Genomic DNA, 72,089 nt, shown 5'->3' on the forward strand with positions numbered 1-72,089 from the left:
TATATAACGTATGACGTTATATACTATTACTATATAACGTATAACGTTCTATACTGTTACTATATAACGCATAACGTTATATAATATTACTATATAACGCATAACGTTATACACTATTACTATATAACGTATAACGTTATATACTATTACTATATAACGTATAACGTTATATACTATTACTACATAACGTATAACGTTATATACTATTACTATATAACGTATAACGATATATACTATTACGTATTAACGTATAACGTTATATAGTATTACCATATCACGTATAACGTTGTACATTATTACGTACTAACGTATAACGTTATATGCTATTACTATATAACGTATAACGTTATATACTATTACTATATAACGCATAACGTTATATACTATTACTATATAACGTATAACGTTATATACTTATACTATATAACGTATAACGTTATATACTATTACTATATAACGTATAACGTTATATACTATTACTATATAACGTATAACGTTATATACTATTACTATATAACGTATAACGATATATACTATTCCGTACTATCGTATAACGTTATATACTATTACTATATAACGTATAACGATATATACTATTACGTATTAACGTATAACGTTATATACTATTACTATATAACGTATAACGTTATATACTTATACTATATAACGTATGACGTTATATACTATTACTATATAACGTATAACGTTATATACTATTACTATATAACGCATAACGTTATACACTATTACTATATAACGTATAACGTTATATACTATTACTATATAACGTATAACGTTATATACTATTACTATATAACGCATAACGTTATATACTATTACTATATAACGTATAACGATATATACTATTACGTATTAACGTATAACGTTATATACTATTACTATATAACGTATAACGTTATATACCATTACTATATAACGTATAACGTTGTATACTATTACTATATAACGTATAACGTTGTATACTATTACTATATAACGTATAACGTTATATACTATTACCATATAACGTATAACGTTATATACTATTACTATATAACGCATAACGTCATATACTATTACCATATAACGTATAACGTTATATGCTATTACTATATAACGTATAACGTTATGTACTATTACTATATAACGCATAACGTTATATACTATTACTATATAACGTATAACGATATATACTATTACGTATTAACGTATAACGTTATATACTATTACTATATAACGTATAACGTTATATACCATTACTATATAACGTTTAACGTTATATACTATTACTATATAACGCATAACGTTATATACTATTACTATATAACGTATAACGATATATACTATTCCGTACTATCGTATAACGTTATATACTATTACTATATAACGTATAACGATATATACTATTACGTATTAACGTATAACGTTACATAATATTACGTATTAACGTATAACGTTATATACTATTACTATATAACGTATAACGATATATACTATTCCGTAGTATCGTATAACTTTATATACTATTACTATATAACGTATAACGTTATATACTATGACTATATAACGCATAACGTTATATAATATTATATAACGTTATATAATATATAATATTACTATATAACGTATAACGTTATATACTATTACTATATAACGTATAACGTTATATACTATTACTATATAACGTATAACGTTATATACTATTACTATAGAACGCATAACGTTATATAATATTACTGTATAACGTATAACGTTATATACTATTACTTCATAACGTATAACGTTATATACTATTACTATATAACGTATAACGTTATATACTATTACTATATAACGTATAACGATATATACTATTCCGTACTATCGTATAACGTTATATACTATTACTATACAACGCATAACGTTATATACTATTACTATATAACGCATAACGTTATATACTATTACTATATAACGTATAACGTTATATACTTATACTATATAACGTATGACGTTATATACTATTACTATATAACGTATAACGTTATATACTATTACTATATAACGCATAACGTTATACACTATTACTATATAACTTATAACGTTATATACTATTACTATATAACGTATAACGATATATATTATTACGAACTAACGTATAACGTTATATACTATTACTATATAACGTATGACGTTATATACTATTACTATATAACGTATAACGTTCTATACTGTTACTATATAACGCATAACGTTATATAATATTACTATATAACGCATAACGTTATACACTATTACTATATAACGTATAACGTTATATACTATTACTATATAACGTATAACGTTATATACTATTACTACATAACGTATAACGTTATATACTATTACTATATAACGTATAACGATATATACTATTACGTATTAACGTATAACGTTATATAGTATTACCATATCACGTATAACGTTGTACATTATTACGTACTAACGTATAACGTTATATGCTATTACTATATAACGTATAACGTTATATACTATTACTATATAACGCATAACGTTATATACTATTACTATACAACGCATAACGTTATATGCTATTACTATATAACGTATAACGTTATATACTATTACTATATAACGCATAACGTTATATGATATTACTATATAACGTATAACGTTATATACTATTACTATATAACGTATAACGTTATATACTATTACTATATAACGTATAACGTTATATACTATTACTATATAACGTATAACGATATATATTATTACGAACTAACGTATAACGTTATATACTATTACTATATAACGTATAACGTTATATACTATTACTATATAACGTATAACGTTCTATACTGTTACTATATAACGCATAACGTTATATACTATTACTATATAACGTATAACGTTATATACTATTACTATATAACGTATAACGTTATATACTATTACTATATAACGTATAACGTTATATACTATTACTATATAACGTATAACGATATATACTATTTCGTACTATCGTATAACGTTATATACTATTACTATATAACGCATAACGTTATATACTATTACTATATAACGTATAACGTTATATACTATTACTATATAACGCATAACGTTATATAATATTACTATATAACGTATAACGTTATATACTATTACTATATAACGTATAACGTTATATACTATTACTATATAACGTATAACGTTATATACTATTACTATATAACGTATAACGATATATACTATTACGTATTAACGTATAACGTTATATACTATTACTATATAACGTATAACGTTATATACTATTACTATATAACGTATAACGATATATACTATTCCGTACTATCGTATAACGTTATATACTATTACTATATAACGTATAACGATATATACTATTACGTATTAACGTATAACGTTACATAATATTACGTATTAACGTATAACGTTATATACTATTACTATATAACGTATAACGTTATATACTATTACTATATAACGTATAACGTTATATACTATTACTATATAACGTATAACGTTATATACTATTACTATATAACGCATAACGTTATATACTATTACTATATAACGTATAACGATATATACTATTACGTATTAACGTATAACGTTATATACTATTACTATATAACGTATAACGTTATATACCATTACTATATAACGTATAACGTTGTATACTATTACTATATAACGTATAACGTTATATACTATTACCATATAACGTATAACGTTATATACTATTACTATATAACGCATAACGTCATATACTATTACCATATAACGTATAACGTTATATACTATTACTATATAACGCATAACGTTATATACTATTACTATATAACGTATAACGATATATACTATTACGTATTAACGTATAACGTTATATACTATTACTATATAACGTATAACGTTATATACTATTACTATATAACGTATAACGTTCTATACTGTTACTATATAACGCATAACGTTATATAATATTACTATATAACGTATAACGTTATATACTATTACTATATAACGTATAACGTTATATACTATTACTATATAACGTATAACGTTATATACCATTACTATATAACGTATAACGTTATATACTATTACTATATAACGCATAACGTTATATACTATTACAATATAACGTATAACGTTATATACTATTACTATACAATGTATAACATATATACTATTACTATATAACGTATAACGTTATATACTATTACTATATAACGTATAACGTTATATACTATTACTATATAACGTATAACGATATATATTATTACGAACTAACGTATAACGTTATATACTATTACTATATAACGTATAACGTTATATACTATTACTATATAACGTATAACGTTCTATACTGTTACTATATAACGCATAACGTTATATAATATTACTATATAACGTATAACGTTATATACTATTACTATATAACGTATAACGTTATATACTATTACTATATAACGTATAACGTTATATACTATTACTATATAACGTATAACGATATATACTATTTCGTACTATCGTATAACGTTATATACTATTACTATATAACGCATAACGTTATATACTATTACTATATAACGTATAACGTTATATACTATTACTATATAACGCATAACGTTATATAATATTACTATATAACGTATAACGTTATATACTATTACTATATAACGTATAACGTTATATACTATTACTATATAACGTATAACGTTATATACTATTACTATATAACGTATAACGATATATACTATTACGTATTAACGTATAACGTTATATACTATTACATATTAACGTATAACGTCATATACTATTACTATATAACGTATAACGTTATATACTATTACTATATAACGTATAACGTTATATACTATTACTATATAACGTATAACGTTATATACTATTACTATATAACGTATAACGATATATACTATTCCGTACTATCGTATAACGTTATATACTATTACTATATAACGTATAACGATATATACTATTACGTATTAACGTATAACGTTACATAATATTACGTATTAACGTATAACGTTATATACTATTACTATATAACGTATAACGTTATATACTATTACTATATAACGTATAACGTTATATACTATTACTATATAACGTATAACGTTATATACTATTACTATATAACGCATAACGTTATATACTATTACTATATAACGTATAACGATATATACTATTACGTATTAACGTATAACGTTATATACTATTACTATATAACGTATAACGTTATATACCATTACTATATAACGTATAACGTTGTATACTATTACTATATAACGTATAACGTTATATACTATTACCATATAACGTATAACGTTATATACTATTACTATATAACGCATAACGTCATATACTATTACCATATAACGTATAACGTTATATACTATTACTATATAACGCATAACGTTATATACTATTACTATATAACGTATAACGATATATACTATTACGTATTAACGTATAACGTTACATAATATTACGTATTAACGTATAACGTTATATACTATTACCATATAACGCATAACGTTATATACTATTACTATATAACGTATAACGTTATATACCATTACTATATAACGTATAACGTTGTATACTATTACTATATAACGTATAACGTTATATACTATTACTATATAACGTATAACGTTATATACAATTACTATAGAACGCATAACGATATATATTATTACGAACTAACGTATAACGTTATATACTATTACTATATAACGTATAACGTTATATACTATTACTATATAACGTATAACGTTCTATACTGTTACTATATAACGCATAACGTTATATAATATTACTATATAACGTATAACGTTATATACTATTACTATATAACGTATAACGTTATATACTATTACTATATAACGTATAACGTTATATACTATTACTATATAACGTATAACGATATATACTATTTCGTACTATCGTATAACGTTATATACTATTACTATATAACGCATAACGTTATATACTATTACTATATAACGTATAACGTTATATACTATTACTATATAACGCATAACGTTATATAATATTACTATATAACGTATAACGTTATATACTATTACTATATAACGTATAACGTTATATACTATTACTATATAACGTATAACGTTATATACTATTACTATATAACGTATAACGATATATACTATTACGTATTAACGTATAACGTTATATACTATTACATATTAACGTATAACGTCATATACTATTACTATATAACGTATAACGTTATATACTATTACTATATAACGTATAACGTTATATACTATTACTATATAACGTATAACGTTATATACTATTACTATATAACGTATAACGATATATACTATTCCGTACTATCGTATAACGTTATATACTATTACTATATAACGTATAACGATATATACTATTACGTATTAACGTATAACGTTACATAATATTACGTATTAACGTATAACGTTATATACTATTACTATATAACGTATAATGTTATATACTATTACTATATAACGTATAACGTTATATACTATTACTATATAACGTATAACGTTATATACTATTACTATATAACGCATAACGTTATATACTATTACTATATAACGTATAACGATATATACTATTACGTATTAACGTATAACGTTATATACTATTACTATATAACGTATAACGTTATATACCATTACTATATAACGTATAACGTTGTATACTATTACTATATAACGTATAACGTTATATACTATTACCATATAACGTATAACGTTATATACTATTACTATATAACGCATAACGTCATATACTATTACCATATAACGTATAACGTTATATACTATTACTATATAACGCATAACGTTATATACTATTACTATATAACGTATAACGATATATACTATTACGTATTAACGTATAACGTTATATACTATTACTATATAACGTATATCGTTATATACCATTACTATATAACGTATGACGTTGTATACTATTACTATATAACGTATAACGTTATATACTATTACTATATAACGTATAACGTTATATACTATTACGTAATAACGTATAACGTTATATAGTATTGCCATATCACGTATAACGTTGTATATTATTACGTACTAACGTATAACGTTACATACTATTACTATATAACGTATAACGTTCTATACTGTTACTATATAACGCATAACGTTATATAATATTACTATATAACGTATAACGTTATATACTATTACTATATAACGTATAACGTTATATACTATTACTATATAACGTATAACGTTATATACTATTACTATATAACGTATAACGATATATACTATTTCGTACTATCGTATAACGTTATATACTATTACTATATAACGCATAACGTTATATACTATTACTATATAACGTATAACGTTATATACTATTACTATATAACGCATAACGTTATATAATATTACTATATAACGTATAACGTTATATACTATTACTATATAACGTATAACGTTATATACTATTACTATATAACGTATAACGTTATATACTATTACTATATAACGTATAACGATATATACTATTACGTATTAACGTATAACGTTATATACTATTACATATTAACGTATAACGTCATATACTATTACTATATAACGTATAACGTTATATACTATTACTATATAACGTATAACGTTATATACTATTACTATATAACGTATAACGTTATATACTATTACTATATAACGTATAACGATATATACTATTCCGTACTATCGTATAACGTTATATACTATTACTATATAACGTATAACGATATATACTATTACGTATTAACGTATAACGTTACATAATATTACGTATTAACGTATAACGTTATATACTATTACTATATAACGTATAACGTTATATACTATTACTATATAACGTATAACGTTATATACTATTACTATATAACGTATAACGTTATATACTATTACTATATAACGCATAACGTTATATACTATTACTATATAACGTATAACGATATATACTATTACGTATTAACGTATAACGTTATATACTATTACTATATAACGTATAACGTTATATACCATTACTATATAACGTATAACGTTGTATACTATTACTATATAACGTATAACGTTATATACTATTACCATATAACGTATAACGTTATATACTATTACTATATAACGCATAACGTCATATACTATTACCATATAACGTATAACGTTATATACTATTACTATATAACGCATAACGTTATATACTATTACTATATAACGTATAACGATATATACTATTACGTATTAACGTATAACGTTACATAATATTACGTATTAACGTATAACGTTATATACTATTACTATATAACGTATAATGTTATATACTATTACTATATAACGTATAACGTTATATACTATTACTATATAACGTATAACGTTATATACTATTACTATATAACGCATAACGTTATATACTATTACTATATAACGTATAACGATATATACTATTACGTATTAACGTATAACGTTATATACTATTACTATATAACGTATAACGTTATATACCATTACTATATAACGTATAACGTTGTATACTATTACTATATAACGTATAACGTTATATACTATTACCATATAACGTATAACGTTATATACTATTACTATATAACGCATAACGTCATATACTATTACCATATAACGTATAACGTTATATACTATTACTATATAACGCATAACGTTATATACTATTACTATATAACGTATAACGATATATACTATTACGTATTAACGTATAACGTTATATACTATTACTATATAACGTATATCGTTATATACCATTACTATATAACGTATGACGTTGTATACTATTACTATATAACGTATAACGTTATATACTATTACTATATAACGTATAACGTTATATACTATTACGTAATAACGTATAACGTTATATAGTATTGCCATATCACGTATAACGTTGTATATTATTACGTACTAACGTATAACGTTACATACTATTACTATATAACGTATAACGTTCTATACTGTTACTATATAACGCATAACGTTATATAATATTACTATATAACGTATAACGTTATATACTATTACTATATAACGTATAACGTTATATACTATTACTATATAACGTATAACGTTATATACTATTACTATATAACGTATAACGATATATACTATTTCGTACTATCGTATAACGTTATATACTATTACTATATAACGCATAACGTTATATACTATTACTATATAACGTATAACGTTATATACTATTACTATATAACGCATAACGTTATATAATATTACTATATAACGTATAACGTTATATACTATTACTATATAACGTATAACGTTATATACTATTACTATATAACGTATAACGTTATATACTATTACTATATAACGTATAACGATATATACTATTACGTATTAACGTATAACGTTATATACTATTACATATTAACGTATAACGTCATATACTATTACTATATAACGTATAACGTTATATACTATTACTATATAACGTATAACGTTATATACTATTACTATATAACGTATAACGTTATATACTATTACTATATAACGTATAACGATATATACTATTCCGTACTATCGTATAACGTTATATAGTATTGCCATATCACGTATAACGTTGTATATTATTACGTACTAACGTATAACGTTACATACTATTACTATATAACGTATAACGATATATACTATTCCGTACTATCGTATAACGTTATATACTATTACTATATAACGCATAACGTTATATACTATTACTATATAACGTATAACGTTATATACTATTACTATATAACGCATAACGTTATATAATATTACTATATAACGTATAACGTTATATACTATTACGTAATAACGTATAACGTTATATAGTATTGCCATATCACGTATAACGTTGTATATTATTACGTACTAACGTATAACGTTACATACTATTACTATATAACGTATAACGATATATACTATTCCGTACTATCGTATAACGTTATATACTATTACTATATAACGCATAACGTTATATACTATTACTATATAACGTATAACGTTATATACTATTACTATATAACGTATAACGTTATATACTATTACTATATAACGTATAACGTTCTATACTGTTACTATATAACGCATAACGTTATATAATATTACTATATAACGTATAACGTTATATACTATTACTATATAACGTATAACGTTATATACTATTACTATATAACGTATAACGTTATATACTATTACTATATAACGTATAACGATATATACTATTTCGTACTATCGTATAACGTTATATACTATTACTATATAACGCATAACGTTATATACTATTACTATATAACGTATAACGTTATATACTATTACTATATAACGCATAACGTTATATAATATTACTATATAACGTATAACGTTATATACTATTACTATATAACGTATAACGTTATATACTATTACTATATAACGTATAACGTTATATACTATTACTATATAACGTATAACGATATATACTATTACGTATTAACGTATAACGTTATATACTATTACATATTAACGTATAACGTCATATACTATTACTATATAACGTATAACGTTATATACTATTACTATATAACGTATAACGTTATATACTATTACTATATAACGTATAACGTTATATACTATTACTATATAACGTATAACGATATATACTATTCCGTACTATCGTATAACGTTATATACTATTACTATATAACGTATAACGATATATACTATTACGTATTAACGTATAACGTTACATAATATTACGTATTAACGTATAACGTTATATACTATTACTATATAACGTATAACGTTATATACTATTACTATATAACGTATAACGTTATATACTATTACGTAATAACGTATAACGTTATATAGTATTGCCATATCACGTATAACGTTGTATATTATTACGTACTAACGTATAACGTTACATACTATTACTATATAACGTATAACGATATATACTATTCCGTACTATCGTATAACGTTATATACTATTACTATATAACGCATAACGTTATATACTATTACTATATAACGTATAACGTTATATACTATTACTATATAACGCATAACGTTATATAATATTACTATATAACGTATAACGTTATATACTATTACCATATAACGCATAACGTTATATACTATTACTATATAACGTATAACGTTATATACTATTACTATATAACGTATAACGTTATATAATATTACTATATAACGTATAACGTTATATACTATTACTATATAACGTATAACGTTATATACAATTACTATAGAACGCATAACGATATATATTATTACGAACTAACGTATAACGTTATATACTATTACTATATAACGTATAACGTTATATACTATTACTATATAACGTATAACGTTCTATACTGTTACTATATAACGCATAACGTTATATAATATTACTATATAACGTATAACGTTATATACTATTACTATATAACGTATAACGTTATATACTATTACTATATAACGTATAACGTTATATACTATTACTATATAACGTATAACGATATATACTATTTCGTACTATCGTATAACGTTATATACTATTACTATATAACGCATAACGTTATATACTATTACTATATAACGTATAACGTTATATACTATTACTATATAACGCATAACGTTATATAATATTACTATATAACGTATAACGTTATATACTATTACTATATAACGTATAACGTTATATACTATTACTATATAACGTATAACGTTATATACTATTACTATATAACGTATAACGATATATACTATTACGTATTAACGTATAACGTTATATACTATTACATATTAACGTATAACGTCATATACTATTACTATATAACGTATAACGTTATATACTATTACTATATAACGTATAACGTTATATACTATTACTATATAACGTATAACGTTATATACTATTACTATATAACGTATAACGATATATACTATTCCGTACTATCGTATAACGTTATATACTATTACTATATAACGTATAACGATATATACTATTACGTATTAACGTATAACGTTACATAATATTACGTATTAACGTATAACGTTATATACTATTACTATATAACGTATAATGTTATATACTATTACTATATAACGTATAACGTTATATACTATTACTATATAACGTATAACGTTATATACTATTACTATATAACGCATAACGTTATATACTATTACTATATAACGTATAACGATATATACTATTACGTATTAACGTATAACGTTATATACTATTACTATATAACGTATAACGTTATATACCATTACTATATAACGTATAACGTTGTATACTATTACTATATAACGTATAACGTTATATACTATTACCATATAACGTATAACGTTATATACTATTACTATATAACGCATAACGTCATATACTATTACCATATAACGTATAACGTTATATACTATTACTATATAACGCATAACGTTATATACTATTACTATATAACGTATAACGATATATACTATTACGTATTAACGTATAACGTTATATACTATTACTATATAACGTATATCGTTATATACCATTACTATATAACGTATGACGTTGTATACTATTACTATATAACGTATAACGTTATATACTATTACTATATAACGTATAACGTTATATACTATTACGTAATAACGTATAACGTTATATAGTATTGCCATATCACGTATAACGTTGTATATTATTACGTACTAACGTATAACGTTACATACTATTACTATATAACGTATAACGTTCTATACTGTTACTATATAACGCATAACGTTATATAATATTACTATATAACGTATAACGTTATATACTATTACTATATAACGTATAACGTTATATACTATTACTATATAACGTATAACGTTATATACTATTACTATATAACGTATAACGATATATACTATTTCGTACTATCGTATAACGTTATATACTATTACTATATAACGCATAACGTTATATACTATTACTATATAACGTATAACGTTATATACTATTACTATATAACGCATAACGTTATATAATATTACTATATAACGTATAACGTTATATACTATTACTATATAACGTATAACGTTATATACTATTACTATATAACGTATAACGTTATATACTATTACTATATAACGTATAACGATATATACTATTACGTATTAACGTATAACGTTATATACTATTACATATTAACGTATAACGTCATATACTATTACTATATAACGTATAACGTTATATACTATTACTATATAACGTATAACGTTATATACTATTACTATATAACGTATAACGTTATATACTATTACTATATAACGTATAACGATATATACTATTCCGTACTATCGTATAACGTTATATACTATTACTATATAACGTATAACGATATATACTATTACGTATTAACGTATAACGTTACATAATATTACGTATTAACGTATAACGTTATATACTATTACTATATAACGTATAACGTTATATACTATTACTATATAACGTATAACGTTATATACTATTACTATATAACGTATAACGTTATATACTATTACTATATAACGCATAACGTTATATACTATTACTATATAACGTATAACGATATATACTATTACGTATTAACGTATAACGTTATATACTATTACTATATAACGTATAACGTTATATACCATTACTATATAACGTATAACGTTGTATACTATTACTATATAACGTATAACGTTATATACTATTACCATATAACGTATAACGTTATATACTATTACTATATAACGCATAACGTCATATACTATTACCATATAACGTATAACGTTATATACTATTACTATATAACGCATAACGTTATATACTATTACTATATAACGTATAACGATATATACTATTACGTATTAACGTATAACGTTATATACTATTACTATATAACGTATATCGTTATATACCATTACTATATAACGTATGACGTTGTATACTATTACTATATAACGTATAACGTTATATACTATTACTATATAACGTATAACGTTATATACTATTACGTAATAACGTATAACGTTATATAGTATTGCCATATCACGTATAACGTTGTATATTATTACGTACTAACGTATAACGTTACATACTATTACTATATAACGTATAACGATATATACTATTCCGTACTATCGTATAACGTTATATACTATTACTATATAACGCATAACGTTATATACTATTACTATATAACGTATAACGTTATATACTATTACTATATAACGCATAACGTTATATAATATTACTATATAACGTATAACGTTATATACTATTACCATATAACGCATAACGTTATATACTATTACTATATAACGTATAACGTTATATACTATTACTATATAACGTATAACGTTATATAATATTACTATATAACGTATAACGTTATATACTATTACTATATAACGTATAACGTTATATACTATTACTATAGAACGCATAACGTTATATAATATTACTATATAACGTATAACGTTATATACTATTACTTCATAACGTATAACGTTATATACTATTACTATATAACGTATAACGTTATATACTATTACTATATAACGTATAACGATATATACTATTCCGTAGTATCGTATAACGTTATATACTATTACTATATAACGTATAACGTTATATACTATGACTATATAACGCATAACGTTATATAATATTATATAACGTTATATAATATATAATATTACTATATAACGTATAACGTTATATACTATTACTATATAACGTATAACGTTATATACTATTACTATATAACGTATAACGTTATATACTATTACTATAGAACGCATAACGTTATATAATATTACTGTATAACGTATAACGTTATATACTATTACTTCATAACGTATAACGTTATATACTATTACTATATAACGTATAACGTTATATACTATTACTATATAACGTATAACGATGTATACTATTCCGTACTATCGTATAACGTTATATACTATTACTATACAACGCATAACGTTATATACTATTACTATATAACGCATAACGTTATATACTATTACTATATAACGTATAACGTTATATACTTATACTATATAACGTATGACGTTATATACTATTACTATATAACGTATAACGTTATATACTATTACTATATAACGCATAACGTTATACACTATTACTATATAACGTATAACGTTATATACTATTACTATATAACGTATAACGATATATATTATTATGAACTAACGTATAACGTTATATACTATTACTATATAACGTATGACGTTATATACTATTACTATATAACGTATAACGTTCTATACTGTTACTATATAACGCATAACGTTATATAATATTACTATATAACGCATAATGTTATACACTATTACTATATAACGTATAACGTTATATACTATTACTATATAACGTATAACGTTATATACTATTACTACATAACGTATAACGTTATATACTATTACTATATAACGTATAACGATATATACTATTACGTATTAACGTATAACGTTATATAGTATTACCATATACGTATAACGTTGTACATTATTACGTACTAACGTATAACGTTATATGCTATTACTATATAACGTATAACGTTATATACTATTACTATATAACGCATAACGTTATATACTATTACTATATAACGCATAACGTTATATACTATTACTATATAACGCATAACGTTATATGATATTACTATATAACGTATAACGTTATATACTATTACTATATAACGTATAACGTTATATACTATTACTATATAACGTATAACGTTATATACTATTACTATATAACGTATAACGATATATACTATTACGTATTAACGTATAACGTTATATAGTATTACCATATAACGTATAACGTTATATACTATTACTATATGACGTATATCGCTATATACTATTACTATATAACGTATAACGATATATACTATTACGTATTAACGTATAACGTTATATACTATTACTATATAACGCATAACGTTATATAATATTACTATATAACGTATAACGTTATATACTATTACTATATAACGTATAACGTTATATACTATTACTATATAACGCATAACGTTATACACTATTACTATATAACGTATAACGTTATATACTATTACTATATAACGCATAACGTTATATACTATTACTACATAACGTATAACGTTATATACTATTACTATATAACGTATAACGATATATACTATTACGTATTAACGTATAACGTTATATAGTATTAACATATCACGTATAACGTTGTATATTATTACGTACTAACGTATAACGTTATATACTATTACTATATAACGTATAACGTTATATACTATTACTATGTAACGTATAACGATATATACTATTATGTATTAACGTATAACGTTATATAGTATTACCATATCACGTATAACGTTGTACATGATTACGTACTAACGTATAACGTTATATACTATTACTATATAACGTATAACGTTATATACTATTACTATATAACGCATAACGTTATATACTATTACCATATAACGCATAACGTTATATACTATTACTATATAACGTATAACGTTATATACTATTACTATATAACGCATAACGTTATACACTATTACTATATAACGTATAACGTTATATACTATTACTATATAACGCATAACGTTATATACTATTACTATATAACGTATAACGTTATATACTATTACTATATAACGCATAACGTTATATACTATTACTACATAACGTATAACGTTATATACTATTACTATATAACGTATAACGATATATACTATTACGTATTAACGTATAACGTTATATAGTATTAACATATCACGTATAACGTTGTATATTATTACGTACTAACGTATAACGTTATATACTATTACTATATAACGTATAACGTTATATACTATTACTATGTAACGTATAACGATATATACTATTACGTATTAACGTATAACGTTATATAGTATTACCATATCACGTATAACGTTGTACATTATTACGTACTAACGTATAACGTTATATACTATTACTATATAACGCATAACGTTATATAATATTACTATATAACGTATAACGTTATATACTATTACCATATAACGCATAACGTTATATACTATTACTATATAACGTGTAACGTTAGATACTATTACTATATAACGTATAGCGTTATATAATATTACTATATAACGTATAACGTTATATACTATTACTATATAACGTATAACGTTATATACTATTACTATAGAACGCATAACGTTATATAATATTACTATATAACGTATAACGTTATATACTATTACTTCATAACGTATAACGTTATATACTATTACTATATAACGTATAACGTTATATACTATTACTATATAACGTATAACGTTATATACTATTACTATATAACGTATAACGTTGTATACTATTACTATATAACGTATAACGTTATATACTATTACTATATAACGTATAACGTTGTATACTATTACTATATAACGTATAACGTTATATACTATTACCATATAACGTATAACGTTATATACTATTACTATATAACGCATAACGTCATATGCTATTACCATATAACGTATAACGTTATATGCTATTACTATATAACGTATAACGTTATATACTATTACCATATAACGTATAACGTTATATACTATTACTATATAACGCATAACGTCATATACTATTACCATATAACGTATAACGTTATGTACTATTACTATATAACGCATAACGTTATATACTATTACTATATAACGTATAACGATATATACTATTACGTATTAACGTATAACGTTATATACTATTACTATATAACGTATAACGTTATATACCATTACTATATAACGTATAACGTTATATACTATTACTATATAACGTATAACGTTATATACTATTACTATATAACGCATAACGTCATATGCTATTACCATATAACGTATAACGTTATATGCTATTACTATATAACGTATAACGTTATATACTATTACCATATAACGTATAACGTTATATGCTATTACTATATAACGTATAACGTTATATACTATTACCATATAACGTATAACGTTATATACTATTACTATATAACGCATAACGTCATATACTATTACCATATAACGTATAACGTTATATAGTATTAACATATCACGTATAACGTTGTATATTATTACGTACTAACGTATAACGTTATATACTATTACTATATAACGTATAACGTTATATACTATTACTATGTAACGTATAACGATATATACTATTACGTATTAACGTATAACGTTATATAGTATTACCATATCACGTATAACGTTGTACATTATTACGTACTAACGTATAACGTTATATACTATTACTATATAACGCATAACGTTATATAATATTACTATATAACGTATAACGTTATATACTATTACTATATAACGCATAACGTTATATACTATTACTATATAACGTATAACGTTATATACTATTACTATATAACGCATAACGTTATATACTATTACTACATAACGTATAACGTTATATACTATTACTATATAACGTATAACGATATATACTATTACGTATTAACGTATAACGTTATATAGTATTAACATATCACGTATAACGTTGTATATTATTACGTACTAACGTATAACGTTATATACTATTACTATATAACGTATAACGTTATATACTATTACTATGTAACGTATAACGATATATACTATTACGTATTAACGTATAACGTTATATAGTATTACCATATCACGTATAACGTTGTACATTATTACGTACTAACGTATAACGTTATATACTATTACTATATAACGCATAACGTTATATAATATTACTATATAACGTATAACGTTATATACTATTACCATATAACGCATAACGTTATATACTATTACTATATAACGTGTAACGTTAGATACTATTACTATATAACGTATAGCGTTATATAATATTACTATATAACGTATAACGTTATATACTATTACTATATAACGTATAACGTTATATACTATTACTATAGAACGCATAACGTTATATAATATTACTATATAACGTATAACGTTATATACTATTACTTCATAACGTATAACGTTATATACTATTACTATATAACGTATAACGTTATATACTATTACTATATAACGTATAACGTTATATACTATTACTATATAACGTATAACGTTGTATACTATTACTATATAACGTATAACGTTATATACTATTACTATATAACGTATAACGTTGTATACTATTACTATATAACGTATAACGTTATATACTATTACCATATAACGTATAACGTTATATACTATTACTATATAACGCATAACGTCATATGCTATTACCATATAACGTATAACGTTATATGCTATTACTATATAACGTATAACGTTATATACTATTACCATATAACGTATAACGTTATATACTATTACTATATAACGCATAACGTCATATACTATTACCATATAACGTATAACGTTATGTACTATTACTATATAACGCATAACGTTATATACTATTACTATATAACGTATAACGATATATACTATTACGTATTAACGTATAACGTTATATACTATTACTATATAACGTATAACGTTATATACCATTACTATATAACGTATAACGTTATATACTATTACTATATAACGTATAACGTTATATACTATTACTATATAACGCATAACGTCATATGCTATTACCATATAACGTATAACGTTATATGCTATTACTATATAACGTATAACGTTATATACTATTACCATATAACGTATAACGTTATATACTATTACTATATAACGCATAACGTCATATACTATTACCATATAACGTATAACGTTATGTACTATTACTATATAACGCATAACGTTATATACTATTACTATATAACGTATAACGATATATACTATTACGTATTAACGTATAACGTTATATACTATTACTATATAACGTATAACGTTATATACCATTACTATATAACGTATAACGTTATATACTATTACTATATAACGTATAACGTTATATACTATTACTATATAACGTATAACGATATATACTATTACGTATTAACGTATAACGTTATATACTATTACTATATAACGTATAACGTTATATACCATTACTATATAACGTATAACGTTATATACTATTACTATATAACGTATAACGTTATATACTATTACTATATAACGTATAACGATATATACTATTCCGTACTATCGTATAACGTTATATACTATTACTATATAACGTATAACGATATATACTATTACGTATTAACGTATAACGTTACATAATATTACGTATTAACGTATAACGTTATATACTATTACTATATAACGTATAACGTTATATACTATTACTATATAACGTATAACGTTATATACTATTACTATATAACGTATAACGTTATATACTATTACTATATAACGCATAACGTTATATACTATTACTATATAACGTATAACGATATATACTATTACGTATTAACGTATAACGTTATATACTATTACTATATAACGTATAACGTTATATACCATTACTATATAACGTATAACGTTGTATACTATTACTATATAACGTATAACGTTGTATACTATTACTATATAACGTATAACGTTATATACTATTACCATATAACGTATAACGTTATATACTATTACTATATAACGCATAACGTCATTTACTATTACCATATAACGTATAACGTTATATGCTATTACTATATAACGTATAACGTTATGTACTATTACTATATAACGCATAACGTTATATACTATTACTATATAACGTATAACGATATATACTATTACGTATTAACGTATAACGTTATATACTATTACTATATAACGTATAACGTTATATACCATTACTATATAACGTATAACGTTATATACTATTACTATATAACGCATAACGTTATATACTATTACTATATAACGTATAACGATATATACTATTCCGTACTATCGTATAACGTTATATACTATTACTATATAACGTATAACGATATATACTATTACTATATAACGTATAACGTTCTATACTGTTACTATATAGCGCATAACGTTATATAATATTACTATATAACGCATAACGTTATACACTATTACTATATAACGTATAACGTTATATACTATTACTATATAACGTATAACGTTATATACTATTACTACATAACGTATAACGTTATATACTATTACTATATAACGTATAACGATATATACTATTACGTATTAACGTATAACGTTATATACTATTACTATATAACGTATAACGTTATATACTATTACTACATAACGTATAACGTTATATACTATTACTATATAACGTATAACGATATATACTATTACGTATTAACGTATAACGTTATATAGTATTACCATATCACGTATAACGTTGTACATTATTACGTACTAACGTATAACGTTATATGCTATTACTATATAACGTATAACGTTATATACTATTACTATATAACGCATAACTTTATATACTATTACTATATAACGCATAACGTTATATACTATTACTATATAACGCATAACGTTATATACTATTACTATATAACGCATAACGTTATATACTATTACTACATAACGTATAACGTTATATACTATTACTATATAACGTATAACGATATATACTATTACGTATTAACGTATAACGTTATATAGTATTAACATATCACGTATAACGTTGTATATTATTACGTACTAACGTATAACGTTATATACTATTACTATATAACGTATAACGTTATATACTATTACTATGTAACGTATAACGATATATACTATTACGTATTAACGTATAACGTTATATAGTATTACCATATCACGTATAACGTTGTACATTATTACGTACTAACGTATAACGTTATATACTATTACTATCATAACGTATAACGTTATATACTATTACTATATAACGCATAACGTTATATACTATTACCATATAACGCATAACGTTATATACTATTACTATATAACGTATAACGTTATATACTATTACTATATAACGCATAACGTTATACAGTATTACTATATAACGTATAACGTTATATACTATTACTATATAACGCATAACGTTATATACTATTACTATATAACGTATAACGTTATATACTATTACTATATAACGCATAACGTTATATACTATTACTACATAACGTATAACGTTATATACTATTACTATATAACGTATAACGATATATACTATTACGTATTAACGTATAACGTTATATAGTATTAACATATCACGTATAACGTTGTATATTATTACGTACTAACGTATAACGTTATATACTATTACTATATAACGTATAACGTTATATACTATTACTATGTAACGTATAACGATATATACTATTACGTATTAACGTATAACGTTATATAGTATTACCATATCACGTATAACGTTGTACATTATTACGTACTAACGTATAACGTTATATACTATTACTATATAACGCATAACGTTATATAATATTACTATATAACGTATAACGTTATATACTATTACCATATAACGCATAACGTTATATACTATTACTATATAACGTATAACGTTAGATACTATTACTATATAACGTATAACGTTATATAATATTACTATATAACGTATAACGTTATATACTATTACTATATAACGTATAACGTTATATACTATTACTATAGAACGCATAACGTTATATAATATTACTATATAACGTATAACGTTATATACTATTACTTCATAACGTATAACGTTATATACTATTACTATATAACGTATAACGTTATATACTATTACTATATAACGTATAACGTTATATACTATTACTATATAACGTATAACGTTGTATACTATTACTATATAACGTATAACGTTATATACTATTACTATATAACGTATAACGTTGTATACTATTACTATATAACGTATAACGTTATATACTATTACCATATAACGTATAACGTTATATACTATTACTATATAACGCATAACGTCATATACTATTACCATATAACGTATAACGTTATATGCTATTACTATATAACGTATAACGTTATATACTATTACCATATAACGTATAACGTTATATACTATTACTATATAACGCATAACGTCATATACTATTACCATATAACGTATAACGTTATGTACTATTACTATATAACGCATAACGTTATATACTATTACTATATAACGTATAACGTTATATACTATTACGTATTAACGTATAACGTTATATACTATTACTATATAACGTATAACGTTATATACCATTACTATATAACGTATAACGTTATATACTATTACTATATAACGTATAACGTTATATACTATTACTATATAACGTATAACGATATATACTATTCCGTACTATCGTATAACGTTATATACTATTACTATATAACGTATAACGATATATACTATTACGTATTAACGTATAACGTTACATAATATTACGTATTAACGTATAACGTTATATACTATTACTATATAACGTATAACGTTATATACTATTACTATATAACGTATAACGTTATATACTATTACTATATAACGTATAACGTTATATACTATTACTATATAACGCATAACGTTATATACTATTACTATATAACGTATAACGATATATACTATTACGTATTAACGTATAACGTTATATACTATTACTATATAACGTATAACGTTATATACCATTACTATATAACGTATAACGTTGTATACTATTACTATATAACGTATAACGTTGTATACTATTACTATATAACGTATAACGTTATATACTATTACCATATAACGTATAACGTTATATACTATTACTATATAACGCATAACGTCATATACTATTACCATATAACGTATAACGTTATATGCTATTACTATATAACGTATAACGTTATGTACTATTACTATATAACGCATAACGTTATATACTATTACTATATAACGTATAACGATATATACTATTACGTATTAACGTATAACGTTATATACTATTACTATATAACGTATAACGTTATATACCATTACTATATAACGTATAACGTTATATACTATTACTATATAACGCATAACGTTATATACTATTACTATATAACGTATAACGATATATACTATTCCGTACTATCGTATAACGTTATATACTATTACTATATAACGTATAACGATATATACTATTACATATTAACGTATAACGTTACATAATATTACGTATTAACGTATAACGTTATATACTATTACTATATAACGTATAACGTTATATACTATTACTATATAACGTATAACGTTATATACTATTACTATATAACGTATAACGTTATATAGTATTACTATATAACGCATAACGTTATATACTATTACTATATAACGTATAACGATATATACTATTACGTATTAACGTATAACGTTATATACTATTACTATATAACGTATAACGTTATATACCATTACTATATAACGTATAACGTTATATACTATTACTATATAACGCATAACGTTATATACTATTACAATATAACGTATAACGTTATATACTATTACTATACAACGTATAACGTTATATACTATTACTCTATAACGTATAACGTTATATACTATTTCTATATAACGTATAACGTTATATACTATTACTATATAACGTATAACGTTATATACTTATACTATATAACGTATAACGTTATATACTATTACTATATAACGTATAACGTTATATACTATTACTATATAACGCATAACGTTATATACTATTACTATATAACGTATAACGATATATATTATTACGAACTAACGTATAACGTTATATACTATTACTATATAACGTATAACGTTATATACTATTACTATATAACGTATAACGTTCTATACTGTTACTATATAACGCATAACGTTATGTAATATTACTATATAACGTACAACGTTATATACTATTACTATATAACGTATAACGTTATATACTATTACTATATAACGTATAACGTTATATACTATTACTATATAACGTATAACGATATATACTATTCCGTACTATCGTATAACGTTATATACTATTACTATATAACGCATAACGTTATATACTATTACTATATAACGTATAACGTTATATACTATTACTATATAACGCATAACGTTATATAATATTACTATATAACGTATAACGTTATATACTATTACTATATAACGTATAACGTTATATACTATTACTATATAACGTATAACGTTATATACTATTACTATATAACGTATAACGATATATACTATTACGTATTAACGTATAACGTTATATACTATTACATATTAACGTATAACGTCATATACTATTACTATATAACGTATAAAGTTATATACTATTACTATATAACGTATAACGTTATATACTATTACTATATAACGTATAACGTTATATACTATTACTATATAACGTATAACGTTATATACTATTACTATATAACGTATAACGATATATACTATTCCGTACTATCGTATAACGTTATATACTATTACTATATAACGTATAACGATATATACTATTCCGTACTATCGTATAACGTTATATACTATTACTATATAACGTATAACGATATATACTATTACGTATTAACGTATAACGTTACATAGTATTACGTATTAACGTATAACGTTATATACTATTACTATATAACGTATAACGTTATATACTATTACTATATAACGTATAACGTTATATACTATTACTATGTAACGCATAACGTTATATACTATTACTATATAACGTATAACGATATATACTATTACGTATTCACGTATAACGTTATATACTATTACTATATAACGTATAACGTTATATGCTATTACTATATAACGTATAACGTTATATACTATTACCATATAACGTATAACGTTATATACTATTACTATATAACGCATAACGTCATATACTATTACCATATAACGTATAACGTTATGTACTATTACTATATAACGCATAACGTTATATACTATTACTATATAACGTATAACGATATATACTATTACGTATTAACGTATAACGTTATATACTATTACTATATAACGTATAACGTTATATACCATTACTATATAACGTATAACGTTATATACTATTACTATATAACGTATAACGTTATATACTATTACTATATAACGTATAACGATATATACTATTCCGTACTATCGTATAACGTTATATACTATTACTATATAACGTATAACGATATATACTATTACGTATTAACGTATAACGTTACATAATATTACGTATTAACGTATAACGTTATATACTATTACTATATAACGTATAACGTTATATACTATTACTATATAACGTATAACGTTATATACTATTACTATATAACGTATAACGTTATATACTATTACTATATAACGCATAACGTTATATACTATTACTATATAACGTATAACGATATATACTATTACGTATTAACGTATAACGTTATATACTATTACTATATAACGTATAACGTTATATACCATTACTATATAACGTATAACGTTGTATACTATTACTATATAACGTATAACGTTGTATACTATTACTATATAACGTATAACGTTATATACTATTACCATATAACGTATAACGTTATATACTATTACTATATAACGCATAACGTCATATACTATTACCATATAACGTATAACGTTATATGCTATTACTATATAACGTATAACGTTATGTACTATTACTATATAACGCATAACGTTATATACTATTACTATATAACGTATAACGATATATACTATTACGTATTAACGTATAACGTTATATACTATTACTATATAACGTATAACGTTATATACCATTACTATATAACGTATAACGTTATATACTATTACTATATAACGCATAACGTTATATACTATTACTATATAACGTATAACGATATATACTATTCCGTACTATCGTATAACGTTATATACTATTACTATATAACGTATAACGATATATACTATTACATATTAACGTATAACGTTACATAATATTACGTATTAACGTATAACGTTATATACTATTACTATATAACGTATAACGTTATATACTATTACTATATAACGTATAACGTTATATACTATTACTATATAACGTATAACGTTATATAGTATTACTATATAACGCATAACGTTATATACTATTACTATATAACGTATAACGATATATACTATTACGTATTAACGTATAACGTTATATACTATTACTATATAACGTATAACGTTATATACCATTACTATATAACGTATAACGTTATATACTATTACTATATAACGCATAACGTTATATACTATTACAATATAACGTATAACGTTATATACTATTACTATACAACGTATAACGTTATATACTATTACTCTATAACGTATAACGTTATATACTATTTCTATATAACGTATAACGTTATATACTATTACTATATAACGTATAACGTTATATACTTATACTATATAACGTATAACGTTATATACTATTACTATATAACGTATAACGTTATATACTATTACTATATAACGCATAACGTTATATACTATTACTATATAACGTATAACGATATATATTATTACGAACTAACGTATAACGTTATATACTATTACTATATAACGTATAACGTTATATACTATTACTATATAACGTATAACGTTCTATACTGTTACTATATAACGCATAACGTTATGTAATATTACTATATAACGTACAACGTTATATACTATTACTATATAACGTATAACGTTATATACTATTACTATATAACGTATAACGTTATATACTATTACTATATAACGTATAACGATATATACTATTCCGTACTATCGTATAACGTTATATACTATTACTATATAACGCATAACGTTATATACTATTACTATATAACGTATAACGTTATATACTATTACTATATAACGCATAACGTTATATAATATTACTATATAACGTATAACGTTATATACTATTACTATATAACGTATAACGTTATATACTATTACTATATAACGTATAACGTTATATACTATTACTATATAACGTATAACGATATATACTATTACGTATTAACGTATAACGTTATATACTATTACATATTAACGTATAACGTCATATACTATTACTATATAACGTATAAAGTTATATACTATTACTATATAACGTATAACGTTATATACTATTACTATATAACGTATAACGTTATATACTATTACTATATAACGTATAACGTTATATACTATTACTATATAACGTATAACGATATATACTATTCCGTACTATCGTATAACGTTATATACTATTACTATATAACGTATAACGATATATACTATTCCGTACTATCGTATAACGTTATATACTATTACTATATAACGTATAACGATATATACTATTACGTATTAACGTATAACGTTACATAGTATTACGTATTAACGTATAACGTTATATACTATTACTATATAACGTATAACGTTATATACTATTACTATATAACGTATAACGTTATATACTATTACTATGTAACGCATAACGTTATATACTATTACTATATAACGTATAACGATATATACTATTACGTATTCACGTATAACGTTATATACTATTACTATATAACGTATAACGTTATATACCATTACTATATAACGTATAACGTTGTATACTATTACTATATAACGTATAACGTTATATACTATTACCATATAACGTATAACGTTATATACTATTACTATATAACGCATAACGTCATATACTATTACCATATAACGTATAACGTTATATACTATTACTATATAACGCATAACGTTATATACTATTACTATATAACGTATAACGATATATACTATTACGTATTAACGTATAACGTTATATACTATTACTATATAACGTATATCGTTATATACCATTACTATATAACGTATAACGTTGTATACTATTACTATATAACGTATAACGTTATATACTATTACTATATAACGCATAACGTTATATACTATTACTATATAACGTATAACGATATATACTATTACGTATTAACGTATAACGTTATATACTATTACTATATAACGTATAACGTTATATACTATTACCATATAACGTATAACGTTATATACTATTACTATATAACGCATAACGTCATATACTATTACCATATAACGTATAACGTTATGTACTATTACTATATAACGCATAACGTTATATACTATTACTATATAACGTATAACGATATATACTATTACGTATTAACGTATAACGTTATATACTATTACTATATAACGTATAACGTTATATACCATTACTATATAACGTATAACGTTATATACTATTACTATATAACGTATAACGTTATATACTATTACTATATAACGTATAACGATATATACTATTCCGTACTATCGTATAACGTTATATACTATATAACGTTACTATTACTATATAACGTATTACTATATAACGTACTATATTACTATATAACGTATAACGATATATACTATTACGTATTAACGTATAACGTTACATAATATTACGTATTAACGTATAACGTTATATACTATTACTATATAACGTATAACGTTATATACTATTACTATATAACGTATAACGTTATATACTATTACTATATAACGTATAACGTTATATACTATTACTATATAACGCATAACGTTATATACTATTACTATATAACGTATAACGATATATACTATTACGTATTAACGTATAACGTTATATACTATTACTATATAACGTATAACGTTATATACCATTACTATATAACGTATAACGTTGTATACTATTACTATATAACGTATAACGTTGTATACTATTACTATATAACGTATAACGTTATATACTATTACCATATAACGTATAACGTTATATACTATTACTATATAACGCATAACGTCATATACTATTACCATATAACGTATAACGTTATATGCTATTACTATATAACGTATAACGTTATGTACTATTACTATATAACGCATAACGTTATATACTATTACTATATAACGTATAACGATATATACTATTACGTATTAACGTATAACGTTATATACTATTACTATATAACGTATAACGTTATATACCATTACTATATAACGTATAACGTTATATACCATTACTATATAACGCATAACGTTATATACTATTACTATATAACGTATAACGATATATACTATTCCGTACTATCGTATAACGTTATATACTATTACTATATAACGTATAACGATATATACTATTACATATTAACGTATAACGTTACATAATATTACGTATTAACGTATAACGTTATATACTATTACTATATAACGTATAACGTTATATACTATTACTATATAACGTATAACGTTATATAGTATTACTATATAACGCATAACGTTATATACTATTACTATATAACGTATAACGATATATACTATTACGTATTAACGTATAACGTTATATACTATTACTATATAACGTATAACGTTATATACCATTACTATATAACGTATAACGTTATATACTATTACTATATAACGCATAACGTTATATACTATTACAATATAACGTATAACGTTATATACTATTACTATACAACGTATAACGTTATATACTATTACTCTATAACGTATAACGTTATATACTATTTCTATATAACGTATAACGTTATATACTATTACTATATAACGTATAACGTTATATACTTATACTATATAACGTATAACGTTATATACTATTACTATATAACGTATAACGTTATATACTATTACTATATAACGCATAACGTTATATACTATTACTATATAACGTATAACGATATATATTATTACGAACTAACGTATAACGTTATATACTATTACTATATAACGTATAACGTTATATACTATTACTATATAACGTATAACGTTCTATACTGTTACTATATAACGCATAACGTTATATAATATTACTATATAACGTACAACGTTATATACTATTACTATATAACGTATAACGATATATACTATTCCGTACTATCGTATAACGTTATATACTATTACTATATAACGCATAACGTTATATACTATTACTATATAACGTATAACGTTATATACTATTACTATATAACGCATAACGTTATATAATATTACTATATAACGTATAACGTTATATACTATTACTATATAACGTATAACGTTATATACTATTACTATATAACGTATAACGTTATATACTATTACTATATAACGTATAACGATATATACTATTACGTATTAACGTATAACGTTATATACTATTACTATATAACGTATAACGTTATATACTATTACTATATAACGTATAACGATATATACTATTCCGTACTATCGTATAACGTTATATACTATTACTATATAACGCATAACGTTATATACTATTACTATATAACGTATAACGTTATATACTATTACTATATAACGCATAACGTTATATAATATTACTATATAACGTATAACGTTATATACTATTACTATATAACGTATAACGTTATATACTATTACTATATAACGTATAACGTTATATACTATTACTATATAACGTATAACGATATATACTATTACGTATTAACGTATAACGTTATATACTATTACATATTAACGTATAACGTCATATACTATTACTATATAACGTATAAAGTTATATACTATTACTATATAACGTATAACGTTATATACTATTACTATATAACGTATAACGTTATATACTATTACTATATAACGTATAACGTTATATACTATTACTATATAACGTATAACGATATATACTATTCCGTACTATCGTATAACGTTATATACTATTACTATATAACGTATAACGATATATACTATTCCGTACTATCGTATAACGTTATATACTATTACTATATAACGTATAACGATATATACTATTACGTATTAACGTATAACGTTACATAGTATTACGTATTAACGTATAACGTTATATACTATTACTATATAACGTATAACGTTATATACTATTACTATATAACGTATAACGTTATATACTATTACTATGTAACGCATAACGTTATATACTATTACTATATAACGTATAACGATATATACTATTACGTATTCACGTATAACGTTATATACTATTACTATTTAACGTATAACGTTATATACCATTACTATATAACGTATAACGTTGTATACTATTACTATATAACGTATAACGTTATATACTATTACCATATAACGTATAACGTTATATACTATTACTATATAACGCATAACGTCATATACCATTACCATATAACGTATAACGTTATATACTATTACTATATAACGCATAACGTTATATACTATTACTATATAACGTATAACGATATATACTATTACGTATTAACGTATAACGTTATATACTATTACTATATAACGTATATCGTTATATACCATTACTATATAACGTATAACGTTGTATACTATTACTATATCACGTATAACGTTATATACTATTACTATATAACGCATAACGTTATATACTATTACTATATAACGTATAACGATATATACTATTACGTATTAACGTATAACGTTATATACTATTACTATATAACGTATATCGTTATATACCATTACTATATAACGTATAACGTTGTATACTATTACTATATAACGTATAACGTTATATACTATTACTATATCACGTATAACGTTATATACTATTACTATAGAACGCATAACGTTATATAATATTACTATATAACGTATAACGTTATATACTATTACTTCATAACGTATAAGGTTATATACTATTACTATATAACGTATAACGTTATATACTATTACTATAGAACGCATAACGTTATATAATATTACTATATAACGTATAACGTTATATACTATTACTTCATAACGTATAAGGTTATATACTATTACTATATAACGTATAACGTTATATACTATTACTATATAACGTATAACGTTATATACTATTACTATATAACGTATAACGTTATATACTATTACTATATAACGTATAACGTTGTATACTATTACTATATAACGTATAACGATATATACTATTCCGTACTATCGTATAACGTTATATACTATTACTATATAACGTATAACGATATATACTATTACGTATTAACGTATAACGTTACATAGTATTACGTATTAACGTATAACGTTATATACTATTACTATATAACGTATAACGTTATATACTATTACTATATAACGTATAACGATATATACTATTACGTATTAACGTATAACGTTACATAGTATTACGTATTAACGTATAACGTTATATACTATTACTATATAACGTATAACGTTATATACCATTACTATATAACGTATAACGTTGTATACTATTACTATATAACGTATAACGTTATATACTATTACCATATAACGTATAACGTTATATACTATTACTATATAACGCATAACGTCATATACTATTACCATATAACGTATAACGTTATATACTATTACTATATAACGCATAACGTTATATACTATTACTATATAACGTATATCGTTATATACCATTACTATATAACGTATAACGTTGTATACTATTACTATATAACGTATAACGTTATATACTATTACTATATAACGTATAACGATATATACTATTCCGTACTATCGTATAACGTTATATACTATTACTATATAACGTATAACGATATATACTATTCCGTACTATCGTATAACGTTATATACTATTACTATATAACGTATAACGATATATACTATTACGTATTAACGTATAACGTTACATAGTATTACGTATTAACGTATAACGTTATATACTATTACTATATAACGTATAACGTTATATACTATTACTATATAACGTATAACGTTATATACTATTACTATGTAACGCATAACGTTATATACTATTACTATATAACGTATAACGATATATACTATTACGTATTCACGTATAACGTTATATACTATTACTATTTAACGTATAACGTTATATACCATTACTATATAACGTATAACGTTGTATACTATTACTATATAACGTATAACGTTATATACTATTACCATATAACGTATAACGTTATATACTATTACTATATAACGCATAACGTCATATACCATTACCATATAACGTATAACGTTATATACTATTACTATATAACGCATAACGTTATATACTATTACTATATAACGTATAACGATATATACTATTACGTATTAACGTATAACGTTATATACTATTACTATATAACGTATATCGTTATATACCATTACTATATAACGTATAACGTTGTATACTATTACTATATAACGTATAACGTTATATACTATTACTATATAACGCATAACGTTATATACTATTACTATATAACGTATAACGATATATACTATTACGTATTAACGTATAACGTTATATACTATTACTATATAACGTATATCGTTATATACCATTACTATATAACGTATAACGTTGTATACTATTACTATATAACGTATAACGTTATATACTATTACTATATAACGTATAACGTTATATACTATTACTATAGAACGCATAACGTTATATAATATTACTATATAACGTATAACGTTATATACTATTACTTCATAACGTATAAGGTTATATACTATTACTATATAACGTATAACGTTATATACTATTACTATAGAACGCATAACGTTATATAATATTACTATATAACGTATAACGTTATATACTATTACTTCATAACGTATAAGGTTATATACTATTACTATATAACGTATAACGTTATATACTATTACTATATAACGTATAACGTTATATACTATTACTATATAACGTATAACGTTATATACTATTACTATATAACGTATAACGTTATATACTATTACTATATAACGTATAACGTTGTATACTATTACTATATAACGTATAACGATATATACTATTCCGTACTATCGTATAACGTTATATACTATTACTATATAACGTATAACGATATATACTATTACGTATTAACGTATAACGTTACATAGTATTACGTATTAACGTATAACGTTATATACTATTACTATATAACGTATAACGTTATATACTATTACTATATAACGTATAACGATATATACTATTACGTATTAACGTATAACGTTATATAGTATTACGTATTAACGTATAACGTTATATACTATTACTATATAACGTATAACGTTATATACCATTACCATATAACGTATAACGTTGTATACTATTACTATATAACGTATAACGTTATATACTATTACCATATAACGTATAACGTTATATACTATTACTATATAACGCATAACGTCATATACTATTACCATATAACGTATAACGTTATATACTATTACTATATAACGCATAACGTTATATACTATTACTATATAACGTATAACGATATATACTATTACGTATTAACGTATAACGTTATATACTATTACTATATAACGTATATCGTTATATACCATTACTATATAACGTATAACGTTGTATACTATTACTATATAACGTATAACGTTATATACTATTACTATATAACGCATAACGTTATATACTATTACTATATAACGTATAACGATATATACTATTACGTATTAACGTATAACGTTATATACTATTACTATATAACGTATATCGTTATATACCATTACTATATAACGTATAACGTTGTATACTATTACTATATAACGTATAACGTTATATACTATTACTATATAACGCATAACGTTATATACTATTACTATATAACTTATAACGATATATACTATTACGTATTAACGTATAACGTTATATACTATTACTATATAACGTATATCGTTATATACCATTACTATATAACGTATAACGTTGTATACTATTACTATATAACGTATAACGTTATATACTATTACTATATAACGTATAACGTTATATACTATTACTATAGAACGCATAACGTTATATAATATTACTATATAACGTATAACGTTATATACTATTACTTCATAACGTATAAGGTTATATACTATTACTATATAACGTATAACGTTATATACTATTACTATAGAACGCATAACGTTATATAATATTACTATATAACGTATAACGTTATATACTATTACTTCATAACGTATAAGGTTATATACTATTACTATATAACGTATAACGTTATATACTATTACTATATAACGTATAACGTTATATACTATTACTATATAACGTATAACGTTATATACTATTACTATATAACGTATAACGTTGTATACTATTACTATATAACGTATAACGATATATACTATTCCGTACTATCGTATAACGTTATATACTATTACTATATAACGTATAACGATATATACTATTACGTATTAACGTATAACGTTACATAGTATTACGTATTAACGTATAACGTTATATACTATTACTATATAACGTATAACGTTATATACTATTACTATATAACGTATAACGATATATACTATTACGTATTAACGTATAACGTTATATAGTATTACGTATTAACGTATAACGTTATATACTATTACTATATAACGTATAACGTTATATACCATTACTATATAACGTATAACGTTGTATACTATTACTATATAACGTATAACGTTATATACTATTACCATATAACGTATAACGTTATATACTATTACTATATAACGCATAACGTCATATACTATTACCATATAACGTATAACGTTATATACTATTACTATATAACGCATAACGTTATATACTATTACTATATAACGTATAACGATATATACTATTACGTATTAACGTATAACGTTATATACTATTACTATATAACGTATATCGTTATATACCATTACTATATAACGTATAACGTTGTATACTATTACTATATAACGTATAACGTTATATACTATTACTATATAACGTATAACGTTATATACTATTACTATATAACGTATAACGTTGTATACTATTACTATATAACGTATAACGTTATATACTATTACTATATAACGTATAACGTTATATACTATTACTATATAACGCATAACGTTATATAATATTACTATATAACGTATAACGTTATATACTATTACTATATAACGTATAACGTTATATACTATTACTATATAACGTATAACGTTATATACTATTACTATATAACGTATAACGATATATACTATTACGTATTAACGTATAACGTTATATACTATTACATATTAACGTATAACGTCATATACTATTACTATATAACGTATAAAGTTATATACTATTACTATATAACGTATAACGTTATATACTATTACTATATAACGTATAACGTTATATACTATTACTATATAACGTATAACGTTATATACTATTACTATATAACGTATAACGATATATACTATTCCGTACTATCGTATAACGTTATATACTATTACTATATAACGTATAACGATATATACTATTCCGTACTATCGTATAACGTTATATACTATTACTATATAACGTATAACGATATATACTATTACGTATTAACGTATAACGTTACATAGTATTACGTATTAACGTATAACGTTATATACTATTACTATATAACGTATAACGTTATATACTATTACTATATAACGTATAACGTTATATACTATTACTATGTAACGCATAACGTTATATACTATTACTATATAACGTATAACGATATATACTATTACGTATTCACGTATAACGTTACATAGTATTACGTATTAACGTATAACGTTATATACTATTACTATATAACGTATAACGTTATATACCATTACTATATAACGTATAACGTTATATACTATTACTATATAACGTATATCGTTATATACCATTACTATATAACGTATAACGTTGTATACTATTACTATATAACGTATAACGTTATATACTATTACTATATAACGCATAACGTTATATACTATTACTATATAACGTATAACGATATATACTATTACGTATTAACGTATAACGTTATATACTATTACTATATAACGTATAACGTTATATACTATTACCATATAACGTATAACGTTATATACTATTACTATATAACGCATAACGTCATATACTATTACCATATAACGTATAACGTTATGTACTATTACTATATAACGCATAACGTTATATACTATTACTATATAACGTATAACGATATATACTATTACGTATTAACGTATAACGTTATATACTATTACTATATAACGTATAACGTTATATACCATTACTATATAACGTATAACGTTATATACTATTACTATATAACGTATAACGTTATATACTATTACTATATAACGTATAACGATATATACTATTCCGTACTATCGTATAACGTTATATACTATATAACGTTACTATTACTATATAACGTATTACTATATAACGTACTATATTACTATATAACGTATAACGATATATACTATTACGTATTAACGTATAACGTTACATAATATTACGTATTAACGTATAACGTTATATACTATTACTATATAACGTATAACGTTATATACTATTACTATATAACGTATAACGTTATATACTATTACTATATAACGTATAACGTTATATACTATTACTATATAACGCATAACGTTATATACTATTACTATATAACGTATAACGATATATACTATTACGTATTAACGTATAACGTTATATACTATTACTATATAACGTATAACGTTATATACCATTACTATATAACGTATAACGTTGTATACTATTACTATATAACGTATAACGTTGTATACTATTACTATATAACGTATAACGTTATATACTATTACCATATAACGTATAACGTTATATACTATTACTATATAACGCATAACGTCATATACTATTACCATATAACGTATAACGTTATATGCTATTACTATATAACGTATAACGTTATGTACTATTACTATATAACGCATAACGTTATATACTATTACTATATAACGTATAACGATATATACTATTACGTATTAACGTATAACGTTATATACTATTACTATATAACGTATAACGTTATATACCATTACTATATAACGTATAACGTTATATACTATTACTATATAACGCATAACGTTATATACTATTACTATATAACGTATAACGATATATACTATTCCGTACTATCGTATAACGTTATATACTATTACTATATAACGTATAACGATATATACTATTACATATTAACGTATAACGTTACATAATATTACGTATTAACGTATAACGTTATATACTATTACTATATAACGTATAACGTTATATACTATTACTATATAACGTTATACGTTATATAGTATTACTATATAACGCATAACGTTATATACTATTACTATATAACGTATAACGATATATACTATTACGTATTAACGTATAACGTTATATACTATTACTATATAACGTATAACGTTATATACCATTACTATATAACGTATAACGTTATATACTATTACTATATAACGCATAACGTTATATACTATTACAATATAACGTATAACGTTATATACTATTACTATACAACGTATAACGTTATATACTATTACTCTATAACGTATAACGTTATATACTATTTCTATATAACGTATAACGTTATATACTATTACTATATAACGTATAACGTTATATACTTATACTATATAACGTATAACGTTATATACTATTACTATATAACGTATAACGTTATATACTATTACTATATAACGCATAACGTTATATACTATTACTATATAACGTATAACGATATATATTATTACGAACTAACGTATAACGTTATATACTATTACTATATAACGTATAACGTTATATACTATTACTATATAACGTATAACGTTCTATACTGTTACTATATAACGCATAACGTTATATAATATTACTATATAACGTACAACGTTATATACTATTACTATATAACGTATAACGATATATACTATTCCGTACTATCGTATAACGTTATATACTATTACTATATAACGCATAACGTTATATACTATTACTATATAACGTATAACGTTATATAGTAATATTATATAACGCATACGTTATATAATATTACTATATAACGTATAACGTTATATACTATTACTATATAACGTATAACGTTATATACTATTACTATATAACGTATAACGTTATATACTATTACTATATAACGTATAACGATTATACTATTACGTATTAACGTATAACGTTATATACTATTACTATATAACGTATAACGTTATATACTATTACTATATAACGTATAACGATATATACTATTCCGTACTATCGTATAACGTTATATACTATTACTATATAACGCATAACGTTATATACTATTACTATATAACGTATAACGTTATATACTATTACTATATAACGCATAACGTTATATAATATTACTATATAACGTATAACGTTATATACTATTACTATATAACGTATAACGTTATATACTATTACTATATAACGTATAACGTTATATACTATTACTATATAACGTATAACGATATATACTATTACGTATTAACGTATAACGTTATATACTATTACATATTAAACTATAACGTCATATACTATTACTATATAACGTATAAAGTTATATACTATTACTATATAACGTATAACGTTATATACTATTACTATATAACGTATAACGTTATATACTATTACTATATAACGTATAACGTTATATACTATTACTATATAACGTATAACGATATATACTATTCCGTACTATCGTATAACGTTATATACTATTACTATATAACGTATAACGATATATACTATTCCGTACTATCGTATAACGTTATATACTATTACTATATAACGTATAACGATATATACTATTACGTATTAACGTATAACATTACATAGTATTACGTATTAACGTATAACGTTATATACTATTACTATATAACGTATAACGTTATATACTATTACTATATAACGTATAACGTTATATACTATTACTATGTAACGCATAACGTTATATACTATTACTATATAACGTATAACGATATATACTATTACGTATTCACGTATAACGTTATATACTATTACTATTTAACGTATAACGTTATATACCATTACTATATAACGTATAACGTTGTATACTATTACTATATAACGTATAACGTTATATACTATTACCATATAACGTATAACGTTATATACTATTACTATATAACGCATAACGTCATATACCATTACCATATAACGTATAACGTTATATACTATTACTATATAACGCATAACGTTATATACTATTACTATATAACGTATAACGATATATACTATTACGTATTAACGTATAACGTTATATACTATTACTATATAACGTATATCGTTATATACCATTACTATATAACGTATAACGTTGTATACTATTACTATATAAACGTATAACGTTATATACTATTACTATATAACGCATAACGTTATATACTATTACTATATAACGTATAACGATATATACTATTACGTATTAACGTATAACGTTATATACTATTACTATATAACGTATATCGTTATATACCATTACTATACAACGTATAACGTTGTATACTATTACTATATAACGTATAACGTTATATACTATTACTATATAACGTATAACGTTATATACTATTACTATAGAACGCATAACGTTATATAATATTACTATATAACGTATAACGTTATATACTATTACTTCATAACGTATAAGGTTATATACTATTACTATATAACGTATAACGTTATATACTATTACTATAGAACGCATAACGTTATATAATATTACTATATAACGTATAACGTTATATACTATTACTTCATAACGTATAAGGTTATATACTATTACTATATAACGTATAACGTTATATACTATTACTATATAACGTATAACGTTATATACTATTACTATATAACGTATAACGTTATATACTATTACTATATAACGTATAACGTTGTATACTATTACTATATAACGTATAACGATATATACTATTCCGTACTATCGTATAACGTTATATACTATTACTATATAACGTATAACGATATATACTATTACGTATTAACGTATAACGTTACATAGTATTACGTATTAACGTATAACGTTATATACTATTACTATATAACGTATAACGTTATATACTATTACTATATAACGTATAACGATATATACTTATTACGTATTAACGTATAACGTTACATAGTATTACGTATTAACGTATAACGTTATATACTATTACTATATAACGTATAACGTTATATACCATTACTATATAACGTATAACGTTGTATACTATTACTATATAACGTATAACGTTATATACTATTACCATATAACGTATAACGTTATATACTATTACTATATAACGCATATGTCATATACTATTACCATATAACGTATAACGTTATATACTATTACTATATAACGCATAACGTTATATACTATTACTATATAACGTATATCGTTATATACCATTACTATATAACGTATAACGTTGTATACTATTACTATATAACGTATAACGTTATATACTATTACTATATAACGTATAACGATATATACTATTCCGTACTATCGTATAACGTTATATACTATTACTATATAACGTATAACGATATATACTATTCCGTACTATCGTATAACGTTATATACTATTACTATATAACGTATAACGATATATACTATTACGTATTAACGTATAACGTTACATAGTATTACGTATTAACGTATAACGTTATATACTAATACTATATAACGTATAACGTTATATACTATTACTATATAACGTATAACGTTATATACTATTACTATGTAACGCATAACGTTATATACTATTACTATATAACGTATAGCGATATATACTATTACGTATTCACGTATAACGTTATATACTATTACTATTTAACGTATAACGTTATATACCATTACTATATAACGTATAACGTTGTATACTATTACTATATAACGTATAACGTTATATACTATTACCATATAACGTATAACGTTATATACTATTACTATATAACGCATAACGTCATATACCATTACCATATAACGTATAACGTTATATACTATTACTATATAACGCATAACGTTATATACTATTACTATATAACGTATAACGATATATACTATTACGTATTAACGTATAACGTTATATACTATTACTATATAACGTATATCGTTATATACCATTACTATATAACGTATAACGTTGTATACTATTACTATATAACGTATAACGTTATATACTATTACTATATAACGCATAACGTTATATACTATTACTATATAACGTATAACGATATATACTATTACGTATTAACGTATAACGTTATATACTATTACTATATAACGTATATCGTTATATACCATTACTATATAACGTATAACGTTGTATACTATTACTATATAACGTATAACGTTATATACTATTACTATATAACGTATAACGTTATATACTATTACTATAGAACGCATAACGTTATATAATATTACTATATAACGTATAACGTTATATACTATTACTTCATAACGTATAAGGTTATATACTATTACTATATAACGTATAACGTTATATACTATTACTATAGAACGCATAACGTTATATAATATTACTATATAACGTATAACGTTATATACTATTACTTCATAACGTATAAGGTTATATACTATTACTATATAACGTATAACGTTATATACTATTACTATATAACGTATAACGTTATATACTATTACTATATAACGTATAACGTTATATACTATTACTATATAACGTATAACGTTATATACTATTACTATATAACGTATAACGTTGTATACTATTACTATATAACGTATAACGATATATACTATTCCGTACTATCGTATAACGTTATATACTATTACTATATAACGTATAACGATATATACTATTACGTATTAACGTATAACGTTACATAGTATTACGTATTAACGTATAACGTTATATACTATTACTATATAACGTATAACGTTATATACTATTACTATATAACGTATAACGATATATACTATTACGTATTAACGTATAACGTTACATAGTATTACGTATTAACGTATAACGTTATATACTATTACTATATAACGTATAACGTTATATACCATTACTATATAACGTATAACGTTGTATACTATTACTATATAACGTATAACGTTATATACTATTACCATATAACGTATAACGTTATATACTATTACTATATAACGCATAACGTCATATACTATTACCATATAACGTATAACGTTATATACTATTACTATATAACGCATAACGTTATATACTATTACTATATAACGTATAACGATATATACTATTACGTATTAACGTATAACGTTATATACTATTACTATATAACGTATATCGTTATATACCATTACTATATAACGTATAACGTTGTATACTATTACTATATAACGTATAACGTTATATACTATTACTATATAACGCATAACGTTATATACTATTACTATATAACGTATAACGATATATACTATTACGTATTAACGTATAACGTTATATACTATTACTATATAACGTATATCGTTATATACCATTACTATATAACGTATAACGTTGTATACTATTACTATATAACGTATAACGTTATATACTATTACTATATAACGCATAACGTTATATACTATTACTATATAACTTATAACGATATATACTATTACGTATTAACGTATAACGTTATATACTATTACTATATAACGTATATCGTTATATACCATTACTATATAACGTATAACGTTGTATACTATTACTATATAACGTATAACGTTATATACTATTACTATATAACGTATAACGTTATATACTATTACTATAGAACGCATAACGTTATATAATATTACTATATAACGTATAACGTTATATACTATTACTTCATAACGTATAAGGTTATATACTATTACTATATAACGTATAACGTTATATACTATTACTATAGAACGCATAACGTTATATAATATTACTATATAACGTATAACGTTATATACTATTACTTCATAACGTATAAGGTTATATACTATTACTATATAACGTATAACGTTATATACTATTACTATATAACGTATAACGTTATATACTATTACTATATAACGTATAACGTTATATACTATTACTATATAACGTATAACGTTGTATACTATTACTATATAACGTATAACGATATATACTATTCCGTACTATCGTATAACGTTATATACTATTACTATATAACGTATAACGATATATACTATTACGTATTAACGTATAACGTTACATAGTATTACGTATTAACGTATAACGTTATATACTATTACTATATAACGTATAACGTTATATACTATTACTATATAACGTATAACGATATATACTATTACGTATTAACGTATAACGTTATATAGTATTACGTATTAACGTATAACGTTATATACTATTACTATATAACGTATAACGTTATATACCATTACTATATAACGTATAACGTTGTATACTATTACTATATAACGTATAACGTTATATACTATTACCATATAACGTATAACGTTATATACTATTACTATATAACGCATAACGTCATATACTATTACCATATAACGTATAACGTTATATACTATTACTATATAACGCATAACGTTATATACTATTACTATATAACGTATAACGATATATACTATTACGTATTAACGTATAACGTTATATACTATTACTATATAACGTATATCGTTATATACCATTACTATATAACGTATAACGTTGTATACTATTACTATATAACGTATAACGTTATATACTATTACTATATAACGTATAACGTTATATACTATTACTATATAACGTATAACGTTGTATACTATTACTATATAACGTATAACGTTATATACTATTACTATATAACGTATAACGTTGTATACTATTACTATATAACGTATAACGTTATATACTATTACCATATAACGTATAACGTTATATACTATTACTATATAACGCATAACGTCATATACTATTACCATATAACGTATAACGTTATATGCTATTACTATATAACGTATAACGTTATATACTATTACCATATAACGTATAACGTTATATACTATTACTATATAACGCATAACGTCATATACTATTACCATATAACGTATAACGTTATGTACTATTACTATATAACGCATAACGTTATATACTATTACTATATAACGTATAACGATATATACTATTACGTATTAACGTATAACGTTATATACTATTACTATATAACGTATAACGTTATATACTATTACTATATAACGTATAACGATATATACTATTCCGTACTATCGTATAACGTTATATACTATTACTATATAACGTATAACGATATATACTATTACGTATTAACGTATAACGTTACATAATATTACGTATTAACGTATAACGTTATATACTATTACTATATAACGTATAACGTTATATACTATTACTATATAACGTATAACGTTATATACTATTACTATATAACGTATAACGTTATATACTTTTACTATATAACGCATAACGTTATATACTATTACTATATAACGTATAACGATATATACTATTACTATATAACGTATAACGTTATGTACTATTACTCTATAACGCATAACGTTATATACTATTACTATATAACGTATAACGATATATACTATTACGTATTAACGTATAACGTTATATACTATTACTATATAACGTATAACGATATATACTATTACGTATTAACGTATAACGTTATATACTATTACTATATAACGTATAACGATACATACTATTCCGTACTATCGTATAACGTTATATACTATTACTATATAACGTATAACGTTATATACTACTACTATATAACGTATAACGTTATATACTATTACTATATAACGCATAACGTTATATACTATTACTATATAACGTATAACGATATATACTATTCCGTACTATCGTATAACGTTATATACTATTACTATATAACGTATAACGATATATACTATTACGTATTAACGTATAACGTTATATACTATTACTATATAACGTATAACGTTATATACCATTACTATATAACGTATAACGTTATATACTATTACTATATAACGTATAACGTTATATACTATTACTATATAACGTATAACGATATATACTATTCCGTACTATCGTATAACGTTATATACTATTACTATATAACGTATAACGATATATACTATTACGTATTAACGTATAACGTTACATAATATTACGTATTAACGTATAACGTTATATACTATTACTATATAACGTATAACGTTATATACTATTACTATATAACGTATAACGTTATATACTATTACTATATAACGTATAACGTTATATACTATTACTATATAACGCATAACGTTATATACTATTACTATATAACGTATAACGATATATACTATTACGTATTAACGTATAACGTTATATACTATTACTATATAACGTATAACGTTATATACTATTACTATATAACGTATAACGTTATATACTATTACTATATAACGTATAACGTTATATAGTATTACTATATAACGCATAACGTTATATACTATTACTATATAACGTATAACGATATATACTATTACGTATTAACGTATAACGTTATATACTATTACTATATAACGTATAACGTTATATACTATTACTATACAACGTATAACGTTATATACTATTACTCTATAACGTATAACGTTATATACTATTACTATATAACGTATAACGTTATATACTATTACTATATAACGTATAACGTTATATACTTATACTATATAACGTATAACGTTATATACTATTACTATATAACGTATAACGTTATATACTATTACTATATAACGTATAACGTTATATACTATTACTATATAACGTATAACGATATATATTATTACGAACTAACGTATAACGTTATATACTATTACTATATAACGTATAACGTTATATACTATTACTATATAACGTATAACGTTCTATACTGTTACTATATAACGCATAACGTTATATAATATTACTATATAACGTATAACGTTATATACTATTACTATATAACGTATAACGTTATATACTATTACTATATAACGTATAACGTTATATACTATTACTATATAACGTATAACGATATATACTATTCCGTACTATCGTATAACGTTATATACTATTACTATATAACGCATAACGTTATATACTATTACTATATAACGTATAACGTTATATACTATTACTATATAACGCATAACGTTATATAATATTACTATATAACGTATAACGTTATATACTATTACTATATAACGTATAACGTTATATACTATTACTATATAACGTATAACGTTCTATACTGTTACTATATAACGCATAACGTTATATAATATTACTATATAACGTATAACGTTATATACTATTACTATATAACGTATAACGTTATATACTATTACTATATAACGTATAACGTTATATACTATTACTATATAACGTATAACGATATATACTATTCCGTACTATCGTATAACGTTATATACTATTACTATATAACGCATAACGTTATATACTATTACTATATAACGTATAACGTTATATACTATTACTATATAACGCATAACGTTATATAATATTACTATATAACGTATAACGTTATATAATATTACTATATAACGTATAACGTTATATACTATTACTATATAACGTATAACGATATATACTATTACGTATTAACGTATAACGTTATATACTATTACTATATAACGTATAACGTTATATACCATTACTATATAACGTATAACGTTATATACTATTACTATATAACGCATAACGTTATATACTATTACTATATAACGTATAACGATATATACTATTCCGTACTATCGTATAACGTTATATACTATTACTATATAACGTATAACGATATATACTATTACGTATTAACGTATAACGTTACATAATATTACGTATTAACGTATAACGTTATATACTATTACTATATAACGTATAACGTTATATACTATTACTATATAACGTATAACGTTATATACTATTACTATATAACGTATAACGTTATATACTATTACTATATAACGCATAACGTTATATACTATTACTATATAACGTATAACGATATATACTATTACGTATTAACGTATAACGTTATATACTATTACTATATAACGTATAACGTTATATACCATTACTATATAACGTATAACGTTGTATACTATTACTATATAACGTATAACGTTGTATACTATTACTATATAACGTATAACGTTATATACTATTACCATATAACGTATAACGTTATATACTATTACTATATAACGCATAACGTCATATACTATTACCATATAACGTATAACGTTATATGCTATTACTATATAACGTATAACGTTATGTACTATTACTATATAACGCATAACGTTATATACTATTACTATATAACGTATAACGATATATACTATTACTATATAACGCATAACGTTATATACTATTACTTTATAACGTATAACGATATATACTATTCCGTACTATCGTATAACGTTATATACTATTACTATATAACGTATAACGATATATACTATTACGTATTAACGTATAACGTTATATACTATTACTATATAACGTATAACGTTATATACCATTACTATATAACGTATAACGTTATATACTATTACTATATAACGTATAACGTTATATACTATTACTATATAACGTATAACGATATATACTATTCCGTACTATCGTATAACGTTATATACTATTACTATATAACGTATAACGATATATACTATTACGTATTAACGTATAACGTTACATAATATTACGTATTAACGTATAACGTTATATACTATTACTATAACGTATAACGTTATATACTATTACTATATAACGTATAACGTTATATACTATTACTATATAACGTATAACGTTATATACTATTACTATATAACGCATAACGTTATATACTATTACTATATAACGTATAACGATATATACTATTACGTATTAACGTATAACGTTATATACTATTACTATATAACGTATAACGTTATATACTATTACTATATAACGTATAACGTTATATACTATTACTATATAACGTATAACGTTATATAGTAATAGTATATAACGCATAACGTTATATACTATTACTATATAACGTATAACGATATATACTATTACGTATTAACGTATAACGTTATATACTATTACTATATAACGTATAACGTTATATACCATTACTATATAACGTATAACGTTATATACTATTACTATATAACGCATAACGTTATATACTATTACAATATAACGTATAACGTTATATACTATTACTATACAACGTATAACGTTATATACTATTACTCTATAACGTATAACGTTATATACTATTACTATATAACGTATAACGTTATATACTATTACTATATAACGTATAACGTTATATACTTATACTATATAACGTATAACGTTATATACTATTTCTATATAACGTATAACGTTATATACTATTACTATATAACGTATAACGTTATATACTATTACTATATAACGTATAACGATATATATTATTACGAACTAACGTATAACGTTATATACTATTACTATATAACGTATAACGTTATATACTATTACTATATAACGTATAACGTTCTATACTGTTACTATATAACGCATAACGTTATATAATATTACTATATAACGTATAACGTTATATACTATTACTATATAACGTATAACGTTATATACTATTACTATATAACGTATAACGTTATATACTATTACTATATAACGTATAACGATATATACTATTCCGTACTATCGTATAACGTTATATACTATTACTATATAACGCATAACGTTATATACTATTACTATATAACGTATAACGTTATATACTATTACTATATAACGCATAACGTTATATAATATTACTATATAACGTATAACGTTATATACTATTACTATATAACGTATAACGTTATATACTATTACTATATAACGTATAACGTTATATACTATTACTATATAACGTATAACGATATATACTATTACGTATTAACGTATAACGTTATATACCATTACTATATAACGTATATCGTTATATACCATTACTATATAACGTATAACGTTGTATACTATTACTATATAACGCATAACGTTATATACTATTACTATATAACGTATAACGTTATATACTATTACTATATAACGTATAACGTTATATACTATTACTATAGAACGCATAACGTTATATAATATTACTATATAACGTATAACGTTATATACTATTACTTCATAACGTATAAGGTTATATACTATTACTATATAACGTATAACGTTATATACTATTACTATATAACGTATAACGTTATATACTATTACTATATAACGTATAACGTTGTATACTATTACTATATAACGTATAACGTTATATACTATTACTATATAACGTATAACGTTGTATACTATTACTATATAACGTATAACGATATATACTATTCCGTACTATCGTATAACGTTATATACTATTACTATATAACGTATAACGATATATACTATTACGTATTAACGTATAACGTTACATAGTATTACGTATTAACGTATAACGTTATATACTATTACTATATAACGTATAACGTTATATACTATTACTATATAACGTATAACGATATATACTATTACGTATTAACGTATAACGTTACATAGTATTACGTATTAACGTATAACGTTATATACTATTACTATGTAACGTATAACGTTATATACCATTACTATATAACGTATAACGTTGTATACTATTACTATATAACGTATAACGTTATATACTATTACCATATAACGTATAACGTTATATACTATTACTATATAACGCATAACGTCATATACTATTACCATATAACGTATAACGTTATATACTATTACTATATAACGCATAACGTTATATACTATTACTATATAACGTATAACGATATATACTATTACGTATTAACGTATAACGTTATATACTATTACTATATAACGTATATCGTTATATACCATTACTATATAACGTATAACGTTGTGTACTATTACTATATAACGTATAACGTTATATACTATTACTATATAACGCATAACGTTATATACTATTACTATATAACGTATAACGATATATACTATTACGTATTAACGTATAACGTTATATACTATTACTATATAACGTATATCGTTATATACCATTACTATATAACGTATAACGTTGTATACTATTACTATATAACGTATAACGTTATATACTATTACTATATAACGTATAACGTTATATACTATTACGTAATAACGTATAATGTTATATAGTATTGCCATATCACGTATAACGTTGTATATTATTACGTACTAACGTATAACGTTATATACTATTACTATATAACGTATAACGATATATACTATTCCGTACTATCGTATAACGTTATATACTATTACTATATAACGCATAACGTTATATACTATTACTATATAACGTATAACGTTATATACTATTACTATATAACGCATAACGTTATATAATATTACTATATAACGTATAACGTTATATACTATTACCATATAACGCATAACGTTATATACTATTACTATATAACGTATAACGTTATATACTATTACTATATAACGTATAACGTTATATAATATTACTATATAACGTATAACGTTATATACTATTACTATATAACGTATAACGTTATATACTATTACTATAGAACGCATAACGTTATATAATATTACTATATAACGTATAACGTTATATACTATTACTTCATAACGTATAAGGTTATATACTATTACTATATAACGTATAACGTTATATACTATTACTATATAACGTATAACGTTATATACTATTACTATATAACGTATAACGTTGTATACTATTACTATATAACGTATAACGTTATATACTATTACTATATAACGTATAACGTTGTATACTATTACTATATAACGTATAACGTTATATACTATTACCATATAACGTATAACGTTATATACTATTACTATATAACGCATAACGTCATATACTATTACCATATAACGTATAACGTTATATGCTATTACGTATTAACGTATAACGTTATATACTATTACTATATAACGTATAACGTTATATACCATTACTATATAACGTATAACGTTATATACTATTACTATATAACGCATAACGTTATATACTATTACTATATAACGTATAACGATATATACTAGTCCGTACTATCGTATAACGTTATATACTATTACTATATAACGTATAACGTTATATACTATTACTATATAACGCTTAACGTTATATACTATTACTATATAACGTATAACGATATATACTATTACGTATTAACGTATAACGTTATATACTATTACCATATAACGCATAACGTTATATACTATTACTATATAACGTATAACGTTATATACTATTACTATATAACGTATAACGTTATATAATATTACTATATAACGTATAACGTTATATACTATTACTATATAACGTATAACGTTATATACTATTACTATAGAACGCATAACGTTATATAATATTACTATATAACGTATAACGTTATATACTATTACTTCATAACGTATAAGGTTATATACTATTACTATATAACGTATAACGTTATATACTATTACTATATAACGTATAACGTTATATACTATTACTATATAACGTATAACGTTGTATACTATTACTATATAACGTATAACGTTATATACTATTACTATATAACGTATAACGTTGTATACTATTACTATATAACGTATAACGTTATATACTATTACCATATAACGTATAACGTTATATACTATTACTATATAACGCATAACGTCATATACTATTACCATATAACGTATAACGTTATATGCTATTACTATATAACGTATAACGTTATATACTATTACTATATAACGTATAACGTTATATACCATTACTATATAACGTATAACGTTATATACTATTACTATATAACGCATAACGTTATATACTATTACTATATAACGTATAACGATATATACTATTCCGTACTATCGTATAACGTTATATACTATTACTATATAACGTATAACGATATATACTATTACGTATTAACGTATAACGTTATATACTATTACTATATAACGTATAACGTTATATACCATTACTATATAACGTATAACGTTATATACTATTACTATATAACGCATAACGTTATATACTATTACTATATAACGTATAACGATATATACTATTCCGTACTATCGTATAACGTTATATACTATTACTATATAACGTATAACGATATATACTATTACGTATTAACGTATAACGTTATATACTATTACTATATAACGTATAACGTTATATACTATTACTATATAACGTATAACGTTATATACTATTACTATATAACGTATAACGTTATATACTATTACTATATAACGTATAACGATATATACTATTCCGTACTATCGTATAACGTTATATACTATTACGTATTAACGTATAACGTTACATAATATTACGTATTAACGTATAACGTTATATACTATTACTATATAACGTATAACGTTATATACTATTACTATATAACGTATAACGTTATATACTATTACTATATAACGTATAACGTTATATACTATTACTATATAACGCATAACGTTATATACTATTACTATATAACGTATAACGATATATACTATTCCGTACTATCGTATAACGTTATATACTATTACTATATAACGTATAACGATATATACTATTACTATATAACGTATAACGATATATACTATTCCGTACTATCGTATAACGTTATATACTATTACTATATAACGTATAACGATATATACTATTACGTATTAACGTATAACGTTACATAATATTACGTATTAACGTATAACGTTATATACTATTACTATATAACGTATAACGTTATATACTATTACTATATAACGTATAACGTTATATACTATTACTATATAACGTATAACGTTATATACTATTACTATATAACGCATAACGTTATATACTATTACTATATAACGTATAACGATATATACTATTACGTATTAACGTATAACGTTATATACTATTACTATATAACGTATAACGTTATATACCATTACTATATAACGTATAACGTTGTATACTATTACTATATAACGTATAACGTTGTATAATATTACTATATAACGTATAACGTTATATACTATTACCATATAACGTATAACGTTATATACTATTACTATATAACGCATAACGTCATATACTATTACCATATAACGTATAACGTTATATGCTATTACTATATAACGTATAACGTTATGTACTATTACTATATAACGCATAACGTTATATACTATTACTATATAACGTATAACGATATATACTATTACGTATTAACGTATAACGTTACATACTATTACTATATATCGTATAACGTTATATACCATTACTATATAACGTTATACGTTATATACTATTACTATATAACGCATAACGTTATATACTATTACTATATAACGTATAACGATATATACTATTCCGTACTATCGTATAACGTTATATACTATTACTATATAACGTATAACGTTATATACTATTACTATATAACGTATAACGTTATATACTATTACTATATAACGTATAACGTTATATACTTATACTATATAACGTATAACGTTATATACTATTACTATATAACGTATAACGTTATATACTATTACTATATAACGTATAACGTTATATACTATTACCATATAACGTATAACGATATATATTATTACGAACTAACGTATAACGTTATATACTATTACTATATAACGTATAACGTTATATACTATTACTATATAACGTATAACGTTCTATACTGTTACTATATAACGCATAACGTTATATAATATTACTATATAACGTATAACGTTATATAATATTACTATATAACGTATAACGTTATATACTATTACTATATAACGTATAACGTTATATACTATTACTATATAACGTATAACGATATATACTATTCCGTACTATCGTATAACGTTATATACTATTACTATATAACGCATAACGTTATATACTATTACTATATAACGTATAACGTTATATACTATTACTATATAACGCATAACGTTATATAATATTACTATATAACGTATAACGTTATATACTATTACTATATAACGTATAACGTTATATACTATTACTATATAACGTATAACGTTATATACTATTACTATATAACGTATAACGATATATACTATTACGTATTAACGTATAACGTTACATAATATTACGTATTAACGTATAACGTTATATACTATTACTATATAACGTATAACGTTATATACTATTACTATATAACGTATAACGTTATATACTATTACTATATAACGTATAACGTTATATACTATTACTATATAACGCATAACGTTATATACTATTACTATATAACGTATAACGATATATACTATTACGTATTAACGTATAACGTTATATACTATTACTATATAACGTATAACGTTATATACCATTACTATATAACGTATAACGTTGTATACTATTACTATATAACGTATAACGTTGTATAATATTACTATATAACGTATAACGTTATATACTATTACCATATAACGTATAACGTTATATACTATTACTATATAACGCATAACGTCATATACTATTACCATATAACGTATAACGTTATATGCTATTACTATATAACGTATAACGTTATGTACTATTACTATATAACGCATAACGTTATATACTATTACTATATAACGTATAACGATATATACTATTACGTATTAACGTATAACGTTACATACTATTACTATATATCGTATAACGTTATATACCATTACTATATAACGTTATACGTTATATACTATTACTATATAACGCATAACGTTATATACTATTACTATATAACGTATAACGATATATACTATTCCGTACTATCGTATAACGTTATATACTATTACTATATAACGTATAACGTTATATACTATTACTATATAACGTATAACGTTATATACTATTACTATATAACGTATAACGTTATATACTTATACTATATAACGTATAACGTTATATACTATTACCATATAACGTATAACGTTATATACTATTACTATATAACGCATAACGTCATATACTATTACCATATAACGTATAACGATATATATTATTACGAACTAACGTATAACGTTATATACTATTACTATATAACGTATAACGTTATATACTATTACTATATAACGTATAACGTTCTATACTGTTACTATATAACGCATAACGTTATATAATATTACTATATAACGTATAACGTTATATAATATTACTATATAACGTATAACGTTATATACTATTACTATATAACGTATAACGTTATATACTATTACTATATAACGTATAACGATATATACTATTCCGTACTATCGTATAACGTTATATACTATTACTATATAACGCATAACGTTATATACTATTACTATATAACGTATAACGTTATATACTATTACTATATAACGCATAACGTTATATAATATTACTATATAACGTATAACGTTATATACTATTACTATATAACGTATAACGTTATATACTATTACTATATAACGTATAACGTTATATACTATTACTATATAACGTATAACGATATATACTATTACGTATTAACGTATAACGTTATATACTATTACTATATAACGTATAACGTTATATACCATTACTATATAACGTATAACGTTATATACTATTACTATATAACGCATAACGTTATATACTATTACTATATAACGTATAACGATATATACTATTCCGTACTATCGTATAACGTTATATACTATTACTATATAACGTATAACGATATATACTATTACGTATTAACGTATAACGTTATATACTATTACTATATAACGTATAACGTTATATACCATTACTATATAACGTATAACGTTATATACTATTACTATATAACGTATAACGTTATATACTATTACTATATAACGTATAACGATATATACTATTCCGTACTATCGTATAACGTTATATACTATTACTATATAACGTATAACGATATATACTATTACGTATTAACGTATAACGTTACATAATATTACGTATTAACGTATAACGTTATATACTATTACTATATAACGTATAACGTTATATACCATTACTATATAACGTATAACGTTATATACTATTACTATATAACGCATAACGTTATATACTATTACTATATAACGTATAACGATATATACTATTCCGTACTATCGTATAACGTTATATACTATTACTATATAACGTATAACGATATATACTATTACGTATTAACGTATAACGTTATATACTATTACTATATAACGTATAACGTTATATACCATTACTATATAACGTATAACGTTATATACTATTACTATATAACGCATAACGTTATATACTATTACTATATAACGTATAACGATATATACTATTCCGTACTATCGTATAACGTTATATACTATTACTATATAACGTATAACGATATATACTATTACGTATTAACGTATAACGTTATATACTATTACTATATAACGTATAACGTTATATACCATTACTATATAACGTATAACGTTATATACTATTACTATATAACGTATAACGTTATATACTATTACTATATAACGTATAACGATATATACTATTCCGTACTATCGTATAACGTTATATACTATTACGTATTAACGTATAACGTTACATAATATTACGTATTAACGTATAACGTTATATACTATTACTATATAACGTATAACGTTATATACTATTACTATATAACGTATAACGTTATATACTATTACTATATAACGTATAACGTTATATACTACTACTATATAACGCATAACGTTATATACTATTACTATATAACGTATAACGATATATACTATTACGTATTAACGTATAACGTTATATACTATTACCATATAACGCATAACGTTATATACTATTACTATATAACGTATAACGTTATATACTATTACTATATAACGTATAACGTTATATAATATTACTATATAACGTATAACGTTATATACTATTACTATATAACGTATAACGTTATATACTATTACTATAGAACGCATAACGTTATATAATATTACTATATAACGTATAACGTTATATACTATTACTTCATAACGTATAAGGTTATATACTATTACTATATAACGTATAACGTTATATACTATTACTATATAACGTATAACGTTATATACTATTACTATATAACGTATAACGTTGTATACTATTACTATATAACGTATAACGCTATATACTATTACTATATAACGTATAACGTTGTATACTATTACTATATAACGTATAACGTTATATACTATTACCATATAACGTATAACGTTATATACTATTACTATATAACGCATAACGTCATATACTATTACCATATAACGTATAACGTTATATGCTATTACTATATAACGTATAACGTTATATACTATTACCATATAACGTATAACGTTATATACTATTACTATATAACGCATAACGTCATATACTATTACCATATAACGTATAACGTTATGTACTATTACTATATAACGCATAACGTTATATACTATTACTATATAACGTATAACGATATATACTATTACGTATTAACGTATAACGTTATATACTATTACTATATAACGTATAACGTTATATACCATTACTATATAACGTATAACGTTATATACTATTACTATATAACGCATAACGTTATATACTATTACTATATAACGTATAACGATATATACTATTCCGTACTATCGTATAACGTTATATACTATTACTATATAACGTATAACGATATATACTATTACGTATTAACGTATAACGTTATATACTATTACTATATAACGTATAACGTTATATACCATTACTATATAACGTATAACGTTATATACTATTACTATATAACGCATAACGTTATATACTATTACTATATAACGTATAACGATATATACTATTCCGTACTATCGTATAACGTTATATACTATTACTATATAACGTATAACGATATATACTATTACGTATTAACGTATAACGTTATATACTATTACTATATAACGTATAACGTTATATACCATTACTATATAACGTATAACGTTATATACTATTACTATATAACGTATAACGTTTATATACTATTACTATATAACGTATAACGATATATACTATTCCGTACTATCGTATAACGTTATATACTATTACTATATAACGTATAACGATATATACTATTACGTATTAACGTATAACGTTACATAATATTACGTATTAACGTATAACGTTATATACTATTACTATATAACGTATAACGTTATATACTATTACTATATAACGTATAACGTTATATACTATTACTATATAACGTATAACGTTATATACTATTACTATATAACGCATAACGTTATATACTATTACTATATAACGTATAACGATATATACTATTACGTATTAACGTATAACGTTATATACTATTACTATATAACGTATAACGTTATATACCATTACTATATAACGTATAACGTTGTATACTATTACTATATAACGTATAACGTTGTATACTATTACTATATAACGTATAACGTTATATACTATTACCATATAACGTATAACGTTATATACTATTACTATATAACGCATAACGTCATATACTATTACCATATAACGTATAACGTTATATGCTATTACTATATAACGTATAACGTTATGTACTATTACTATATAACGCATAACGTTATATACTATTACTATATAACGTATAACGATATATACTATTACGTATTAACGTATAACGTTACATACTATTACTATATATCGTATAACGTTACATACCATTACTATATAACGTTTAACGTTATATACTATTACTATATAACGCATAACGTTATATACTATTACTATATAACGTATAACGATATATACTATTCCGTACTATCGTATAACGTTATATACTATTACTATATAACGTATAACGTTATATACTATTACTATATAACGTATAACGTTATATACTATTACTATATAACGTATAACGTTATATACTTATACTATATAACGTATAACGTTATATACTATTACTATATAACGTATAACGTTATATACTATTACTATATAACGTATAACGTTATATACTATTACCATATAACGTATAACGATATATATTATTACGAACTAACGTATAACGTTATATACTATTACTATATAACGTATAACGTTATATACTATTACTATATAACGTATAACGTTCTATACTGTTACTATATAACGCATAACGTTATATAATATTACTATATAACGTATAACGTTATATAATATTACTATATAACGTATAACGTTATATACTATTACTATATAACGTATAACGTTATATACTATTACTATATAACGTATAACGATATATACTATTCCGTACTATCGTATAACGTTATATACTATTACTATATAACGCATAACGTTATATACTATTACTATATAACGTATAACGTTATATACTATTACTATATAACGCATAACGTTATATAATATTACTATATAACGTATAACGTTATATACTATTACTATATAACGTTATACGTTATATACTATTACTATATAACGTATAACGTTATATACTATTACTATATAACGTATAACGATATATACTATTACGTATTAACGTATAACGTTATATACTATTACTATATAACGTATAACGTTATATACCATTACTATATAACGTATAACGTTATATACTATTACTATATAACGCATAACGTTATATACTATTACTATATAACGTATAACGATATATACTATTCCGTACTATCGTATAACGTTATATACTATTACTATATAACGTATAACGATATATACTATTACGTATTAACGTATAACGTTATATACTTTTACTATATAACGTATAACGTTATATACCATTACTATATAACGTATAACGTTATATACTATTACTATATAACGTATAACGATATATACTATTCCGTACTATCGTATAACGTTATATACTATTACTATATAACGTATAACGATATATACTATTACGTATTAACGTATAACGTTACATAATATTACGTATTAACGTATAACGTTATATACTATTACTATATAACGTATAACGTTATATACTATTACTATATAACGTATAACGTTATATACTATTACCATATAACGTATAACGTTATATACTATTACTATATAACGCATAACGTCATATACTATTACCATATAACGTTATACGTTATATGCTATTACTATATAACGTATAACGTTATGTACTATTACTATATAACGCATAACGTTATATACTATTACTATATAACGTATAACGATATATACTATTACGTATTAACGTATAACGTTACATACTATTACTATATATCGTATAACGTTATATACCATTACTATATAACGTTATACGTTATATACTATTACTATATAACGCATAACGTTATATACTATTACTATATAACGTATAACGATATATACTATTACGTATTAACGTATAACGTTATATACTATTACTATATAACGTATAACGTTATATACCATTACTATATAACGTATAACGTTGTATACTATTACTATATAACGTATAACGTTGTATACTATTACTATATAACGTATAACGTTATATACTATTACCATATAACGTATAACGTTATATACTATTACTATATAACGCATAACGTCATATACTATTACCATATAACGTATAACGTTATATGCTATTACTATATAACGTATAACGTTATGTACTATTACTATATAACGCATAACGTTATATACTATTACTATATAACGTATAACGATATATACTATTACGTATTAACGTATAACGTTACATACTATTACTATATATCGTATAACGTTATATACCATTACTATATAACGTTTAACGTTATATACTATTACTATATAACGCATAACGTTATATACTATTACTATATAACGTATAACGATATATACTATTCCGTACTATCGTATAACGTTATATACTATTACTATATAACGTATAACGTTATATACTATTACTATATAACGTATAACGTTATATACTATTACTATATAACGTATAACGTTATATACTTATACTATATAACGTATAACGTTATATACTATTACTATATAACGTATAACGTTATATACTATTACTATATAACGTATAACGTCATATACTATTACCATATAACGTATAACGATATATATTATTACGAACTAACGTATAACGTTATATACTATTACTATATAACGTATAACGTTATATACTATTACTATATAACGTATAACGTTCTATACTGTTACTATATAACGCATAACGTTATATAATATTACTATATAACGTATAACGTTATATAATATTACTATATAACGTATAACGTTATATACTATTACTATATAACGTATAACGTTATATACTATTACTATATAACGTATAACGATATATACTATTCCGTACTATCGTATAACGTTATATACTATTACTATATAACGCATAACGTTATATACTATTACTATATAACGTATAACGTTATATACTATTACTATATAACGCATAACGTTATATAATATTACTATATAACGTATAACGTTATATACTATTACTATATAACGTATAACGTTATATACTATTACTATATAACGTATAACGTTATATACTATTACTATATAACGTATAACGATATATACTATTACGTATTAACGTATAACGTTATATACTATTACATATTAACGTATAACGTCATATACTATTACTATATAACGTATAACGTTATATACTATTACTATATAACGTATAACGTTATATACTATTACTATATAACGTATAACGTTATATACTATTACTATATAACGTATAACGATATATACTATTCCGTACTATCGTATAACGTTATATACTATTACTATATAACGTATAACGATATATACTATTACGTATTAACGTATAACGTTACATAATATTACGTATTAACGTATAACGTTATATACTATTACTATATAACGTATAACGTTATATACTATTACTATATAACGTATAACGTTATATACTATTACCATATAACGTATAACGTTATATACTATTACTATATAACGCATAACGTCATATACTATTACCATATAACGTATAACGTTATGTACTATTACTATATAACGCATAACGTTATATACTATTACTATATAACGTATAACGATATATACTATTACGTATTAACGTATAACGTTATATACTATTACTATATAACGTATAACGTTATATACCATTACTATGTAACGTATAACGTTATATACTATTACTATATAACGCATAACGTTATATACTATTACTATATAACGTATAACGATATATACTATTCCGTACTATCGTATAACGTTATATACTATTACTATATAACGTATAACGATATATACTATTACGTATTAACGTATAACGTTATATACTATTACTATATAACGTATAACTTTATATACCATTACTATATAACGTATAACGTTATATACTATTACTATATAACGTATAACGTTATATACTATTACTATATAACGTATAACGATATATACTATTCCGTACTATCGTATAACGTTATATACTATTACTATATAACGTATAACGATATATACTATTACGTATTAACGTATAACGTTACATAATATTACGTATTAACGTATAACGTTATATACTATTACTATATAACGTATAACGTTATATACTATTACTATATAACGTATAACGTTATATACTATTACTATATAACGTATAACGTTATATACTATTACTATATAACGCATAACGTTATATACTATTACTATATAACGTATAACGATATATACTATTACGTATTAACGTATAACGTTATATACTATTACCATATAACGCATAACGTTATATACTATTACTATATAACGTATAACGTTATATACTATTACTATATAACGTATAACGTTGTATACTATTACTATATAACGTATAACGTTATATACTATTACCATATAACGTATAACGTTATATACTATTACTATATAACGCATAACGTCATATACTATTACCATATAACGTATAACGTTATATGCTATTACTATATAACGTATAACGTTATGTACTATTACTATATAACGCATAACGTTATATACTATTACTATATAACGTATAACGTTATATACTATTACTATATAACGTATAACGTTATATACTATTACTATATAACGTATAACGTTGTATACTATTACTATATAACGTATAACGTTATATACTATTACTATATAACGCATAACGATATATACTATTACGTATTAACGTATAACGTTATATACTATTACTATATAACGTATAACGTTATATACCATTACTATATAACGTATAACGTTATATACTATTACTATATAACGCATAACGTTATATACTATTACTATATAACGTATAACGATATATACTATTCCGTACTATCGTATAACGTTATATACTATTACTATATAACGTATAACGATATATACTATTACGTATTAACGTATAACGTTATATACTATTACTATATAACGTATAACTTTATATACCATTACTATATAACGTATAACGTTATATACTATTACTATATAACGTATAACGTTATATACTATTACTATATAACGTATAACGATATATACTATTCCGTACTATCGTATAACGTTATATACTATTACTATATAACGTATAACGATATATACTATTACGTATTAACGTATAACGTTACATAATATTACGTATTAACGTATAACGTTATATACTATTACTATATAACGTATAACGTTATATACTATTACTATATAACGTATAACGTTATATACTATTACTATATAACGTATAACGTTATATACTATTACTATATAACGCATAACGTTATATACTATTACTATATAACGTATAACGATATATACTATTACGTATTAACGTATAACGTTATATACTATTACCATATAACGCATAACGTTATATACTATTACTATATAACGTATAACGTTATATACTATTACTATATAACGTATAACGTTGTATACTATTACTATATAACGTATAACGTTATATACTATTACCATATAACGTATAACGTTATATACTATTACTATATAACGCATAACGTCATATACTATTACCATATAACGTATAACGTTATATGCTATTACTATATAACGTATAACGTTATGTACTATTACTATATAACGCATAACGTTATATACTATTACTATATAACGTATAACGATATATACTATTACTATATAACGTATAACGTTATATACTATTACTATATAACGCATAACGTTATATACTATTACTATATAACGTATAACGATATATACTATTACGTATTAACGTATAACGTTACATAATATTACGTATTAACGTATAACGTTATATACTATTACTATATAACGTATAACGTTATATACTATTACTATATAACGTATAACGTTATATACTATTACTATATAACGTATAACGTTATATACTATTACTATATAACGCATAACGTTATATACTATTACTATATAACGTATAACGATATATACTATTACGTATTAACGTATAACGTTATATACTATTACTATATAACGTATAACGTTATATACCATTACCATATAACGTATAACGTTGTATACTATTACTATATAACGTATAACGTTGTATACTATTACTATATAACGTATAACGTTATATACTATTACCATATAACGTATAACGTTATATACTATTACTATATAACGCATAACGTCATATACTATTACCATATAACGTATAACGTTATATGCTATTACTATATAACGTATAACGTTATGTACTATTACTATATAACGCATAACGTTATATACTATTACTATATAACGTATAACGATATATACTATTACGTATTAACGTATAACGTTATATACTATTACTATATAACGTATAACGTTATATACCATTACTATATAACGTTTAACGTTATATACTATTACTATATATCGCATAACGTTATATACTATTACTATATAACGTATAACGATATATACTACTCCGTACTATCGTATAACGTTATATACTATTACTATATAACGTATAACGATATATACTATTACGTATTAACGTATAACGTTACATAATATTACGTATTAACGTATAACGTTATATACTATTACTATATAACGTATAACGTTATATACTATTACTATATAACGTATAACGTTATATACTATTACTATATAACGTATAACGTTATATAGTAATAGTATATAACGCATAACGTTATATACTATTACTATATAACGTATAACGATATATACTATTACGTATTAACGTATAACGTTATATACTATTACTATATAACGTATAACGTTATATACCATTACTATATAACGTATAACGTTATATACTATTACTATATAACGCATAACGTTATATACTATTACAATATAACGTATAACGTTATATACTATTACTATACAACGTATAACGTTATATACTATTACTCTATAACGTATAACGTTATATACTATTACTATATAACGTATAACGTTATATACTATTACTATATAACGTATAACGTTATATACTTATACTATATAACGTATAACGTTATATACTATTACGTAATAACGTATAACGTTATATACTATTACTATATAACGTATAACGTTATATACTATTACTATATAACGCATAACGTTATATACTATTACAATATAACGTATAACGTTATATACTATTACTATACAACGTATAACGTTATATACTATTACTCTATAACGTATAACGTTATATACTATTACTATATAACGTATAACGTTATATACTATTACTATATAACGTATAACGTTATATACTTATACTATATAACGTATAACGTTATATACTATTACTATATAACGTATAACGTTATATACTATTACTATATAACGTATAACGTTATCTACTATTACTATATAACGTATAACGATATATATTATTACGAACTAACGTATAACGTTATATACTATTACTATATAACGTATAACGTTATATACTATTACTATATAACGTATAACGTTCTATACTGTTACTATATAACGCATAACGTTATATAATATTACTATATAACGTATAACGTTATATACTATTACTATATAACGTATAACGTTATATACTATTACTATATAACGTATAACGTTATATACTATTACTATATAACGTATAACGATATATACTATTCCGTACTATCGTATAACGTTATATACTATTACTATATAACGCATAACGTTATATACTATTACTATATAACGTATAACGTTATATACTATTACTATATAACGCATAACGTTATATACTATTACTATATAACGTATAACGTTATATACTATTACTATATAACGTATAACGTTATATACTATTACTATATAACGTATAACGTTATATACTATTACTATATAACGTATAACGATATATACTATTACGTATTAACGTATAACGTTATATACTATTACATATTAACGTATAACGTCATATACTATTACTATATAACGTATAACGTTATATACTATTACTATATAACGTATAACGTTATATACTATTACTATATAACGTATAACGTTATATACTATTACTATATAACGTATAACGATATATACTATTCCGTACTATCGTATAACGTTATATACTATTACTATATAACGTATAACGATATATACTATTCCGTACTATCGTATAACGTTATATACTATTACTATATAACGCATAACGTTATATACTATTACTATATAACGTATAACGTTATATACTATTACTATATAACGCATAACGTTATATAATATTACTATATAACGTATAACGTTATATACTATTACTATGTAACGTATAACGTTATATACTATTACTATATAACGTATAACGTTATATACTATTACTATATAACGTATAACGTTATATACTATTACGTATTAACGTATAACGTTATATACTATTACATATTAACGTATAACGTCATATACTATTACTATATAACGTATAACGTCATATACTATTACTATATAACGTATAACGTTATATACTATTACTATATAACGTATAACGTTATATACTATTACTATATAACGTATAACGTTATATACTATTACTATATAACGTATAACGTTATATACTATTACTATATAACGCATAACGTTATATACTATTACTATATAACGTATAACGATATATACTATTACGTATTAACGTATAACGTTATATACTATTACTATATAACGTATAACGTTATATACCATTACTATATAACGTATAACGTTGTATACTATTACTATATAACGTATAACGTTATATACTATTACCATATAACGTATAACGTTATATACTATTACTATATAACGCATAACGTCATATACTATTACCATAGAACGTATAACGTTATATACTATTACTATATAACGCAAAACGTTATATACTATTACGATATAACGTATAACGTTATATACTATTACGTAATAACGTATAACGTTATATAGTATTGCCATATCACGTATAACGTTGTATATTATTACGTACTAACGTATAACGTTATATACTATTACTATATAACGTATAACGATATATACTATTCCGTACTATCGTATAACGTTATATACTATTACTATATAACGCATAACGTTATATACTATTACTATATAACGTATAACGTTATATACTATTACTATATAACGCATAACGTTATATAATATTACTATATAACGTATAACGTTATATACTATTACCATATAACGCATAACGTTATATACTATTACTATATAACGTATAACGTTATATACTATTACTATATAACGTATAACGTTATATAATATTACTATATAACGTATAACGTTATATACTATTACTATATAACGTATAACGTTATATACTATTACTATAGAACGCATAACGTTAAAGAATATTACTATATAACGTATAACGTTATATACTATTACTTCATAACGTATAACGTTATATACTATTACTATATAACGTATAACGTTATATACTATTACTATATAACGTATAACGTTATATACTATTACTATATAACGTATAACGATATATACTATTCCGTAGTATCGTATAACGTTATATACTATTACTATATAACGTATAACGTTATATACTATGACTATATAACGCATAACGTTATATAATATTATATAACGTTATATAATATATAATATTACTATATAACGTATAACGTTATATACTATTACTATATAACGTATAACGTTATATACTATTACTATATAACGTATAACGTTATATACTATTACTATAGAACGCATAACGTTATATAATATTACTGTATAACGTATAACGTTATATACTATTACTTCATAACGTATAACGTTATATACTATTACTATATAACGTATAACGTTATATACTATTACTATATAACGTATAACGATATATACTATTCCGTACTATCGTATAACGTTATATACTATTACTATACAACGCATAACGTTATATACTATTACTATATAACGCATAACGTTATATACTATTACTATATAACGTATAACGTTATATACTATTACTATATAACGTATAACGTTCTATACTGTTACTATATAACGCATAACGTTATATAATATTACTATATAACGCATAACGTTATACACTATTACTATATAACGTATAACGTTATATACTATTACTATATAACGTATAACGTTATATACTATTACTACATAACGTATAACGTTATATACTATTACTATATAACGTATAACGATAAATACTATTACGTATTAACGTATAACGTTATATGCTATTACTATATAACGCATAACGTTATATACTATTACTATATAACGTATAACGTTATTTACTATTACTATATAACGTATAACGTTATATACTATTACTATATAACGTATAACGATATATACTATTACGTATTAACGTATAACGTTATATAGTATTACCATATAACGTATAACGTTATATACTATTACTATATGACGTATCTCGCTATATACTATTACTATATAACGTATAACGATATATACTATTACGTATTAACGTATAACGTTATATACTATTACTATATAACGCATAACGTTATATAATATTACTATATAACGCATAACGTTATATACTATTACTATATAACGTATAACGTTATATACTATTACTATATAACGCATAACGTTATATAATATTACTATATAACGTATAACGTTATATACTATTACTATATAACGTATAACGTTATATACTATTACTATATAACGTATAACGTTATATACTATTACTATATAACGTATAACGTTATATACTATTACTATATAACGTATAACGATATATACTATTCCGTACTATCGTATAACGTTATATACTATTACTATATAACGTATAACGATATATACTATTCCGTACTATCGTATAACGTTATATACTATTACTATATAACGCATAACGTTATATACTATTACTATATAACGTATAACGTTATATACTATTACTATATAACGCATAACGTTATATAATATTACTATATAACGTATAACGTTATATACTATTACTATGTAACGTATAACGTTATATACTATTACTATATAACGTATAACGTTATATACTATTACTATATAACGTATAACGATATATACTATTACGTATTAACGTATAACGTTATATACTATTACATATTAACGTATAACGTCATATACTATTACTATATAACGTATAACGTCATATACTATTACTATATAACGTATAACGTTATATACTATTACTATATAACGTATAACGTTATATACTATTACTATATAACGTATAACGTTATATACTATTACTATATAACGTATAACGTTATATACTATTACTATATAACGCATAACGTTATATACTATTACTATATAACGTATAACGATATATACTATTACGTATTAACGTATAACGTTATATACTATTACTATATAACGTATAACGTTATATACCATTACTATATAACGTATAACGTTGTATACTATTACTATATAACGTATAACGTTATATACTATTACCATATAACGTATAACGTTATATACTATTACTATATAACGCATAACGTCATATACTATTACCATAGAACGTATAACGTTATATACTATTACTATAT

This window comes from Bombus terrestris, chromosome 13 (assembly GCF_910591885.1).
Source record: "Bombus terrestris chromosome 13, iyBomTerr1.2, whole genome shotgun sequence".
NCBI classification, from domain to species: domain Eukaryota; kingdom Metazoa; phylum Arthropoda; class Insecta; order Hymenoptera; family Apidae; genus Bombus; species Bombus terrestris.